The sequence below is a fragment of the Emydura macquarii genome, unplaced genomic scaffold (genome assembly GCF_026122565.2).
Source record: "Emydura macquarii macquarii isolate MOO-44397 ecotype Brisbane River unplaced genomic scaffold, CSIRO-AGI_Emac_v2 contig_2887, whole genome shotgun sequence".
Taxonomy (NCBI): domain Eukaryota; kingdom Metazoa; phylum Chordata; order Testudines; family Chelidae; genus Emydura; species Emydura macquarii.
The window spans coordinates 1-58,147 of NW_027133024.1; the positions used below are offsets into that span (position 1 = coordinate 1).

The window sequence follows — 58,147 nt, forward strand, 5'->3', positions numbered from 1 at the left end:
TATTCAGTAAGCGTGGAGGAATTTTGTTTTGTTTTACAATGTTTTCTCTGTGATGCTTTTTTCTAAGAATAAGGTGTAAAGTGCTGAGGCAGAGCTGGGTGGTAACTGGTAATTGCTGGCAATGCACTGCTCAGAGCCCTTGGGGAGAAACAAGCACAGCGCGGGGGCTGGCCTTTAGGCAGGCTGGCTTCTGGGGATCTCACAGTGTAAGGCAGGGGGCTGTGCAGCCTTCAAACCCCCTGGTCAGAAGGGCTGGGACAGGGCATCCTACCCAGAGACAGGATGGCTGGAGGCCTGAGGCCTGACTGGGCACTCCTGGAGTGGACCACGGGGGGATACAGGTGCAGTTTCCCTAAAACTGGGATGCTCCCTAGTTAGCATCATCTCCAGATTTCATGGCAGGGCTGTTCCACTGCCAGACAGTTAATGAAATATCAAATTAGAGAGGAGTTAACGGGCACCCTTGGCCACCCCTCCTGGTCTGGTAACGCCCTCACTGACACCCCGCAGCACCACTGCTACTGCCGAGGCATTTTGTGTAGAGACACCAATCGGGACCCACCTCTGCGCTGGGCCCTGGCGCTTCGCACCTGCGCACCCAGAACAATTAAGACGAAGCAGAGCAGGGCCCCCAGGATAATGCAGACGACCACGGGCACCGTGATTCTCCCACTGTCGGTCGGAAGGCGGCGCAGGGCAGCTGGATGGAAATAAACATGCAAGAGGGAGAGATTATTCTGTGAGAGGCAGGAGAGCCCCGGGGAGCTCCCCACTCACTCATTGCACGGCCCAGGACAGCAGGTAACAGGATGGGACACAGTCTATGCGCCATGGCGGCAGCTCACAGGCTGCTGTTTAAATCATGGGCCCAGCCCCGACAGCTAGAACCAGCAGATAGGAATAGCTCCCTTTGTACTGCCTGCAGCTCCCACCCCTGGGTCATTCCCCCTTCGATTTCACAGGGCAGGGAAAGGAGCTCCTTCCCTCAGGCTGCAGCCTGCAGCTCATCCCTCTGTGACCCAGCACCAGGTACATTTAACCCTCGAAGGGAGGAGGGGGATGTTTTACCTGTTGTAGTCTGTGATGCTGTCGTCTCTGTCACACCTGCAAAGGGAAGGGAGGAGAGTCGGAGTCTGGAGTGAGGGGCAGGTGAAATGTTTGTTACCAGGGGGAACGTCTCCTCTGAGAGTCTCTGGGGGTCTCCATGTGTCACCTCTACACACTCCCTCCCAGCAGCACAGGGTCTGTATGTTACTGATTTAGGCCCAAGTCCCCCGTGCTGAGGACTGTAGTAACAAAGCAGCAGTGGGACCTGGGATGGATGCAGGGACCATGTGGGCTGATGCTTTAATCAACCTGAGCCAAGAAAGGTTCCACCCCAAGCATCCATGATACTCCTGCACACAGGGGATGGGAGGGCCTGGTCTGTGACCAAGTGGGTAGTGAGTGGCAGGCGGATCCATCCTCCTCCCGGATAATTACAGCACTTGACAGAAACGTCCCGTCACTCACCTGAGCAATTCACGGCAGCATCTTCCTTATGACCACAGTTACTCTCACCCCAGGGCGTGGCGGGACAGTCCCAGAGAGATGACTCTGTCCCTCTGCAGTTCACCTTTTCCACCCAGATGACACCAGTCCCCTCGCCGAATGCAGCCTCACCCGGGGCAGATACGGCAGATCCACAGCCCAGTTGTTTACACACAACATTAGCGTCTGCCAGGTCCCAGGAGTCATCACAAACTGTTCCCCAGGAGCCACGGTGCCAGACCTCCACTCTCCCCGAGCAGCTGTCCTCTCCTTTCACGACACGCAACTTCTCTTTGTCTGGAAATGCAGAAACCTCACATGTTACTGAGACAGCTGGGAAAGTCCTTAGGGACCAAGAAAGAGACACAGAGAAGCAGAGATACCTGTGCAGTTCGTAGAGTTCGGGCATTCGACAAACAGGGTCTGAGATGGTTTCCCTTTTTCTCCTATGGAGAGAAAGTGCTGAGGTGAATGGATTGGGCTGTGTGTGTGATGTGGGAGTAGAATTTAAACCCCTAATTTCAGCATTGTATAAACTGAATTGTGAAGTCCAGGTCACCTAATAACTAATGAATCTGCTATTCTGCTGTATTCAGACACACAGGCCGACATGCTGACAAACTTGTGGGGAATTCCAGTCTTGACGCAAACTGCACAACCTGGGCCCATCTTGGATGGTTCAACCCAAAAGGATTAATAACTACAGAGCTGCCTAGGGATGGTCTCAAGAGAGAGTCTTGTCTGGGATCTCACACTCCCTTAGCACACTGTGTAACGCCAGTTTCTTTTACAATTAATTAATTTGCATGTTTGTTGTTAACCCACCAAATGCTTATTCCTATAAATACCATGAAAATATGTTTGTATCTTATCTCGAGAATTTAAATATATCTGCCCTGAGATGTGAACAACATCAAAAGTTCTCTCATAAGCTTCCAATTAATTACACATATTGCATGCCTGTGTGTGCTCACGCGCATGTAGATCGTTTCAGCATTACCATGACAAGAAATATGGGTCTCTTCTGCTCGGTTATCACATGAATTTGGATTCCACTGTTGTGATGGGCACTGCCAAAGGAAGCTGTCCTGCTCACGGCATGCAACGTGGTCCAGCCATGTGGGACCCTTTCCATATTCAGTGCCTCCTGCAATCTGCCCTCCATCTCCACACTTCAGCTGTTTGCATATAATTGTTGCAGTGATTCCAGTCATCTGATTGGAGCAAACGCTGCCCCACGTCCCATTGTAGAAAACCTCCAGCCGCCCAGCGCAGTCACTGCTGCCAACCAGCCTCAGATGCATGAACTCTAGAAGAAAATGCACAGAAAGGGAATTCACATTGTCTGAGTCTGAAATGAACTGGGGTGTGAAGAGTGAAATCCCAGTGATGGCTGACACTCCTGTGCCTTAGTTTGCACAAGAAAGTGCCAGAGAGAATCATTCCAAGAATCAGAGACTCTTTTAGACACCACAGTCCCTATACAAACACAATGGGTGTCTCTGAAAGACCACCATTTACCAACCGTTCCAGACAGGTTTTAGTAAAATAATAGATTAAGGCCAGAAGGGTTCATGAGATCAAATAGTCTTCTTTAAAATGCCCAGTTACCATGCCTGGAGTCAAATACTTGAGTTTGACTTAACCATATCTTCCAGAAAGGCATCCAGATGTGACAGGAAGACTTCAAGACATGCCAAATGCACCATTTCCTTCACTAGTTTGTTCCAATGGTTAATAACCCCACTGTTAAAAATGGGTCCTTATATCTAATGAGAATTTTACTGGTTTCAGGTGCCAGTCATTGGTTCTTGTTCTGCCTTTCTTCAATAGATTGAAGAACCCTTTAGTAACTGGCATTTTCTCGTTGCAAAGGAATTTATGCACCAGAATCAAGTCACCTCTTGAGGTTTTTGAAATGCTAAACAGATTCAGAGTCTTACATCTCTTACCACAAGGCTTTTATTCAAGTCCTCAAATCACTTTTGTGCCTCCTCTCTGCCCTCTCTCCAATTTTTGTGGACATCAGAACTGGACACTGTTACCTGTCAGCTCCGTGTTCTTGGGGAACCAGGGCGCCAAACCTCTTCTTTCTGACTCACCTGAAACCCCCTGCCCCCAGCCTCTGCTTTAACCAGAACCGATCAGAGACAGACTTACCAAGAGCAATGAAAAGGCAGTGGGAGACACACCTAAACCCCTCCAGACAAGGGTGACAAGATTATGGCAACTGCCCTAGCCTCATCTACATCGAAGATGTGAGAAGGAGGCATCTCCATCAGCACAGCGAATGGAAAACAGAGAGCCTCATTTGTATCGAAGATGGAACAAGGAAACATCTCTACTAGCATACCAAATGGAGAACCGAGCTCCAAGGCAGGGACCGCACTGAACTATGGTATCAGTGAGGCAGGGAAGCACGGCATGATGGGAGATCTCTGCTCCAGGTGTTAATGAACCCACGCCTGCACGCACCCAGCTCAGCAGTTATCAGACCAATTCTAGTCATAGATCCTTTACTGATGTCCAAAACACTGAATCTGCCTGATTGCACTGTGAGCGCTCTCAAAAGAACACTGCCCATAGCCAGGAATGATCAGTTCCTATTGTCCAGACTAAACAAAACAACTCTGGTATACTCCCTTGAGTCAAAACCCCAACTCAAGTTCAAAACTATGTTCTGATACCTGAATCTAAAAGCTGCATCAGTTTCTCTGGGACTTCACCTTTTCCGGACTGATCGTATTGGGGGCTCTGCCTGTCTCAAGCATGCTGGATCCTTACCTGAACTGCCTGTCTCCTGGGTACCTTTGACTGGTTCATGCTGCGCTGAATGGTGAGACCTCGACTCTCTCTGTCTCTCTTCTCTAGTTAGCCCACTTTTTTCCCCTCAGACCGAATTTGATCTCTCTCTCTTTCCCCCTCTCTTAGTCCAGGTATAACTTTCTAAACCTGACTTTTGTAACCAAACCTGGGCTAGATTTCCCCAATACCCCAATTGAAATTGTGGAATATTGTAACTGTTTGGCTGTTTTTCTCTCCTTGTATGGCTATTACTATCATACGTTTTATACACCTGGCAATAAAATAACTTTTATAATCAAGCTGGTTGCCAGACTCCCTCCGAGCTTTGTTTACTCTTTCGTGTTCTCAGCTGCCCTATTTTCCTTTGCAGCAACGCTTCTCTTACCTAAGTCATGTGCGGTTTGCTCATCAAGGGTGTTACTACCAGAATAATTGTAACGTGTAAGTGGGAATAGCGACATGCTGAACATGTGGCATATACGGGTGTCAGCTTGGAAGTGCTGCTCGGCCCAGCCTGCTGAGTCCAGGGGCACATACGGGTGGCAGCTTTAAAGTGCTGCTAGACCCAGCCTGCACAGACATGCTCTGTTCCAGTGCGGTGCCAGTGCAATATAAGGGTGGCAGCTTGGAAGTGCTGTTAAACCAGCCTGCTGAGGTCCATGGACATATAAGGGGTCAGATGAGAATGTGATAGACCCGGTCCGCTCAGTCACACTCTGTTAATCTGTGAATGTGTGTGTGTATATGTGGGTGTTTATTTGAGTCTGGGGCTGGAGGAACCCAGCCCTGGGAAACGTAGGTCCTGCAGGGTAGCTCCATTGGGAGGGGACTTGCAGAAGGGAGAAGTAAAGCTCCATATGAAAACACAAGTGACACAAGCAGTGCATTAATAGAACTACAACCCCCCCCCCCCCCCCACAAGGAAAGTAACCCTAAGAAATGAGCGTATCCCAAGGTGATGGAAAAAACTGGCAACAACACAGTATTCCAGTATCTGTCTCACAGGGCCATATACAAGGGTAAAATTTAGTACCCACTGCTACTCACTGCTCCCCTGTTTATACATCCAAAGCTTGCATTAGGCCATTTTTCCATAACATAAGAGCTCATGTTCAGTAAATTCTCCACCATGCCCCTAAATCCTTTTCACACACTCTTTTCCAAGATACAATCTCCTTCAGATATATTCTAGCATTAGGGAAATCTTCTAATATCTCCAGTACCTCTGGGTGGGAGCTGAGGACTTTCTAATGGTGACTCTGGTAGGTAATTACCCAAGGGAAAGAGTGGCAGAGACAGTCAGGGAGAGTCTCCATCATCCTCAGCAATCTCCTTAAACATCTGCCCCCTCCATTAAACTACCTGGTAACCAGACTCACAGGAGCATTCCCAGAACAGACCTGAGCAGAGAACTCCTGCGTCCTCTTTGTGTCTGCAGTTGTGCTGGCCCCAGCCCAGGGAAGGACACTCCCAGAGATCTGATTCATTCCCAGAGCAGTTCACATCATCCAGCCAGATCGGCCCAGATCCTGGCCCATAATGAGCAGAGACAGTTGCATTGATGGCGTGTCCACATCCCAGTTGTTTGCAAACGACGTTGGAGTCTGGTAGCTCCCAGGCATCATCACAGACAGTTCCCCAGGTGCCATTGTAGTAAATCTCCACTCTCCCGGCACAGCGACCTGCCCCATCCACCAGTCTGATCTGCCTGCTCCCTGCAGGGAGAGAACCCAGCTGTTAATATGTATTTTCCCACTGAACAGAAAATGTTTGTGAGATTTGGAAATGAATCACCTGAGCAAACGACACCGACGTCCTCAGCAATTCCTGCCTGGGCTGTCTCAGGGGTGGAGATGTTGCAGAGAGTCAGATTAGCCTCATTTCCTGCACACTGGACCCTTCTCAGCCCCACGGGGCCCGTTCCTCGCTCAGACTTAGGGAGGGTATAAGCTTTCTCAGCGACTCCGCACTGGAGCTGCCTGCACACCACGCTGGCGTCGTTCATGTCCCACTGGTCATCCAGCACTCTGCCCCACGCACCACGGAGGGAAATCTCCACTCTCCCATCGCACCGGCTCTCCCCATTCCACAGTCTCAATGACTCCTGATGACCTGGGCTCAGGAGAGATGGGACATACACTGAATAACACTCTCTGTGTGAACTAGAAATATTCCAGAGTGCACATGCAATGCTGGACTGTTTCTAAGTGAGAAGGAACAGCCCAGTGATAAGAGTGTGTCCCAGTGTTAAAGGGAACAGCCTCTGTCAGAAGATACTTTTCATTTAAATCTATAAGTGGAAGGTGCTGTAAGGATTGCAATACTCTGAGTTTGACAGAGGGACTTGCTAGCAGACACTGTAAATGAGTGAACGAGGGCATTCCCGGAGATTACTGAAAGAGAAAGACAAGCAGCAAAGTCAGTTCAGGACACACCCAGCTGGCTGTGTCTGGTACAGTGTGTACCACGGTGGCAACCTGACGGAGGCCGTGTGTGTGGACTAGGTCCAAACAGCTCAAGGATCTTGGAACCTAAATAACATTTCAAGCCTAAGAGTGAAATCCTGACCCCACTGAAGGAAATGGTAAAACCTGCATTGACTGCAATGGAGCCAGGAGTTCTCCCTAAGACCAGACCAGGGGAATGCGTCCAACTATCCAGTGCTGTGTGAGGGTAGAGAGTAGACTGGAGACATGGAGGCCCATGGATGTAACTGGTTACCACAACCCCGCAGGAAGGGCAGAATGTTGCTCGTAAGGAAGGGACCAGGGGGAGGAGTTGCATGGTATGTTAGAGAGCAGTATGATTGCTCAGAGCTCCAGCATGAAACTGGAGAAAAGCCTGCTGAGAGTCTCTGGGTTAAATTCTGAGGTGAGAGCAACCAGGCTGATGTCATGGTGGGCGTCTGCTGTAGCCCACTAGAGCAGGAGGATGAGGTAAACGAGGCTTTCTTCAAGCAATTCATGGAAGTTTCCAGATCACAGGCCCTGGTTCTCCTGGGGGACTTCAGTCACCCTGACATCTGCTGGGAAAGCAACAGAGCAGTGCAGAGACGATCCAGGAAGTTTTTGAAGAGTGCTGAGGACAACTTCCTGGTGCAAGTTCTGGAGGAAGCAACTAGGGGCCGGGCGCCTCTTGACATGCTGCTCACAAAGAGGAAAGATTTGGTAGGGGAAGTAGAAGTGGGTGACAACCTGGGCAGCAGTGACCATGAGATGGTCAAGTTCAGGGTCCTAACAAAAGGAAGAAAGGAGAACAGCAGGATATGGACCCTGGACTTCAGAAAAGCAGCCTTTGACTCCCTCAGGGAGCTGATGGGCAGGATCTGCTGGGAGGCTAAGATGAGGGGAAAGGAGTTCAGAGGAGGTGGCTGTATTTAAAGAAACCTTATTGAGGGTGCAGGAACAAACCATCCCTATCTGCAGAAAGAACAGCAACTATGGCAGGCGAACAGCTTGGCTTAATAGAGAGATCTTCAGTGAGCTTAAACAGAAAAAGTAAGCTTACAAGAAGTGGGAGCTTGGACAGATGACTAGGGAGGAGTATAAAAATACTGCTCAAGGTTGCAGGAGTGAAATCAGAAAGGCCAAAGCACAATTGGAGTTGCAGGTTGCAGGGAACATAAAGGGTAATTAGAAGAATTACTACAGTATGTTCTCATCAAGAATGTGGTCAGGGAAGTGTGAACCCCTTACTGAATGGGGGGAGTATCACGGTTACAGACTATGTGGAAAAAGCTGAAGTGCTCTGCTTTTTTTTGCCTCAGTGTTCACAGACAAGGTCAGCTCCCAGATGGCTGCACTGGGCAGCACAGAATGGGGAGGAGGTGAGCAGCCCTCAGTGCTGAAAGAACAGGTTCAGGACTGTTTAGAAAGGCTTGATATGCACAAGTCCATGGGGCCGGATGCAGTGCATCCGACAGTGCTGAGGGAGTTGGCTGACGTGATTGCAGAGCCATTGGCCATTATTTTTGAAAATTGTTGGTGATCAGAGAAGGTCCCAGACAATTGGAAAAAGGCAAATAGAGTGCCCCTCTTTAAAGAAGGAAGGAGGAGAATCCGGGAAACTACAGACCTATCAGCCTTACCTTAGTCCCTGGAAAAATCATGGAACAGGTCCTGAAGGAATTCATTTTGAGGCACATGGAGGAGAGGAAGGTGCTCAGGAATAGTCAGCATGGATTCACCAAGGACAAGTCCTACCTGACCAACCTGATTGCCTTCTATGACGAGATGACTGGCTCTGTGGATGTGGTGAAAGTGGTGGAGGTGATAAACCTTGACTTTAGGAAACCTTTTGATACGATCTCCCACAGTATTCATGCCAAGAAGTTAAAAAAGTATGGGTTCGATGAATGGATAGAAAGCTGGCTAGATCACTGGACTCAATGGATACTGATCAATGGCTGTTTAATAGGCAGCTGGTATCAAGTGGGTGCCCCAGGGGTCGGTCCTCATCCCAGTTTTATTCAACTTCATTAATGACGCGGAGGAAGGGGTGGATTGCACCCTCAGGAAGTTTGCAGATGACACTAAGTTGGGGGAACCGGTAGATACACTGTAGGGTAGGGATAGGATACAGAGTGACCCAGACAAATTGGAGTATTGGGCCAAAATAAATTTGATGACTTTGAACAAGGACAAGAGCTGAGTCCTGCACTTAGGACGAAGAATCCCATGCACAGCTACAGACTGGGGACCCACTGGCTAAGCATCAGTTCTGCAGAAAAGGAGCTGGGGGTTACAGTGGACAAGAAGCTGGATATGAATCAACAATGTGCCCTTGTTGTCAAGAAGGCCAGTGGCATATTGGAATGCATTAGTAGGAGCATTGCTAGCAGATGGAGGGAAGTGATTATTCCCCTCTATTCGGCACTGGTGATGCCACATTTGGAATATTGTGTCCAGGTTGGGGCCCTCGACTACAGGAAGGATGTGTAGAAATTGGAGAGAGTCTAGTGGAGGGGAAAAAGTATTATTGGGGAGCTGAGGCACATGACTTATGAAGAGAGGCTGAGGGAACTGGGTTTGTTTTGTCTGCAGAAGAGAAGAATAAGGAGCGATTTGATAGCAGCCTTTAACTACCTGAAAGGGGGTTCCCAGGAGGATGGAGCTAGGCTGTTCTCAGTGGTGGCAGATGACAGAACAAGGAGCAACAGTCTCAAGCTGCAGTGGGGGACGTCTAGGTTAGATATTAGGAAACAATTTTTTACTAAGAGCGTGGTGAAGTAGTGGAATGGGCTACTTTGGAAACTGGAACGCTGATAGAGAATGAGCAGGGGAGCACAGGAAGAACAAGGATGATCGTCATGCACTAGAACTCAGCTCTATTCCTGCCTCTGCTGCAGACCATCACAGGTGATGCTGAGCAGGTCTCTTAAACCAATATTTATTGGGTCTGATTTTCAGAAGCACTGAGCACTCACAACTGCAGCCAGAGTCCAGGGAAGATGTGGATGCTCAGCTATTCTGCAGTAAGGCAGTGAAGTCTGGTGGAACGAGTCAAAATATTCAGTTTTCTCCTGGTTGCACTGCTGAGCACACTCCTGGGGTACTTGGGCAAGTCACTTTACTTTTCTCCCTGTGTCACCATCTGTCAAATGGAGCTAATAATAATACTTGCCCACCTACATCCCTGGAGGTTTGTGAGGGTTTATTAATGTCTGGACAGTACTTTGAACACAAAAAGCTCCACAGAAATGGTGCGTGCTCTGAAGAATCAGGCCCTGAGGGTCTCAGGTTGGTGCCCAATCACTCCAAATAAGTAGCGAGTTTGGAATTTTGGATTTAATCATTGTAAAATTTTTAAAACCAACTAAATGATGTGGGCGCCCAAGTGCCATTTTCAGAAGAGACTTAAAGCATCACGAGGGTGAAATCTCCATGGTTCTTGGGCCCCTACGTTATTGGGGGGAAAAATGAGATTTAAGTCCTTAAGTCACTTAGACACTCTTTAAAATGTTATTCTTGGGCTTCTAAGTGCCTACGTCACTTTGAAATGGGCTTAATAATAGTCTGCTATTTCTCCCAGGGGTGTTATGGAGACAAATTCATTAATGTTTGCGGTGCACTCTGGTACTACGGTGACAAGCACCACAAAAAAGCCCATGAAGAAATTAATAATTCTGTATTCAGTGCAGTGTGTGTACGGTATGTGTAGTAAATAAGGCCACGGGGCACATGTTGACTGATGCGGATAAAAATAAATATTCAGCTGCTCCCACATCCCCTGAGCACCATCCAGCCAGTTCAAGGAAGGAGGCTGAAGCCGCGGAGGATGATGCGTGTGCGTGTGTGTGTGTGAAATAATAGGATGTGTGCATGCAATTAGACTGTATCAATGTATATGCACAAGGGAGGGAGGGGGGAGGAATTAGCATTGCTTTGGCAACCTTAACACTGGTATTTCCTAATTCTTGAGCTTTTTGCTTTGACTAAATAAAACTGTTTAATTTTTTTTTATATAAGATAAATATTAGAGCAGGTCAACACCCCAAATTTTTTCCGGTAAGTATTTCAAATGCAGTATTTCAGTTTTTAAACAGATCCAATATATTGGCATGTGGAAATGCAATGAGAATTTTGTTTAGATGCTGATTAAAATGCTGATTCACTTCAACTCTTGGTAAAGAAAAAAAAAATCAATTTTCCTTTTCAGTTTTTGGGTTTACAGATTTCCTTCTTCCTCCCCCTTTCTCATTTTCATATTTTTTTTCATTGTAGCAAGCTAGAAAAAAGTTTTTTAAAAAAGTGTAAAAAAACAGGGGACATTTTTTTTCAGTGGGAAAGGTGTGAGAAAAGTAAAAAAGCAAAGTAAGAGAAAGCAGGAATTTCTCTGTGTCATGCTACCAAAAATAGCCTCAAGAACTCATGTGAGAGAAGGGAAATGGTTATTTTCAGCAGTTTATAATTCAGCCAAACCTGGAAGGAATTTCACTGCGCTAGGGAAAGGCACTTTCCTGGCCCCAGCACTGACCTCTTGTCCAATTGCAAAGACCTGCTGCAAACAATGAGGGACTGAGAACTTCTGAAGAAGGTGTTGAGAATATTTTATAACAGGATGTGTGAACCAACCTCCGTATTGGCGATTGCTACTAGCTCCCCCTCTAATTACTAGTTCTGCCCCTGCTCCACTGCCCTGCACAAGGACTTAGTTGCTGTCCTTTTTACTGGAGAATCCAGGGCTTTCCCAGGTCACAACTATTCTTTTCTGATAATATTATTTACTTTTATTTTATTCTTAATATATTTACTGTTATTATACCTTGTTTAATAACTAGCTCCCCTTCTCCTTTCTGTGCCCTGAGGTCCCCCTGCTCTAGGGGGCAGTGTCACACACCGAGGGGCAGGTGTCATGAATCCAGCATTTCTCCTGCACTTACCTGAGCAATTGACACCGGCGTCATTGTCGTGTGAGCACTGAGAGGCCCCCAGGGCAGTAACTGGGCAATGCCCCAAATGGGGTTCAGTCCCTTTACAGTGAAATGTGTCTGTCCAGACAGAGCCAGTTCCCGTCCCAAAATACCCTCCTCCCGGAGCCGATACAGCGAATCCACAGTCGAGCTGATGACAGAGAACGTTGGCGTCTGGTAAATCCCAGTGTGAGTCACAGACGGTTCCCCAGGCACCAAGAACCTGGATCTCCACCCTCCCTGAGCACGCTGAGCTGCCGTTCACCAGCCGGAACCCTGTGTGCTCTGGGGAGAAGAGAAAAGATGCTTAGAATGGGAGCCTTGGAGCTATTTTATACCAAATCGTTAAAGAAAGGGAAGTCAGGGGGATTTGATGCATTTCTAGTTATCTTGGATCATTTGGGTTTTACCACAAGCTGATGCCAACCCTATTATCCTAGTCACTTCACAGTGAGATCATTTATTTTTCTGCATCCTAATCTAGAATACACATCACTGGGGGTTTAACGACTTTGCACTGAATTCTTACGTGCGCATATGGCTCCTGCATCGTTTGCATGTGAGCATGTATGACTGATGTTCAGTATCCTGGGACAGTACGCGTGGTGTGACTCATTCCCCTCACATTGGAGTTTTTCAGTCCAGATTGGTCCATGTCCTTCTCCAAAGTGAGCTCCTCCTGGGATAGCTAGAGCTGTTCCACACTCTAGTTCATTACAGATAACGCTGGCAGCTTTAAGATCAAAGTGGGCATCACAGACAGTGGTCCATGCTTCTCCATCTCTTATTTCCACACGTCCCGAGCAGGCATTATGCCCTCCAACCAGCCGGGGCTTAATGTGTCCTAGAGAGTCAAAGAAGGCAGGAATTTACAACAGGGCCTAGGGATTTAGATGCTCCACTGCCATAGAACTTTGGCTAAAGCACATCCTGGTTCAGTGGCAAAGTGTAGGCAGCAATTAGAAACAAAAAAGCACAGTGGACATGGAAAACCGTAGAACTAGAGAGCAATCAATATACATTAGAAGATATGATGTTATCATTCCTCATTTTATTTTTGTGTATTTCATTTTCCTTCATAAGTCTAGTATTTTGCACTTGTCTCCATTGAATTGTAATGTATTGATTTCAGATCAATTCTCCAATTTACCAAGGGGATTTTGAGTTCTAATCCTTCTTCCAAAAAGCTTGCAATTCCTTCCATCTTGGTGTAATCCAGACATTTAATGTATGTATTCTCTACTCCATCATCCAAGTCATTAATGAAAATATTGAGTAGTGCTAGACCCAGAACAGTGGAAATATTTATTTATCCACAGGAACATACTGATCAGAAAGAAAAGGGTTAAAGCAACTAAAGGCCTACAGGCCTATGTCTTACTAAAGCTCAGCATTTCCCTTGAAACCTGGGCTGGCCCAAATTATCCCACATACCCCCGTTTCTGAGGACTGGTTTCAGTCTTTTTTCCTGCAGACTGTGTCCCTTCTGCTCTGTTAATCAGGGGTCCCCTTTTAACAGTTCCCAAGCTCTCTGTGATGGAGTGTCTACCCCACCCAGATGTAAAACGGTTTAATCCCAGGTGTGAGCAGTGGAGGTGAGTCCTCCAAAGAGCCTAGAGAGGCTGCATTGGGTTCATCCATTCAGGGAAGGGCTAGTGGGAGCAAACAATCAGGGCCCAGCAGGCTCATCTAAAAGCAGCTGCTGGGGCAGAGTTGGTCAGTTACTACCTGGAACTCAAGATGGGAGGACTGGGTTCCTAGCTGGTGGATGGAAGCTAGCGCCATAGACAAAGCAGTTACTGGCAGGGACCAGGGGAACAAATGGGAGCTGCTGGTTGGCTGCTAGGATTGACATGCTGAGGTCCTGAGGTAAGGGTGAAGAAGGTGCTGAGGCCACAGGGAAGTGGCCCAGGGAAATATACTGAGCACTTGGAGGGGAGGCAGCATGTGGCTGCCATCTACAGGGCCCCTGGGCCGGACCCAGGGTAGTGGGTGGTCCCAGATTCCCCCCATTTGCCACTGAGGTAAGTGGCTTGATGAATGGACTGCAAATACCGAACTCCAGGATGGGGAAACACTGATGGTGACATGGCTGGAGGGCCAAGTCATGAAGAGGATGTGGCAGTTCCTGGAGAGGCTGCCGGTGGACGAGGAGGCGGTGACTTTGTGCAAACCATGGACAGGGGATGTCATCCTTGAGCTAATCCACAACAGTGACCAGGAGGAGGCTCCAGTCCAGTGGTGAGTGCTGTGCCCCAAGACAGGTCCCTACGCTCTCCCAGTCTATGGAGAGGGTTGTGTCCAATGGCAAAAGATAAATGGCCTTGACACCTGTATTTTCAGACATGCATCAGTTACTAGGTTATCTGAAGCCATTGTCTGCTTTCCCAGGACAAGGGAGAGCTCCAGCAGGAGTTACCCTTCGAACACTTGTAGGAAATGGAAAAAGAGCAATCAAAGAAATAGAGGTACACGTGACATTCATAAAAATGCAGGGGTCATAGGAGACAAACAACTGAACATGAGCTCGCACTGTGATGTTGTAGCTAATGTGGTCCTGGGATGTATACACATGGTGTATTCAACATAAAATTTGCTCCCAGGAACCCCAGCAGATGCTGAGTTAATCTGACATTCTTGTCAGTTTCACCAGTGCTAACAGTAAGACAGGAATGTCCATTTCTCATAGTCAGTGCTGGGGCTTCCAGTGGCTGTAGTGATGGGGCAACCCTGCCATGTGGAACGCCCTGGGCTGGAGAATCCTGGCCCAGCTGGGAATGTGGTAGCCCATCCCAGGACTTCCTGGCTCTCGCAGCTGGAGCTGAGAGCACAGACCTGGGTAAAGCTGGGGCTCCCAGAGATTTCAGGTGCTGGTCTGCATGGCAGGGCTGCCCCAGAGCTGTGGAACCTAGGAGACCAGGGTCTCTGGTCTCAGGACAGTGCTCACCATGGGGCTGCCCCAGAGACATGATCTCTGGAAGACTGTGATACCCAGCTCCGGGGTACTTTGCATGGCACAACTGACTGTTGTCTGCCAGGCAAGTTGGATGGGAACCATGTAGGTTTCTGCCACAGCCCTGCCTTTGGTTTGAGGAAAGTTCACTGAATCTGCTTCTTTTTCATGAGAAAGTTTGAGTTCAATAAACTGGCATTTTCCAATGAAACTTCTTTCATCGGATAATTTCTGCCGAGCTCTAGTAGGGACGTGGTTTTACTTCTTTGTATAGCATTGGTGAAATTGATACTGCATCCAGTGATAGAGTCCACATTTTAAGAGGGATGTTAAAAAATTGGAAAGGGTGCAGAGAAGAGCCACAAAAATAATTTGAGGTCTTGAAAATGAGCCTTGCAATGAGAGATTTCAGGAGCTCAGTCCATTTAGTTTACCAAAAAGAAGGCCAAGAACTGACTGAATTATACATGTAAGTGCTTTTGAAGAGATAAAACACTGTGCAATAAAGACCTCCTTGATCTAGTGGAGAAAGGCAGAGCAAGAACCAATGACTGGAAGTTAAAGCCAGATAAATTCATATTAGAAGTTAGGAATTCATGTTTCATAATGAGGGTGATTGACCATTGGAACAAACTACCGGTAGAAGGGAAACAGAAGATTCCACACTTTCTGAAGTATCAGATCAAATCTGGATGCTTTTCTGGAAGATATGTTTAGCCAAATACAAGTAAATAAGATTCAGAACAGGAGTAACTACATTAAATTCTATAGCCTGTGTTATGAAGGAGGTCAGATTAGATGAACTAATGCTTTCTTCTGGTCACAAAATCTACAAAGCAAGGAATCTGAAAGAAAGTTAAGTTTGTTAAGTCAAGCACTCAAACATTCAGAATGCTAATCTTGCACTTGTCTGTGAGACCTTAATAAGTCCATCTTGTGACTATGCGTGATGATACTGTTACATGATAATTACATGGTCATATACTATTTTTCCACAGGACCCCTGCCTCCTTCAGTGCCCACAACACATGGTACTCACTGAATGGGAAGATGGTCAAAAGTTCTCTTTATACTCATTGATCAATGTGTGGCCCCAGCCCTGATGTACTGCACGCCATCCAAACCCTACTCCAAATACTGAATTATTAATTTCATCATGGGGTCTTCTATGATGCTCATTTCTGTACAACCTAAATGCTTCAGAAACATTAATTAATTTCTATTCACAACACCTCTGGGAGGTAGAGAAGTTGTATTATCTCCATTTTACACACAGGGAACCAAAGCACAGAGACGTTATGGCCAAAATAATCAAAATCGTACACTAATTTTGGGTGCCCAACTTGAAACACTCAGGTCCTGGTTTTTCAGAGTACTTAGGTTTGTGCAGCACAGATCCCACTGACTTCAGTTTACAGCAGCGAGTGCTCAGCACTTCTGCAAATCAAACTCCACAGTCTCAAGTGTGCCACCCATACAATGAGCAACAGTTATGAAACATTTGGTTTCAGTGACTTGCCAAGCATCTCTTGGCAGGTCTGTGGCAGAGGCAGGGATAGAATCCAAATCCCCGGGGCAGCATTCAACTGTCTGAACAATGAGACCCTCCTTTCTCTGCCTGCAACCCCCTGCCTCAGACACAGCAGACTTTACAGTTTCTACAACAAATGAGGCAGGGGTCCTACAGACAACCGCTTGCTTCACTCCACAACCCTAATTCAGAGCACTGTCTATCCTGTGCACTGAATGAGCCAGGGTTCCTGTAGACTGAGAAAATAGCATGTCAGAATGTAACGGAAGACGGTATGTCAATGTGTATGTACAAGTGCAAAGGCAACTTTAATTCTCCCATTTCCTTATATTTTAAGGCTCAACTTTGCAAACTGAATGTTCCTATCAGTAAGTTTTGTGCTTAATTTCCTAGGTTTTTAAAAAAGCAAACAGAAAAACCAGATGTTCCAAGATGTGGAATCATATTGACATGCACATGGCTCACCAGTAGGGTTGGACCTTTAGATCCACCACACAAACCTCTGCCACCACAGGTAATAGAGTAACTGACAGCAGTAGCAGGTTGTCATTCATTTGTGGACCAGCACTAGAGGGGATCAGAAGATTGTTGGGGAGGTGGGGTTTGACAAATATTTGCTGACAACAGGGGAATGGCAAAACTCTGCGATCCTGGGCTCCATTCCAGGCACTGGAGAGGTGGTGCTCTAGTGGTGACAGAACCTTCTTCCCCTGTTCCCCCACATTTATCCCCTTATGCCCCCTCCACTCCAACCTGTCCCCGTCCCAGTCCTGTCTCTTCCCCATCCCTTGCTCTGTGTCCTAGCCCAATCTCCTTGTTTACCCAGCTCCAGTCCTTCTCATTCCCAGTCCTAGACTCCTTGCCCAGCAAGCCCTAGACTTCACCTCTGACTTACCCAGACAGGTCCCAGTTTTCCCTGTTCCCTGTGCTGCCTCTCCCCTCTGAGATCCTCATCTGACCCGTTTCTCTCCCCACCCTTCCCTTGGATGATCCTGTCTGCCCCCAGCTCCAGTTTCACTCCCTTGATGCCTCACCCCTGTCTCAGGCTTCTCCACACACACACTCAGTTTGTGGCACACTGGGGTGTAAATTCACCCGCACTACCCGGCTGAGCACGGCGTGTCCACGTGGACCCTGCTGCTGCTGCGCACTAACGTTTTCCTAGTGCTTTGAAACGGGAGTAGATGGAAGCGCACTGGGGAATGGTTAGCGCCCGGCAGCACGTCCGCATGGACACTGAGTGCATGGCAGGCCAGTGCAGGGCAGATTTACAGCCCAGCCTGCCACACACTTAATGTTCATGTAGCTGTGCTCGCAGTCTTCCCGCCCCACCCTGCATGCCTATTCCAGTCTCTTTGCCCAGTTAGTCTTAGACTCCTCCCACACCCTGGCTCCTTGTCTGCTCTGTCTCTGCTCACCCACCCCCAGTTCCTCCCCAGGGCTTCCCAGTCCCAGACTCCTCGGCCAGTCAGCCCCAGTCTCCTCCAGATCCCCGTCTTCTTCCTCAGCAAGTCCCAGTCTCTATCCCTAACTCCCTGTTCTAGTCACCCTGCCTAGCCAGTCCTAATCTCTTTCCCCAACCCCCTCCCAATCTGGCTCCTTCCCCAGACAGTCCCCAACTCCCCCTTTCTCTCCCAGTCCCAGTTTCTCTCCCCCCACCAGTATCCAGTCTCAGAACGTCCTGTTCCCTCCCCACCCCCAGCCACCGCACTGGTTCCTCTCCCAGTCTGCTCTCCCCCTCTTACCCCAGTCTGGTTCTTGCCACTTCTACATTCAATTCAGGGAGCTTCCTTTCCGTACTGCCTGGGCCATATAGGGGAAGACAGCTCATGGCAAAGCCCCAGGCTGCACTGAATGCTACAAATGCACAGCCAGGCCAATTGACGTGCTTTAGAAGGACTCCCTCTGGTGCACTTGCTAAGTGTGAAGTACAAGCCATCGCAGTTGTTGTTACCAGGTTAGGGATATTACACTGGCAAAGGCCAATCTGTTTTTTGCAGAGTTTTGAAGTCCTTGCAATTCAGCTCATTTTTATAGTGTTCCCGCCCACCCTATATTGTTATTTGTTAGAAATACTAGGAAATAGCATAAACCTCCCTTCCCCCACCCCCAGGTGACGAGAACATTAAGGTTTCTCATTGAAACACTCAAAATCCAGGAGAGGCTTACGATTAAACACTGCCCTTAGCTCCCATAGCCAGAGGGAGCTGATAAACTCTTGGAATGATAGGAAAATATTCTACTCTTCCTGATGCTGTTTTCAGGGCAGTATATTATTATTACTGAATGTTAAGAAACGAGGAATTAAAACTAAAACGTAGGGTCTGTAGTTGTAATGTTAACTATTGAGTCACAACAAATGCCTGCATAACATGGTATTGCTGTGCTGGGTGGGGCTGAGGTATGTTCTGGCTGAGCCCTCTATGCTGCGCCAGATCTACCGGGTCTCAGAGAGTTTGAAAATGTCTATTATTGTGACAGTAGCAGAATAGACCAGGGAGTGCCCTGGGTTAAATCTAATTCTGGCCAACCTGGGAGAATCCACCCGTTCCTTGGTCACCCCATGAGGGTGGGAAATGGGCTACATAAAATGACCCCACATATCTGTACATCTGTGGCTGGGTGTCTAAATCTGGATTTTAGGGTCAGGATAACATTTTCAAAAGTGTCTCAGTGACTTAGGAGCCCACGTGAGATTTTCAAAAATGACTCAGGGCCAGATTTCAAAGAGCCGGCAGGTGGCTGGAAATGCAGACAGGGCCTGGTGGGATTTTCCAAACTCCTGGGGTTTGGCACCAGGCACATTTGAAAATGCCACTGGGCGCCTGTCTGCAGTTTTAGACACCTCAACATCTTGAAATATCTGGCCCTTAGTCATAGTCTCAATGAAAGTCAGTGCAAGTTGGGCACCAAACTCCTGTTGGCTTCTTTGGAAATCCCATGGTACATTTATATACAGTTTTGTAAGACAAAATTAATAGTTATAAACAGACACATGATTTGCAAGCAGGCAAGTTCCCTTATTAAGTGAGTCTCATTAATTTTTCTAGAGCAATGATGAAGTTTCCCTAATACTTTTTCCCCAAAGTGGCGACTGGCAACAGCAGCCACAGACCCTGTGGGACAGGTGACACCAGCACTACTAAGTGCCCTGACAAACAACTGCATCCTTAGGAAACCTTCAGCCTTGTACAGCAGGCAAGCTCCAGGCCGCATCAGAGATCCCTCCCTCATGAGCCCCCACCCCAGACTAAGGGTCCCACAGCTGGGACCCATTCAGACAAAAAAGGAAAGGAAAGACGTGGCATTGAAACAACTGGAAATGTGATAATGAAAAGGCTTCACAGTTACACGGGGGATCCTCCGTGATCAATGACATGAATAGTAATAATTACAGCTCAGTAATGACAGGACTTGCTCTGGTTTCTGTTCATTTCTCATTAGGTTTACAGGCACACAAAGTCCTCTGGGTTCAAACCTTTTTGTCTCAGGGAATTTGACTTTCAGGACTGATTTGGCTGATTCTTACCTGAGCAGGTCACTCCAGCATCCATGCCATGATCGCAGTTATGCACACCCCATCCCGCGTTCCTGCAGTGCCAGAGATCAGGCTCGGTACCATCACAGACAATGTTAGACAGCCAAATCCGTCCAGATCCTGCCCCAAAATGAGCATTATAATGGACACTGACAGCAGATCCACATCCCAACTGTTTACAGACAGCACCACCATCTTCTATGTCCCAGTAATCATCACACACTGTCCCCCACTGATCCTCGTGTTTAACCTCCACTCTCCCAGCACAGGGGCTGCCTCCATCCGCCAGCCGCAGCTCGTCAGCACCTGCAAAGAGACACAGAGCAGGTCAGAGCGAGCAGGGAGCCCCTCCCCAGCGTTGTCACAGCAGAGTCCGCGCCCGGCAGCAGGGATCCGCACCCAGAGCCATGAGACGGGACGTGCCCAGAGCTGCCTCGTGGAGCCACCTCCTCACGTCTCAGGGCCTCACACGGGCTGTCAGTGCTGCAGCACTCGCCATTTTATCGCCACGCTGGCGATTTGGGGGTTTCACCTGTCTCGTGATAACAGGATGGAAGGCGCCAAGTCACCGAGTTTCTCTGAGTCCAAATGGCGCCAGCTCCCGTCACTGTCAGTGGGGCTGGACCTGGTGAGATGCCCCCATCTCCCCACAGTCTTTCAGCGTGTGGGGGAGTCACTCCGCCCTGAGCAAAGATGGCTGCCAGCTCCCACTGTTTGCAATGGGACTGAAGCCCACAGGGAACATGGCTGCCCCCGTGTGGCTCAGGGGGCTGGACAGGACCCAGGGACTGAGATGGGCAGCAGAGACCCTGTGAAAGGAGGGTGGAGAGTGAGGGGAGCAGGGCACTGAGGGTCAGGAGGCAGATTCAGGGGTTGCAGGGAATGGGGTGAAGACAATGACTGGGCAGGAAAGAGGAGAGGAGAGGAGAGGAGGGGGGTTTTGAGCAGGGGGCAGGAGGCACAGAGGGGAGCAGGGTCAGTAAAGGGGGAGCAGGGAGCCAGAGTGAGGAGGGTGAGTCTGGAGATGGGGGCAGGAGGGAGTTAACAGTGAGGGAGCAGAGAGGGTCGGGGGGAGGGGAGGGGACAGGGATCTGCAATGGGGCAGGATGGGGCAGTGCAGATGGAGCAGAAGGGGTCTGGGGTGCCGGTAGAGGAGGAGTGTGAGGTAAGAGTCAGGAATCAGGGGCAGGCGGGAGAGAGGAAAGGAGAGTGGGGTGGGGGCAGAAGGCGGGATGAGGAGAAGAGGGGCTCTGAAAGGGGGAAGGAGGAGCAGAGGGGTGGGGACGGGTGACCTTGTGCAGGGCAGGAGAGAGGGGGCCGGACGCAGGACCGCAAGTGGGTGGGGCGGGCAGTGGGTGTGGAGCCGGGATGAGAGGGAGGGAGACAGGCTGGAGCAGGGGGAAGGATGGAGGACGGGGGCTGGAGGGAGCAGTCTGGGGCAGGTGGAGATGGGGGAGTATTGGGGAGGGGAATGGGGTCAGGATCAGGGAGGGAAAGGGTCAGGAGTGGGGGCAGGAGGTGGGGGTGGAAGGAGAGGGGAGGGGCTCTGGGCAGGGATGTGCTACCCAGACTCCGGCAGAGAAGCTGAGGAGTCAGGCAGGGAATTGTGGCTCTTTGCAAAAGGCTAAACCAATCCCGCCCTGTCACGGTGCAGGACAGTGGAGGTGAGCGGCTGGTGTCCGTGTGCAGGTCTCCGATATCTCGGCCTGTAACTCACCCCGAACAGCAGCACAAGTTCTGTGTGCGAGTGTGAGCCCGGCTGTGTTCATTAGCTCAGTGGGTCTCCAACTCGTTCCCAGCCAGCCCTACGTCTGCCAGAGGCAATGGAGCAGGAGGGGAGAGTGAAGGCAGCGCTGGGCCATGGCTGGCAGTGCCCATCTCCGGGTGAGCAGAGGGTAAGCGCAGTCTGCAGCCGAGCAGCCAGGCAGAGTTGTGCAGTTTGGGTGCATTGAAGGTGACGTTGCAGCCTGCGATTCGCACCCCCGCTCTGGCCGAGGAGCCGAGGGGAGTTCAAATGTCCAGAGACAGACTGAATAACGGGACTGGCTGGTCTTTACAGGCTCATGATTCTTGATCTGTGGAGCTTGGCAATGCTGCCTTGTGCTCCGCACTGGAGCTTCCCCCCACTGCCTGCCCCACACATTTCCCTCTGCCATGAGGCCCTTCCCGCCCTCCTGCCCTGGACTCCTCCCTCTTCTCTTCTCCCCTTTCTACCTGGCCCCTCTGCCTGCATGTACAGGCTGCTCTCCCCCGGATGAGCAGCACAAGATGGCTGCTGGGAGAAAAGCCACTGGCAGGGCGTGGGACCCAGAGGAGCGGGTGGGCCTGGGTCTCTACCCCACTCCCTGGGCAGACAGGGTAACTGGTGATGCCCTGGCCTACACAAGAGGCAAAACCACGAGACCCACTAGGGTGAAGCCGGCTGTTTGCCACAACAGTAACAAACTGCAATAATTATATGAAACCCTTTCAGTGACCTAGACCTGACCACTGAGAGTGTGTGTGTGTGTGTGTGTGTGTGTGTGTGTGTCCATTTGCTATTTACCTTGGCAGGAGAGGTGGGTTTCTTCTACTCTGTTACACGACTGTGGTTTCCAAGGGTCTGATGGGCATTGCCACAGGGAGCTGTGCTGCTCATTGCACCGAACACCATCCACCCAGGTGGAGCCAGAGCCGCTTCCATGTGGAGAGTTTCTCAAAAGAGTCCCTGCATCTCCACAGTCCAAGTGTTTGCATATAAGCGCCCTGGTGACTGCATCCATAGGACTGCTGCAAACACTGCCCCACGTCCCACTGTAGAAAACCTCCAGCCGCCCAGCACAGTCACTGCCATCCACCAGTCTCAGATCCGTGAACTCTAGGAGGAAATGCACAGGTCGGGTGTGAGGTTTTCTGAGTGTGACACACACCGGGGTGTGAAGGCTGAAATCCCAGAGATCACTAACAAACCTGCCCATTCTACAGCAGCAAGATTCATCTGAGGAATCAAAGAGATTCTTCTAGAGACCAGTGACAGGCCCATGAGCACTGGAATTGTTGTTTAAAAGACACCATTTACCAACAGTGACACACAGCGGTACCCAAGATTCACAAATTACCCCATGTTCTAAGGCTAAGGAAATAAAGTGACATTTCCAGCCTCCCTTAGTATTAACTGTTGGCAGTGCAGGTAGGTAGGTGGGGGAGAAAGAGAAAGGAGATAAACTTTCTGTCATCTTTGGCTCACTGCTCAAACACCCCTATGCTTCATTAAGTCCCCTGCTGACCAGACTCACAGGAGCATTCCCGGAACAGACCTGAGCAAAGAACTCCTGCATCGTCTTTGTGTCTGCAGTTGTGCTGGCCCCAGCCCCTGGAAGGACAGGCCCAGAGATCGGATTCATTTCCAGAGCAGTTCACATCATCCAGCCAGATCGGCCCAGATCCTGGCCCATAATGAGCAGAGACAGTTGCATTGATGGCGTGTCCACATCCCAGTTGTTTGCAAACGACATTGGAGTCTGGTAGCTCCCAGGCATCATCACAGACTGTTCCCCAGGTGCCATTGTAATAAATCTCCACTCTCCCAGCACAGCGACCTGCCCCATCCACCAGTCTGATCTGCCTGCTCCCTGCAGGGAGAGAGCCCAGCTGTTAATATGTATTTTCCCACTGAACAGAAAATGTTTGTGAGATTTGGAAATGAATCACCTGAACACACGACACCGACGTCCTCAGCAATTCCTGCCTGGGCTGTCTCAGGTGTGGAGATGTTGCAGAGAGTCAGACGAGCCTCATTTCCTGCACACTGGACCCTTCTCAGCCCCACGGGGCCCGTTCCTCGCTCAGATTTAGGGAGGGTATAAGCTTTCTCAGCGACTCCGCACTGGAGCTGCCTGCACACCACGCTGGCGTCGTTCATGTCCCACTGGTCATCCAGCACTCTGCCCCACACACCACGGAGGGAAATCCCCACTCTCCCATCGCACCGGCTCTCCCCATTCCACAGTCTGAGCGACTCCCAACGACCTGGGCTCAGGAGAGATGGGACATAGACTGAATAACACTCTCTGTTGTGCACTAGAAATATTCCAGAGTGCACATGAAATTCTGGACTGTTTCTAAGTGAGAAGGAACAGCCCAGTGATAAGAGTGTGTCCCAGTGTTAAAGGGAACAGCCTCTGTCAGAAGATACTTTTCATTTGAATCTATAAGTGGAGGGTTCTGTAAGGATTGCAATACTCTGAGTTTGACAGAGGGGCTTGTTAGCAGACACTGTAAATGAGTGAACGAGGACATTCTTGGAGATCACTGAAAGAGAAAGACAAGCAGCAGAGTCAGTTCAGGACACACCCAGCTGGCTGTGTCTGGTACAGTGTGTACCAGGGTGGCAACCTGACGGGGGCCGTGTGTGTGAACTGGGTCCAAACAGCTCAAGGATCTTGGAAGCCAAATAACATTTCAATCCTAAGAGTGAAATCCTGACCCCACTGAAGGAAATGGTAAAACCTCCATTGACTGCAACGGAGCCAGGAGTTCACCCTAAGACTGGAGCAGGGGAATGCGTCCAACTACCCAGTGCAGTGTGAGGGTAGAGAGTAGACTGGGGGCTGTCCAAGGAGGTTCATGGAGGTTCATGTGGTAACTGGTTACCACAGCCTCGCAGGAAGGACAGATGGGATTGTGGCAAATGGAGCTCGTAAGGAAGGGACCAGGGGGAGGAGTTGCACGGTATGTTAGAGAGCAGTATGATTGCTCAGAGCTCCAGCATGAAACTGGAGAAAAGCCTGTTGAGAGTCTCTGGGTTAAGTTTAGAGGTGAGAGCAACAAGGCTGATGTCATGGTGGGCGTCTGCTGTAGCCCACTAGAGCAGGAGGATGAGATATACGAGGTTTTCTTCAGGCAATTAACGGAATTGTCCAGATCACAGGCCATGGTTCTCCTGTGGGACTTCATTCACCCTGACATCTGCTGGGAGAGCAACAGAACAGTGCAGAGATGATCCAGGAAGTTTGTGGAGAGTGCTGAGGACAACTTCCTGGTACAAGTGCTGGAGGAACCAACTAGGGGCCGTGCTCCTCTTGACGTGCTGCTCACAAAGAGGGAAGATTTGGTAGGGGAAGTAGAAGTGGGTGGTAACCTGGCAGCAGTGACCATGAGATGGTCAAGTTCAGGATCCTGACTAAAGGAAGAAAGGAGAACAGCAGGAAACGGACCCTGGACTTCAGAAAAGCAGCCTTTGACTGCCTCAGGGAGCTGATGGGCAGGATCCCCTGCGAGGCTAAGATGAGGGGGAAGGGAGTCCAGGGGAGCTGGCTGTATTTTAAAGAAAACTTATTGAGTGTGTAGGAGCAAACCAACCCAATATGCAAAAAGAATAGCAAATATAGGAGGCAACCAGCTTGGCTTAACAGAGAAATCTTCGGTGAGCTTAAACACAAAAAGGAAGCATACAAGAAGTGGGAGCTTGGACAGATGACTAGGGAGGAGTATAAAAATACTACTCAAGGTTGCAGGAGTGAAATCAAAAAGGCCAAAGCACAATTGAAGTTGCAGGTAGCAGGGAACGTAAAGGGTAGTAAGAAGAATTTCTACTGTATGTTAGCAACAAGAAGGTGGTCAGGGAAGTGTAGGCCGCTTACTGAATGGGGGAAGCAACCTAGAGGCAGATGATGTGGAAGAAGCTGAAGTACTCAGTGCTTTATTTGCCTCAGTCTTCACAGACAAGGCAGCTCCCAGACTACTGCACTGGGCAGCACAGAATGGGGAGGAGGTGAGCAGCCTTCAGTGCTGAAACAACAGGTTTAGGACTATTTAGAAAGGCTGGACATGCACAAGTGCAGTGCATCCGACAGTGCTGAGGGAGTTGGCTGATGTGATTGCAGAGCCATTGGCTATTATTTTTGAGAACTCCTGGCAATCAGGAGAGGTCCCAGACAATTATAAAAAGGCAAATACAGTGCCCCTCTTTAAAAAGGAAGGAGGAGGATCCAGGGAGCTACAGACCAGTCAACCTTACCTCACTCCCTGGAAAAATCATGGAGCAAGTCCTCAAGGAATCCATTCTGGAGCACTTGGAGGGGAGGAAGGTGCTCAGGAATAGTCAGCATGGATTCACCAAGGACAAGTCATTCCCGACCAACCTGATTGACCAACCGGCTTGAGGAGATGACTGGCTCTGTGGATATGGGGAAAGTGGTGGACGTGATAAACCTTGACTTTAGCAACTTTTTCATTCGGTCTCCCACAGTATTCTTGCCAGGAAGTTAAAAAGTATGGGTTCGATGAATGGACTATAAGGTGGATAGAACGCTGGCTAGATCATTGGGCTCTAAGGGTAATGATCAATGGCTCGATGTCTAGTAGGCAGCCGGTATCAAGTGGAGTACCCCAGGGATTGGTCCTCGTGCCGGTTTTATTCAACATCTTCATTAATGATGTGGAGGATGGGGTGAATTGCACCTTCAGGAAGTTTCAGATGACATTAAGTTGGGGGAACCAGTAGATACACTGTAGGATAGGGATAGGATACAGAGCGACCCAGACAAATTGGAGTATTGGGCCAAAAGAAATTTGATGAGGTTCAACAAGGAGAAGAGCAGAGTGCTGCACTTAGGACGAAGAATCCCATGCACAGCTACAGACTGGGGACCCACTGGCTAAGCATCAGTTCTGCAGAAAAGGACCTGGGGGTTACAGGGGACAAGAAGCTGGATATGAATTAACAGTGTGACCTTGTTGCCAAGAATGCTAATGGCATATTGGACAGCATTAGTAGAAGCATTGCCAGCAGATGGAGGGAAGTGATTATTCCCCTCTATTCGACACTGGTGAGGCCACATCTGGAATATTGTATCCAGGTTTGGGCCTCAACTACAGGAAGGATGTATACAAATTGGAGGTAGTCTCGTGGAGAGGAACAAGTATGATTGAGGTGCTGGGGCACATGACTTATGAGGAGAGGTTGAAGGAACTGGGCTTGTTTAGTCTGCAGAAGAGAAGAATGAAGAGGGATTTGATAACTGCCTCTAATTAGCTGAAAGGAGTTTCCAGGAAGGATGGAGCTAGGCTGTTCTCAGTGGTGGCAGATGACAGAACAAGGAGCAATGGTCTCAAGTTGTAGTGCAAGAGGTCTAGGTTGCATATTAGGAAAACCTTTTTTACTGAGAGCATGGTGAAGCACTGGAATGGGCTACCTAGGGAGGTGGTGGAATCTCCATCCTTGGAGGTTTTTAGGCCCAGCTTCACAAAGCTCTGGCTGGGATGGTTTAGCTCAGGTTGGCTCTGTTTTGAGCAGGGGGTTGGACTAGATGACCTCCTGATGTCCCTTCCAACCCTAATCTATGATTCTATGATTTTTACTTTGAAGGGATTCTCCTTCTCATAGTTGTAAGAAGAAATCAGCGTCCTCATGTGCTGAGGCATTCCCTCCAAGAACCAGGGTATGGACTGGGTAGCCAGTTAGGAGAGGCAGGGCATGGCTGCAGGGAATTGAGTTAGGAATGCAGGTAGCAGCGTCTGTGAGAAGCGGGAGAAGTGCGAGGTGAATTGCCACCATGGTAAAAAGGTATCAGCTGTAAAGAGGAGAGTAGACATCTGTTGAGAGTGCTGGGCAGGACCTGTATAGGCTTAGTCATGGTCTGGAATGGAACCAGTGACCCTGAGCACTATGAGAGAGAGTCCTGGAAGCTACATGTAGATTATTAGGAAGAAGGTTTAAATCCATGGCTTCTTTGGTAGGTTTCTCTGTAAGGATCCCAGTACCAGCCAGTGAAGAAGCACTATGGAGACATAGTGCATGGATGAGACGTTGGGGCAGAGAGGGGAGCTGCTCCTTCATTAAGCAGGAGGAGTCTTTTTCGTGAGGGGAGAAGCAGATGATTACCGTGGTCTCTTTGGATCTTATAAATCCATGGATCTATGACTTGGACCAGAAGACGGGCTCCATTTAGCCACAAGGAAACCAGATGGGCTGGCAATAAATATTAAGTTTTCCAGTGAATTATTTTTTCCACAGGACCCCTGGCACTGTCTGTTCCCAGGATGGATGAATGGGGGATGTGCAGTGTCAGGCTGTTGCCTGTACAACCCTTGCCTCATTCACCTTAGAAACTGGAAGGCCGGTAGAGAATGAGCAGGGGAGTTCAGGAAGAACCAGGATGATCTTGCTAAGAGCAGTGACCATCATGCTCTAGAACTCAGCTTTATTCCTGCCTCTGCCGCAGACGTCACAGGTGATGCTGAGCAGGTCTCTTAAACCAATATTTATGGGGTCTGATTTTCAGAAGCACTGAGCACTCACAACTGCAGCCAAAGTCCAGCAAGATGTGGATGCTCAGCTGCTCTGCAGTAAGGGAGTGAGGTCCGGTGGAACCAGCACAGGGCTGCGAGTCCAAATATTCAGTTTTCTTGTGGTTGCACTGCTGACTGCACTGCTGAGCACACTCCTGGGGGACTTCGGCAAGACACTTTTCATTTCTCTCTGTGTCACCATCTGTCAAATTGAGCTAATAATAATATTCCCCACCTACGTCCCTGGAGTTTTGTGAGGGTTTATTGATGTCTGGAGGGTACTTTGAATACAAATAGCTCCACAGAAACGGTGAGTACTTTGACAAGTCAGGCCCTGAGGGTCTCAGGTTGGAGCCCAATCACCCTAAAAAAGTAGTGAGTTTGGAATTCTTGAGCATTTTGCTTTGACTAAATAATACTGTTTAATTTTTTTTTTATGTAAGATCGACAACCCAATTTTTTTCCTGTGAAGTATTTCAAATACAGGATTTTAGTTTTTAAACAGTATATTGGCATGTGGAAATGGAATGAAAATTTTTGTTTAGATGCTGATTAAAATGTTGATTCACTTCAACTTTTAGGAAAGGAAAAAAATCAATTTTCCTTTTCAGTTTTTGGGTTTACAGGTTTCCTTCTTCCTCCTCCTTTCTCATTTTCACCTTTTTTTTCACTGTAAAAAGCTAGAATTTTTTTTTTAAACTGTAAGAAAGCAGGGGAAATTTTTTTTCAGTGGGAAAGATGTGAGAAAAGTGAAAAAGCTAAGTAAGAAAAAAAACGACTTTCTCTGTGATATGCTACCAAAAATGGCCTCAGGAACTCATGTGAGAGAAGAGAAATGGTTATTTTCAGCAGTTTATAATTCAGCCAAACCTGGAAGAAATTTCACTGCGCTAGGGAAAGGCACTTTCCTGGCCCCAGCACTGACCTCTTGCCCAATTGCCAAGGCCTGCTGCAAACAATGAGGGACTGAGAACTTCTCAAGAACGTGCTGAGAATATTTTATAACAGGAAGTGTGAAGCAAACTCCGTATTGGCAATCGCTACTTGCTCCATCACTAATTATTAGTTCTGCACCTGCTCCACTGCCCTGCATAAGGACTTAGTTGCTGTCTTTTTTACTGGAGAATCCAGGGCTTTCCCGGGTCACAACTATTCTTTTGTGATAATATTATTTACTTTTATTTTATTTTTAATATATTTACTGTTATTATACCTGGTTTAATAACTAGATCCCGTTCTCCTTTCTGTGCCCTGAGGTCCCCCTGCTCTAGGGGGCAGTGTCACACACTGAGGGGCAGGTGACATTAATCCAGCATTTCTGCTGCACTTACCTGAGCAATTCACACCGGCGTCATTGTCGTGTGAGCACTGAGAGGCCCCCAGGGCAGTAACAGGGCAATACCCCAAATGGGATTCAGTCCCTTTACAGTGAAATGTGTCTGTCCAGACAGAGCCAGTTCCCATCCCAAAATACCCTCCTCCTGGAGCCGATACAGCAAATCCACAGTCGAGCTGATGACAGAGAACGTTGGCGTCTGGTAAATCCCAGTGTGAGTCACAGACGGTTCCCCAGGCACCAAGAACCTGGATCTCCACCCTCCCTGTGCATGCTGAGCTGCCGTTCACCAGCCGGAACCCTGTGTGCCAGGGGAGAAGGGAGAAGGGGTTTAGAGAGGGAGCCTTGGATCTATTTTATACCAAATAGTGAAAGAAGGGAAAGTCAGGGGGCATTTCATCGCTTTCTCATTGTCTTCAATTGTTTGTGTTTTTGACCGAACTCTATCAAAGCCAGCTCCCTAGGAAGTGTGATCACAACATTCATTCACTTTAATCTGCAATACACATCACTGGAATTTTAAAGACATTGCGCTGAATTCTTACGTGAGCATGTGACTCCGGCATCTTTTGCATGTGAGCATGTCTGATTCACTCGTGGTATCCTGGGACAGGAAAACAGGAGAGACTCATTCCCCATGCACTGGAATTTTTCAGTCCAGATTAACCCTTTTCCTTTTCCAAAGTGACCTCTTCCTGGGGTAGATAGAGCAATTCCACACTGTAGCTCATTACAGATAACGCTGGCAATGTTGAGATCAAAGTGTGCATCACAGACTGTGGTCCACGTGTTTCCATGTTTTATTTCCACGCGTCCCGAGCAGGCAGTGTCCCCTCCGACCAGCCGAGGTTTAATGTGTCCTAGAAAGTCAATGAAGGCTGCAAATTATAAAGGCACCTTTGGGAGTTAGGTTGCTCCACTGGCTTAGGACTTTGCCTAAAAGCTCATTCTGGTTCAGTGGCCAAGTGAAGGCAGCAATAGAGATAAAAAGGTAACATATAAAAAAAAGAAAAAGGGGGAACTTGATAGCTATCAGTCTACATTAGAAGTTATGATATGTACTGAACATATAAGAGAAACCAAAGGCATAAAGGTAAATCCGTGACTGGCAGGGCTAAGAACAATAGGAAGGAGTTTTTTCATGTATATTAGGAACAAAAAACAAACAAGCAAACAAACCCTAACATTGGTGTAGGCCCATTACAGATGAGGATGGTAAAGTTGTTATTAATGATGCTGTAAAGAGGTGTTCAATAAATATATGTGGTTTTCAAGAGCAACAGGATGCACGTTCGTATCATGTGAAGAGGATGAAGCACTCTGTTGCCCACTGGTAACTAAGGAGGATGTTCAAGAACATCTACTAGGGATAAACATTTATTTTTATGTCAGCAGACCTCAATACTGATAAAACCACAGAATAATAGAAATGCAGGGTGGGAAGGAACCTCAAGAGATCTTCTAGTCCATCCCTGCACACCAAGGAAAGCTTAAATTTATCTGTGCCATGCCTAGGTATACAGATGTTTGTCTTACTTGTTGTTAAAAGCCACCAATGATGGGGGTTACACAATTTCCCTTGGTATCCTATTCCAGTGCTTAATTACCATTATAGTTGGAAAGATTTTCCTAATATCTAATCTGAATCTCTTTCCCTGCAATCTAAAATGATGATGTCTGGTTCTATCCTTGGTGGACATGGATAACAATTGAGTAACAGACTTTCCCATACTTGAAGGCTGTTATCAAGTACCCCCTCAGTCTTCTCTTTCCCTAGACTAAAAATGCCATTTTTTTTCAACATTTCCTCGTAGGTCATGTTTTCTAAACCTCTTATTATGTTTGTTGCTCTCCTCTGGACACTCCCCAATTTGTCCACAACTTTCTTAAAGGGTGTTGTGCAAAACTGGACACAGTACTCCAGGTGAGGCATCACCAGTTCTAGGTAAAGAGGGACAATTACTTTCTGTGTCTTCCATATGACATTCTTTCAATACAAGCAAGAATGACATTTCCTTTTTCGCAACAGCATCACAGTTTTTCAATTTGTGATCCACTAAAACCCCGAGATAATATTCAGCAGTACTGCATTGTACCCTGTTTTGGTGCTTTTGCATTTGATTTTTCCTTCCTAATTGTAGGACTTTGCACTTGTCTTTATTGAATTTTAACTTACTGATTTCAGACAAATTGTCCAATTTATCAAGATCATTTTGAATTTTAACCCGGTCTTCCAAAGAGCTTGTGACCCCTTTCAGCTTGATGTCATCCACAAATTTTATAAGTGTATTCTCCACTCCATTGTCCAAGTCATTTAGAACAACACTGAATAGTACCAGACCCAGAACAGTGCTTTTATTTATTTATCCACAGGAACATAGCAATCAAAAAGAAAAGGTTTAAAGCAACTGAAGAACTAAAGGCTTTTGTCTTACACAGAGCACAGAATTTCCTGCAAAACCTGCGTTGGCCCAACTTACCCCAGTGTCCCTGCTTATGGGGACTGGGTTTCAGTCTCTTTCCCTGCAGACACTGACTCATCCTTCTGTTCATCAGGGCTCCTCTTTTAACAGTTCCCAAGCTGGCAGGGAATCATGGACATTTCTGCCAGACCCTTCCTGTGATTTTGACAAAATTCACTGAACCCACCTCACTTTCATGAGAAATTTTGGTTGCAACAAACTGGCATTTTCCTATGAAACTCTGGTTAAACAGAAAATTTTTGACCAGCTCTAGTAGGAAGGTAATTTTACCTCTGTATACATCATTGGAGAGACTGATACTGCATTCAGTTTAGTGTCCACATTTTAAGAAGGATGTTAAAAAATTCAAGAGAGTGCAGAGAAGAGCCACTATAATGATTCCAGGGCTTGAAAATGTGCTTTGCAGTGAGACATATAAAGAGCTCAACCTATTTAACTTGTCAAAAGAATTCCCAAGAGGAGACTTGATTAGAGTGTATAAGTACCTTCACTGGGATAAAACACTGCATACTAAAGGCCTTCTTAATCTAGTGGAGAAAGGTGATGAAACACTTGCAAAAATTACCAAGAGAAGCAGAATATTCTCCTCCTCTTGAAGTATTCAGAGAAAGACTGGAAGATGTGCATTAGCCAAACAAGTTATTAGATTCACTACAAGAGTAACTGCATTAAATTCTATAGACTGGGTGTGACACACCGCACTCCCATGTATACCCTTATGGTGTGATTGTGTATCATTCCTGTTCACCCTTATAGTGTAATTGTTTGTTGTTTACTCCAAAGTATATCATGTAAGATGTTTTTGGAATGCTCATGATGTACTGAACTTTATTGTTATAGTAATATGTTTGTTGCAATGTCCTGTGTATGGTTGTGAGGCTTCGCTATGTAACGTTCCCAAAGGTGTGTTCATTGCTTTAAGCGGACTCAGGCAAAACCCTCCAAGAGCAGAGAGTCAGTTCACACCTCACTAAGGCATGCATAAAACAAATCAGCTCTTCCAGGAAAAATGGACTAGCCTAAGCATCAATAAGGGGATACTCACTGACTTAAGTATGGACGAAGCCATACCAGCACATTGTTTGTCACCTGACCCTAAAAGGGGGATGAGGTCCCAGATGGGGCAAAAGATCATGTTAAAAAAAAAAAAAAGAAACATTTTGCTATTCCGTCTCTTCCACCTCCATCTACAAACACCACCAAGCAACATAAATTCTGACCCAGAGGAGAGGCTGACTGGGAAGGAGACCAGCCAGCCTGTGGTGAGAATCATCTAAGACTGTAAGGTTGCTGAAAGTGTTAAGCTTAGGTTAGAATGCGATTTACTTTTTGTTTCATCTTGATCAAATCTGACTTATTTTCCTTTGACTTATAATCACTTAAAACCTTTCTGTACTTAACAAATGTGTTTATTTGTTTTATCGAAAGCAGTTCATGTGGTTTGAGGTGTAAGACTATTTGCAATGACAAGGCCGGTGCAGATCAATTTCTTTCAGACATTGACAAGCCAATGGCTTACAGGGTGCAGTGTGCAGCATTGAACATTGTAAGCTGGCAGTTCCTAGGGTTGCATCTGGGACTGGTGGTTTGGCTGGGGCCATACCAGTGCCTTATCACAAGAGTGGCTGGCCAGAAGCACTCACTCACTTAGTTGAGAGCACCTTGCTTGCTGTAGGCTGTGTGTAGGCTGACCCAGCGGTGGGGGTTCACACAGCGGGGCAGGGTAAGATGTGTTTCAGGAGTGAGGGATTGGGGTGACCCAGCAATACACCAGTCCAGACTGCAGAGAGGAATGTAACACTCGGTTACCCAGAAGGTCAGACTAGATGATCTAAAGCTACCTTCAGGCCTTAAAATCTCTAAAGCTATGAATCAAGAAGAAAGTTTAGTTAGCAACGTCAAGTTCTTAAACATTCAGAATGCCAGATTTGTGCTTCCTTTAACTAGTCCCTTTTGTGCATATGCATTATGATACAGTCTTTAATTACATTATAATTGTGACTTCCCACCCCTGCAATCTTGACTGGTGTGTAGCTGACACCCCAATTCCTCAATCCTGGGCCCCGACTTCCCCCCGCTTTGCTGTGTGAATGAATGTGAAGTGCTGTACACTGCACCCTGCAAGCTCATTTATATTTGTACATCAATTTATTAAATAAATTGTTGTGCACCAGCTCTGTCATTCTAAGTGAGGACTCTGCACACACTGAATCCACATGCACAGTTTTAGATACTAAATTATTCATTTCTTCCTGGGCTTGTCTATGGTGCTCATTTCTATACTACCTGAGTGATTCACATACATTAATGTATTTCTCTTTACAACACCCCTGGGAGGTAGGGAAGTTTTATTATCTCCATTTTACACACGGGGAACTGAAGCCCAGAGACATTGTGGCCAAACATATCGAAAGTGTCCACTAATTTTGGTTGCCCAATTTAAGACACTCAGGTCCTGGTTTTTCAGAATACTTAGGCTTGTGCAGCACAGATCCCACTGACTTCGGTTTACAGCAGCAAGTGCTCAGCACTTCTGCAAATCAGGTTCCACGGTCTCAAGCCAGCCACCCATAATTGTAGGAATATATAGAGCTAGAGACCTCTTGTGAAACATTACCAAGCGTTATAGAAATGCTGTGGCAGAGGCAGGGATAGAATCCAGTTTCCCAGGGCAGCATACAACTGCCTTAACAATGAGACCCTCCTTTTTCTTCCTGCAATCCTCTGCCTCATACAGTGCACACGCTACAGTTTCTGCAACAACTGAGGCTGGGGTCCTACAGACAACAGCTTCCTGCTCTCCACAACCCTGAGTCACAGCACTGTCTCTCCTGTACACTGAATAAGGCAGGGATCCTGTGGAGAAAATAATTACATGAGAACATGCCAAAGACTATATCTTAATGCTTACGTACAAGGTGGCCAAAATAAAGTTGCAAAGACAACTTTAATTTGCTCATGTCCTTATATTTTACTGCTCAACTTTGCAAACTTAATGTTCCTTAAAAGTAATGTTTGCTCCATAATTTCCTAAGCTTTTACAAAAGCACCCGGAAAAAAACAAGTTCCATCACATGGTATCATATTGACCCCAAGTGGGTCACCATCAGGGTTGGAACCTTTAGATCCACCACACAAACCTCTGCCACTGCAGCTAATAGACTAACTCACAGCAGTAGTAGGCCGTCATCCTCTTTACGGACCAGCACCAGAGGGGGATTAGAAGATTTTGTCAGGGGTGGGGGGTTGACAAATATTTGCTGACAGCAGGGGAATGGCACAACTCAGGGATCCAGGCTCTGGAGAGGTGCATGCTCCAGTTGTCATAGACCCTTCTTACCTTGTTCCCCCAAGATTAGCCCCTTCTGCTCCCTCACCTCCAACCTGTCCCACTCCTGTCTCTTCCCCATCCCTTGCTCTGTGTCTCAGTCCCATTTTCCTCGTCACCCAGTTCCATCTCCACTCCTGAAGCTTCTCATGTCCAGTCCCAGTCTTCTTGTCAAACCAGTCCTAGACTTCACCTCTGGCTTCCCCAGCCAAATACGAGTTTCCCCCTGTTCTCTGAGCTGCCGCTGCCCTCTGGGACCGTCATCTGATCTGTTTCCTCCCTCATCCTTCCCTTAGGTGGTCCCATCTGCCTCCAGTCCCAGTTTCACTCCCTTGTTGTCTCACCCAGTCTCAGGGCTTCTCTACACACACACTTCATTTGTGGGAAACTGCGGTGTAAACTTAACATAAATTGCCTTCTATGATGAAATGACTGATGAAATGAAAAGCCCTGACTGGGATGATTGAGTTGGGATTGGTCCTGCTATGAGCAGGGGGTTGGACTAAATGACCTTCTGAGCTACCTTCCAACTCTAATATTCTATGATTCCATGATACTATGCTACGCCAGATCTACTAGGTACCAGAGATTTTGTAATTTTTTATTGCTGCTTGGTCCAAAATGTTAAAAATAACAATACAGATGGGGGGTGCTCTCTGCTAACTCTAATTCTTGGGAAGCTGAGGATCAACCCATTTCCTGATCATCCTACAAGGGTGGGAATGGGGTTCCATAAATCCCTTACCCCTGTGCATCTCCCCAGCTACTCTGTCCAGGTGTCTGGGTCTGGATTTTAGTCTAAGGGTAAAAATTTCAGAAGTGCCTCAGTGATTTAGGAGCCTAAGTTTCATTTTCATACATGACTGAGGGCCAGATTTTAAAGGACACTCAGACAGAGCAGACAAGCACAGACAGGCAGCTACTGGGATTTTCCAGATCTCCTGGGAGTTTGTCACCAGGGACATTTGAAAATCCCTGTGGGCATCTATCTACGTCTTTAGACTCATAGACGGTAAGGTCAGAAGGGACCAATATGATCATCTAGTCTGACCTCCTGCACAATGCAGGCCACAGAACCTCTCCCACCCACTCCTGTAATAAACCTTTAACCTATGCCTGAGTTATTAAAGTCCTCAAATCATGGTTTAAAGACTTTAAGGTACAGAGAATCCACCAGCAAGTGAGCTGTGCCCCATGCTACAGAGGACGGCGAAAAACCCCCAGAGCCTTTGCCAATCTGCCCTGGGAGAAAATTCCTTCCAAACCCCAAATATGGAGATCAGTTAAACCCAGGGAATGTGGGCAAGATTCACCAGCCAGACACCCAAAAAAGAATTCTCTGTAATAACCCAGAACCCACCCCATCAAACGTCCCATCACAGGCCATTGGCATATCTAGCACCAGTGGTCAAAGATCAGTCAATTGCCAAACTAGGCTGTCCCATCACTCCATGCCCGTGCTAAATTTATCAATGAAAATCAATATCAATATCAATACATTTATGAATGAACAACTGCCAGGCACTGCCTGCTGTCTCGGGAGGGACTCGCAGAGCACCAGTGGCAATGAACAGGTCACCAGTGTGAGACGTGCTCGCCTCTCACAGTGACTGCAGGGCTATGTGCTCACAGAGGGCTCGGTTCCCATAGCGCTATGGGGCAGCAGCTGCAGCAGTGTGAAGATGGTGTGAAGGGGCCTCACACAACAGCACCAGTGACCTGCCCCCACTGCCACCTCTGAGGTGATTGTTGCCTGTGTGCGGTAGGTGTAACTGCAGCTAGAGCGGCTGGGCCGGTGAGAGAAGAAGCAAAGCTGGCAAAGCAGCTGAGCTGATACTGACTGGTAAAGTGGGGCCTTTCCACATCCAGCCAGTGCTGATCGGGGGTGGGAGGGTCGTTGTGCAGGCCAGTGTGTGTGAGCATTGTCCTAGCACAGACTCTGGACAACTTCCCAGCAGCCGTGTCTGGGAGCAGCGCTCTCAGCTGCGGTGCTGAAGTGGGAATTCTGTGTGATATTGTAATGAGGGGCAGGCAGGGCAGTGACTTACCTGACTAAGCATTGCCACCCACTCAGTGCCAAAAGGTTAACACGCTCTATGGGAGCAGAGCTGAAGACCTGTCACTGAACAGTCTGGGGTGGGATGAATGGGTCGTTACAGGACTGGGTGCAGCCCACCCCATCCATGGAGGATCCAGACAGACAAGGGGACCTCCGGGACTGAACAATCGACATCTTACAACGGGAGACTTCAGCAGGCAGCACCTGTGAACTCAGCAGGGGTTGGCAGGAGGAGGACAGCAGAGCGAGCAGTGACAGGAGCCTAGGATAAGAGCTGGCTTTTGCAGAGACACGGGAGCTCACCTGGACTGAGACAAAGGGACAGAGAAGAGAGGAAACCAAGATGGGGGCACAGCAGCATGGTTCAGGGGATCCCTGACTTGGCCAGTGTGGACTGTATCTTAACCTTTGCTTCTTCTCTGTGCTGACCTAAGGACTTCCCAGTGCTGGGTTCCAGCTGACTAATATATCCTGCTCTGTTTTGAAAAGGCTGCCCGGCGTCACTGCAGATACTGGCTGAGGTGCATTGGTCCCTGATGAGTGTAAAAGTCTCTGAGCCGGAGTCTGTCTCAGCTGTACTCACTGGGCAGAGCTCACAGCCTGAAACAGGAGCACTGGAGCCCAGGGGCTCTGACTTGGAGACATTCAGGGAGCCTGACCTACCCTTAAGGAACAGTCAGACCCGTGGGGGTCTGGGACACTGAAGTGGTTCTTCCACGGGACTGTTTATAAGCTGGGGCATAGCACAGCTCCTGTAGCTCTGTGACACCTGCCAAGGCCCAGCTGTGGTGCCCATTGTAGTAAGAAGTGAGAGCTTAAGGCCTGTAAAACAGGCTAAGGCCTAAATGGAAAAAGCCGAGTGAACAGAAGTATAAGGGGTCACTCAAGTTAACTGAGACTGGTATAGGAAAGTGCTGATTCTGCAAGGTTGTAAGACTGCCAAAATATTATTAAAATATGTAGTAGGTATAAGAGGTACCAAGATACTAACTCTCTGAAATGACACTTTGATGGGTAGAAATGATACATGGAGTGGCGGTGCCCAAATCAGCCAATCAACGGAAAAAGGTGGTATTAGACTACGTCAGGAGGGTGGCAACTACCTACGTGAAAGGAGGCAGAGGGAATACCAGTGTCCGGTCTAGGGGATAACGGAAAATCCCGCCGTTGGGCCGAGACCATTGTAACGCCGCCAATATGAAACTGACCCAGAGATACTCTGTAAGTCATTTCTCATTGTGCCGCATGCAATAAACCTAGCTTGGGCGCCTTCGTTACTCAGCTAATCTGTGGTCGTGTCGACTCATTCGATCATGAGAGCCGTCTCAGTTTCCTGGCCAGAGCTGGGACAGCATCTACACAGGGACACACGCACGCAGCCTACACTGATAAACACCGGTGACCAACGTACCAAGTACCACACCCATGTGTGACAAAGACCCAGTGTGAAGGACACACACTGATCATTCACACATGAAAGTTCAAGTGCTGAGGAATCTTTTCCTTTAGCGGAAATGTCTCTGTAACTTCAGGACGGTGAGTCTTTACTTCTTAGGTAAGTAATTTTCAATACTACACGTGAGGGGTCACTCAACTTATGTGCTCATCAGTTGCTCTGGTACCAAGATGAGTTACATCCCTTGAAAGGAGGTGCACTGGAGTGGGACGAACGGAGCGAGGGTTTCTCAGACAGGCAGGTTTCCACTTTGTGTTTATTCAGCTTTTCCCCTGGGAACTGCTTGTGATTCACTCCCAGACAGCCGGTTGAGTTCCTTTGTACCCTCTGGACACGCCCCGAATCCCCCAAGCAGCAGCGACAGGCCCAGACATTGCGGGTTCACAGTCCCAGAGCTGCCGCCAAGGGACAAGAACAGGCCCAGCAGGGAACGGGGTGTGGCTGCCAGGCTCCCACTTTTGGCTTCTCCAGTCGTGCAAAGGAGCTCCCCTCTGCACGGCCACGTTTCTGGTATAGACACAGTGCAGATAATGACGGTGCAGCTCAGTCACTTACACCAGGATCAGCCCAGACACTGCGGCTGCAGAGCTCACTTCACACAGGAAACCCAGAATCTAGCCCAGAGAGAGACCCTGGCCCTGCTGTGTCATTGCACCAGTGCTCAACCTGGCACAGAGACTGAGAGGGGAGCCAGTGCAGCTCCATGTGCTGGGGTTACTCCTCTGTAGGGCCTGGGCAGGCTGAGGGAAGGGTGGGGGCTTCTGGTGACTGTGGCCCATTTGTGCTGACACAGCCTGGCCCACGAGGGCACAGGGCAAGGAGTGAACTCCCCGCAGTTTCTGGAGACCCTGTCACTGAGTGGGATAGTGAACAAAGGATTACAGACAGTTTTATATTTTATTGCTACTTTATAGTTAGTTATATTTTATTTATTAAGGCTATATAGTTTGCTTAATTTGGCTGAGGCTTTTTTTTTTTGTTTTTTTTGTATTTTAGCAAACTTTTTATGATTTTTGTACAGATTGGAACGGCCTGGCTTGTTTCTAAAAACAAAGGGGCTAGCTAAAATGGAGTAACTGTAGTTAAGGAAGATGTGTCAGTATAGTCTAAGAAGCGTTGTCTTTTATGGTTTAGTTGCTTGGGTTTTAATTGTACTTCAAAGTCATCAGGTTGTTGGGTTTTTTTTTTTATGGACCTTGGGGATTTTTTCGACAGGTGTACTGTTAATCAGGAACTTGGTTTAAAAGAGAGTTATCTAGATAAGGCTAATACAAAACATTTAGAAGATCACTAGCCATACTTATTTAGGGAACTAGTGATTGGGGGGAGTTTTAAGTTTTTTTTCCTGAGGTGGTAGGGATGACATTGTGGTATATGCTCTTCGCTCTGGAGTGGTTTTAAATTTTTTTTGCTTTGGAGTGGCAAATCCTTTTTTTGAGCAGGGGAGAGGTTACGAGCACTTGCACTTTGCTTTTTTGGCTTTGTTGTTACAGGTGCAGAGGTTTTCTTACAGTGTGAGGCATGTATTTAGGACTGGTAATTTTGGCACTTTACAGCAGTGTTGGTGGTGAGAAGTACCTAGAGTGGGCTTTTCCAACGTGATTTTAGGGCTGTTTTTTTTTTTTGGTGGATTTTTACGTGAATTTAATTACCGGGCTGTAGATCGTGACATGCTTTTTGAGGGTTTTGGGGAAGGGCTTTTTGGACTTGTGAACGAAAAGCTTTAACATACTTTATTAATGCTTGACAATAAGTTAAAGTAGTTTTATTAGTTAAATTAATATTTATTAGGTGAGTTGATACTGGTGGAGAGTTAGAAAGCTTCATGGGTTAGCTCATTAGGATTTTGTGTGGTGATAGTTTAGTTTTTTTGTTACATGATGATTTTATATTTATAAGGGCTAAAGGTAGGGCTATTTGAGGCTGGTTTTATGGCAAATTATGGCTAGTTTATTTTTTAGAACACTATTTTGTTTTTTTACTGCCTTTGCAGACTGAAGGTGGTATGGGCAATAAAAGTTTTGTTGGATATTAAGAGCTTTGCAAACTTCTTTTATAACTTGATTTGTTACTGTTGGTAGACAGAGGGATTTTAAAACGAGGGATACATTTTTTTTTTAAAGTTTTTTGCTGACTATAATAGTGTCAGCCTTTGCATATGGGTAAACTTTTACTTATTTGAAAATAAATATACAATTACTAATACATATTAGACTGGACTAATATAAACATAAAACAACATGGATGTGACTTAAGGTGTGGAAAGGACTGCAGCCTTAGCAGCAGAGTTTGTTAAAGCATGCCAGTGAACTAGACATTTAACAACAACAATAGTAAAAGGTAACTATAAAACATTTATAAAGCAGCAACATAAGATTTATTTAATATGGGAGACTCTTGAAGTGGGGAAACTTTTTTGTTTTTAGAGTTAACTATAATTATGGATAACACTACAGGTATAACGGAAATTAATGAAAACATTAACAAATTTATTTTTGGTTAGGATACAAACTTTAGTTACAGAAAAAAAATAGCTTTTTGAGCAGGGTTTAGAGAAGGGAAAGGGTTATTTTTAATTACTTTATGTTGAGAACAAACAGCATAGTTAGCTACAAGAATATTTTTAGAATTTTTTTGACAAGAGCCAGTAACATAGAAAACCAATTTTGGGTTTTGCAAAGGGTGGATAACAATGAGGCAGGATTAAGAACTGGACATCGGGTGAGTGTAATATGACTTGCAAACAACAAAAGAATTTTATATTTTGTTAAGCAAACATGAGGTACAGAAATGACAAGTGGAGAACTAAGGACTAGAGTTTTTGAGGTTTTACTTAAGGCAGCTGCAGCTGCAACGGCACGGAAACAAGGTGGAAGCCCTGCAGCTACAGGGTTTAGGGCATTACTGTAACAGGCAATGGTTTTATGCTTATCCCCATACATTTGTATGGGGACACTTAAAACAAATTTATTTTTTATGACAAAACAATATAAACGGTTTTGAATAATTAGGCAAACTAAGTGCTGGTACACTAGACAGTGCATATTTTATAGAGGTAAAAAACTAATTTTGTTTTGGCAGACCAGGGAAGAGGCTTAGAAATTTTAAGTCGAGTGAGTTTTTGCAGAGTCTTAACAATAGAGGCAAAGCTTAAAATTTATTGGCGGCAATAGCTTGCCATGCTAACAAAAAGGTTTTTATTTGTGACACGGTAGTAGGTTTAGGAACCTGCAGGATAGCTTGGACTCGACTTTTGGAAAGGCATCGTTTACTTGCGGAAATGTTATGGCTTAAATAATGAACTTGGGACAGACAAAGTTGCAATTTTTTTTAGAGGCTTTGTATCCCTTATTAGCCAGAGCAGAAAGCAGAGTTAAAGAATCTTTTTACAGGCTGTTAAAGAAGGAAAGGCTAAGAGCAAATTATTTACATTTGAATTAAAACAAAATTTTGTAAACACTATATTATTTAAATTTTTACAACAGGAAAGGAAGGTAAAACAACAGAATTAACAGCTTTTAAATTTTATACTAAGCAATAAACATTTTTCCAGGTTTTTTAACAGGGAAAATTGGGGTGTCACAGAGGATTTGAGTAGGCACAATAATTCTTTGTTTAAGGAGATATAAAATCACAGGACATATTTTTTTTGTATGCTGGATATTTTAGGATTTTGTCTTTGTTTAAGAAATACAGCTAAAACAAAATTTTTATTTTCACAAGGAAAATAATAAATTTTATTTGGTAAACAATAAATAGTACAATTAAATTTTACAAAATAAATTTCTACTTACTAGGTTAACTGGAGAATAAGAACTTAAAAGAAAAGCATGCTGATTAGAAATAGGTTTTAAAGAAACAGATAGTGGTTTAGACACTAGATGCGGCATTAATTGGTTAAAATTTTTACTGTATTTACATTTTTCGTTGATAAGGGAATAGAGAAAACTTTTGAACTTTTAAGGTAGATTTGATGGCTTTAGTGTTTATAGAACATTTTACGGGTTTTTTATTAATAAGACAAGACACATAAAGACTTGATTAATTTATTAACAAAAAGGGTGCATTAATTATGTTATTATTTTTAGGCTGTTTTAATATAAAGGTTGAGTCTGGTCACGGGGAGGAGATGGTGGTGGCCCAAATGTCTACTCCGACTGGCCAGATCGCTTTGGATATTTTGCTTTTTAGTGTCCCAGTTGTCCACCATAGTGGCAGGAGGAATCTCCTGGGGCCAAAAAGGTACCACATCTTACTTTTTGACCCTGACTTCGACTTTTTTATATATTTTTTTATTTGAATTTTTAATTTTTTAATTTTTTTTTTGGAGTCCTTTAGACTCCTTACTTGGGATTCATGCAGTCTTTCTTTAGAGTTTTTACTTTGTTTGTATTTTATTTTTAGCCCCCCTTCTTTTTTTATTTATAAGCTATGTTGTTTGAATTAGGATTTTTAAGGGCTTAATTTTTATTTTTACAATTCCCCCCCCCCCCACCTTTGGTGCTGCAAAGCACCACACTACATTAAACTTTGTTTTATTTTTTATTTTAGCATGCATATTATATACTGCTGTTTTTGTTTTGGGTTTAGCATACTTATTTGCATTTTTTTGCAGTATATTTAAAGCAACATTTAAAGCATTATAATTATTTGTATATATACAAAAATACTACTAATACTTTTAAATACAAGTATTTTGTGAGGGCTAAATTTGGGTATTGTTGCTATAATATTTTTACTATTTTGTGCTAAGTTTTTTAGCTCGAGCTTTTTAAATTTTTTTTTGTACCGGTAACTTTCCCGCAGACCATGCTGCTAACACCGTCCCTAAGGGGCTGCCCTCGGGGATTTTACTGCCACCGAGCCCCATCTCCCGTCCACAGCACTATCACTCTCCACACACACTTGCACGCGTTTCGTGTTAACACAGCACTCGGTTTTGTTCTTTAAAGAACAGATCAGAGAATCTGATCCGAGCCCTTATCCTAGTACTTAAACCAGCACGTATTTCTCCCAAGCACACCTTGTGGACACCCTATGCACAGAACAATTGGGGATATGCATATATCTCTTCAACCCACCTCTGGAGGAATTTTACCACAAGCAAAATTAAAGGTACAGACCAAAGAAAGGGTAGGAAGATTCCATGCATGAAAAAAAAACTTGTGCCACCCTGGACTTTTGCGTTAATGAGCCCTCAAACTCAACGCATGGCCATCGTCAAGGATGATGCTAGGGTGCCCTTTTTGGAATCTCCCAAGAGAAAAGCCTGTCAAGTACAAAGAAACAGACAACAAACACAAAACATAGAGGTACCTGAAATCCCTGGAGACTGTGAGACTCAAAGGGTCTCGACGCTTTACAGCCTTCCACCGAGTTCCACTCCCCTTTCAAAACCTTCAGGGTGAACTCACCCAGTGCTGGCTGAGGTGTTGTCCGGAGCAGGAACTCGTGGTTGGCATGCAGAGCATGTCCTGCCGTGGTCGCCAAATTGTTGGAAAAAAATTCCAAGTGAGGATCGTTACCCTGCACCGATAAGAGACCCACACAGGATTTCAGTCAGGACAGTCTCCAACAGCATTTATTCTGCAGAAGGTCAATTCCCAAGCCCACAAGTGGACAGTGGAAAAAGACCCCGAACAAAGGATTACAGACAGTTTTATACCTTATTGCTACTTTACAGTTAGCTACATCTTATCTATCAAGGCTACATAGCTTGCTTAATCCGGCCGAGGCTTATCTCCTTCTGCATTCCTCTCCTTCTGTATTCCAGCAAACTTTCCATGATTCTTGTACAGAGTGGAACGGCCTGGCCTGTTTCTAAAAACAAAGGGGCTAGCTAAAATGGAGTAACTGTGGTCAAGCAACTAAAAATCAGCTTACAATAGTAAGTGAGTGGCAGGGAGGGCGGGGGAGACACACAGAGAACTGACCCCAGCGCTCAGGTGTGACCTCACCAATGCTGGTGCTCAGTGACTAGCAGAGAGGTGCAGACTGAGCGGTCAGCACACAGAGGGGTTATTGCTCTTCAGCCAGCCGCAGCCACCCATGTTCCTACACTGACGTGTCACCTGTGCGGGGCTGTTTCTGTCAGTGCACTGGTCACTGCGTTCAAACGCAGGCATGTTTCCCGCACACCCTCTGGTGAAGCCAGGTTAGGTATAAACATTTATTTCCCAAATGCAGCGTGCGGAGGGAGACGGATCCAGTCTGTATCACATTACCACCCTGCGTGGGAAGGCCGACAACTGGGCTGTGGAGCCAAGATCTACGCACCACACGGGAGTTTTGTGCCGGACGCTGCGGGGGATTTGGGGAAGGAGGGCACGGCAGCCGTGTGGGGCAGTGCAGCCAGTTTCTGCCCCCTGCACCTGCCCCAGCTGTCTTGGCCCCTCCCCCTTGCCACGGTCAGGCTCAGGGCTCCTCCCCTGCTGCCTCAGTGAGCTCTGGGGAAAGTTCACAGCTCTCGCCCCCACTGGCTCCAGTCCCAGCTCCAGCAGCCACAGGCAGGGTCACGGCTGCTGCTGCTGCTGCCCTGAGGAGACACTGGGCTGCTGCACACAGACACCTACCAGCACAGCTCTGCTAAGGGGCCATCCCCCACCCCACACTTAGCCCACAACAACTGCCCCCCTGCCCCCTGTCGGCGGCCCAGAGGATGGGGCAGCTTCTCGTCCCCTGTCTGCCCGGGGAGCTCAGGAGAGACTGGTCAGCTGCACCCTGACTCAGTGCGGGCACGAACCAGCTCTGAGCCACCGGGAATGTCACACACTTTGGGGTCAGTCCCTTCTCCCTCCTGGGGAGTGTCCTACAGGGGCAGGCTGGCCGGGTCCTTACCTGAGCAGATCACTCCGGAATCAAAAGAATGATGGCAGTTGATTGCACCCCATCCTCGATGTGTGCAATCCCAGAGAGCTGCCTCGTCACCACCACACTCAACATAATACAGCCACGTCGGTCCAGATCCTGCTCCAAAATGAGCATTACGATAGGCACTGACAGCAGATCCACATCCCAGCTGCTTACAGACAACCTCAGCATCTTCCACGTCCCAACCAACGTGACACACCGTCCCCCACTGATCCCCGTGTTTAACCTCCACTCTCCCAGCACAGGGGCTGCCTCCATCCGCCAGCCGCAGCTCGTCAGCACCTGCAAAGAGACACAGAGCAGGGTCAGAGCGAGCAGGGAGCCCCTCCCCAGCGTTGTCACAGCAGAGTCCGCGCCCGGCAGCAGGGATCCGCGCCCAGAGCCATGAGACGGGGACGTGCCCAGAGCTGCCTCGTGGAGCCACCTCCTCACTCTCAGGGCTCACACGGGCTGTCAGTGCTGCAGCGCTCGCCATTTTATCGCCACGCTGGCGATTTGGGGGTTTTCACCTGTCTCGTGATAACAGGATGGAAGGCGCCAAGTCACCGAGTTTCCCTGAGTCCAAATGGCGCCAGCTCCCGTCACTGTCAGTGGGGCTGGACCTGGTGAGATGCTGCCATCTCCCGACAGTCTGTCAGCGTGTGGGGGAGTCACTCCGCCCTGAGTAAAGATGGCTGCCAGCTCCCACTGTTTGCAATGGGACTGAAGCTCACAGGGAACATGGCTGTCCCTGTGTGGCTCAGGGGGCTGGACAGGACTCAGGGACTGAGATGGGCAGCAGAGACCCTGTGAAAGGAGGGTGGGGAGTGAGGGGAGCAGGGCACTGGGGGTCAGGAGGCAGATTCAGGGGTTACAAGGGAATGGGGTGCAGGTGTTGTGTGGGCAGGAGAGAGGGGAGGGAAGAGAATGGTGGGGGGACTCGGGGAGGCGGCAGGAGGAAGGGATGGGGAAGGGGCTGGAAAGGGTGTTGGGAGGAAAGGAGAGGACGGAGTCTACTGTGGGTGGTCAAGAGACAGGGGAGGGGAGGAGGGTCTAGATGAGAAGGAAGGTAAAGGGAGTGGGGGGCAGGGAGGTGGGGGTCTGGAGCAGAGGGGCATAAGGGAGTAGTGGGGAGGGGAATGAGGTCTAGAGTGGGGGGCAGGATGGAGAGTAGGGAGTGGAAGAATACGGGTTTGGAGCAGGGAGGGAGGGGCTCTAGCGTGTGGGGTGTGCTTCCCAGTCTCATGCAGAGAATTTTTGGGGTGGGTTGGGGTGGCAGGAGCCAGGGAAGGCTAAACCAATCCCAGCGTGTTTCGGTGACATGACAGTTGAGGTGAATGGTTGATGTCAGTGTGAAGGTCTCCGATATCTCGGTCTGTAAGTCACCCCTGAACAGTAACAAAAATCCTGTGTGCAAGCGGGAACCAGGCTGCGTTAATTAGCTTAGTGGATCCCAAACTATTTCCCAGCCAGGGGAAATGAATCAGGAGTGAAGACAGTGCCAGGCGATGGACGGCAGTTCCCCCATCACAAGGGTAAGGGAAGGGTAAGCAGAGTCTCCAGCTGAGCAGTTGGGGGAGTCGTGCACTTTGGGAGCCTTAAAGATCGCGTTTTCAGCCTGCAATTCTCACTCCTCTCTGGCAGAGGGGTAGAGGGGAGTGAAAGAGTCCAAAGACAAACTGACTGACAGACTGGATGGATTTTATAGTAACACGATTTTTGATTTGTGGAGCGTTGGCCTATCCTTGATATTTTCTCATTTGTTTGCTTGGACCCCCACATAATTTTACAAATTTCTTTGTCTGCACAGTTTAAATAGGTCAATACTGTGATGATCTTCTGGCAAAGACTGATGTGGCCTCAATTCAGGGCTCATGGAGGAGGATTCGGGCATTGGGGAAAAGGAAAAAGTAGCTACATGGTGATATCATAGAAGATTAGGGTTAGAAGGGACCTCAGAGGTCATCTAGTCCAACCCGTTGTTCAAAGCTGGACCAACCCCAGATAAATCATCCCAGCCAGGCTTTGTCAATCCTTAAAAACCTCTAAAGATGGAGATTCCACCACCTCCCTGGTAACCCATTCCAGTGCTTCGTCACCCTCCTAGTGAAAAAGCTTTTCTTAGTATCAAACCTAGACCTCCCCCACTGCAACTTGAGACCGTTGCTCCTTGTTCTGTCATCTGCCACCACCGAGAACAGCCTATCCCCATCCTCCCTGGACCCCCCGTTCAGGCAGTTAAAGGCTGCTATCTAATCCCCCCCTCACTCTTTTCTGCAGACTAAACAAACCCAGTTCCCCCAGCCTTTCCTCAAAAGTCATGTGCTCCAGCCCCCTAATCATTTTTGTTGCCCTCTGCTGGACTCTCTCCAACTTCTCCACATCCTTTTTGTAGTGGGGGGCCCAAAACTGGACACAACACTCCAAATGCGGCCTCACCAATGCCGAATACAAGGGAATAATCACTTCCCTCAATCTGCTGGCTATGCTCCTCCTAATGCAGCCCAATATGCTATTAGCCTTCTTGGCAATCAGGGCACACTGCTGACTCATATCCAGCTTCTTATCCACTATTACCCCCTGGTCCTTTTCTGAAGAACTGCTGCCTAGCTCATTGGTCCCCAGTCTGTAGCTGTGCACGGGATTCTTCCGTCCTTAAGTGTTGGACTCTGCACTTGTCCTTGTTGAACCTCATCAGATTTCTTTTGGCCCAATCCTCCAGTTTGTTAAGGTCCTTCTGTATCCTATCCCTACCTCCCAGGGTATCTACCACTCCCCCTAGCTTAGTGTCATCTGCAAACTTGCTGAGGGTGCAATCCAACCCATCCTCCAGATCATTAATGAAGATGTTGAATAAAACCGGCCCCAGGACCCACCCCTGGGGTACTCTGCTCGTTACCGGCTGCCAGCTAGACATGGAGCCATTGATCACTACCCGTTGAGCCCGATGACCTAGCCAGCTCTCTATCCATTTTATAGTCCATTCATCCAACCCATACTACTTTAACTTGCTGATAAGAATACTGTGAGAGACTGTATCGAAAGCTTTGGTAAAATCAAGGTATATCACGTCCATCACTTTCCCCACATCCACAGAGCCAGTCATCTCATTTTAGAAGACAAACAGGTTGGTCAGGCATGACTTGCCATTGGTGAATCCATGCTGACTGTTCCTGATCACCTTCCTCTCCTCTAAGTGCTTCAAAATGGATTCCTTGAGGATCTGCTCCATGATTTCGCCAGGGACTGAGCTGAAGCTGACTGGTTTGTAGTTTCTCCTTCTCCTTCTTATTCTTCCATTTTTAAAAGATTGGCACTATATTTGCCTTTTTCCAGTTGTCTGGGGCCTACCCCAATCACCACAAATTTTCAAAGATAATGGGCAATGGCTCTGTAATCACTTCAGCCAACTCCCTCAGCACCCTGAGATGTATTGCATCCAGCCGCATGGACTTGTGCATGTCCAGACTTTCTAAATAATCCTGAACCTGTTCTTTCAGCACTGAGGGCTGCTCACTTCCTCCCCATTCTGTGCTGCCCAGTGCAGCAGTCTGGGAGCTGACCTTGTCTGTGAAGACAGAGGCCAAAAAAAATTGAGTACTTCACCTTCTTCCACATCATCTGTCACTAGGTTGCCTCACCTATTCTGTAAGGGGCCTATATTTTCCCTGATCTTTTTGTTACATATCTGTAGAAACCCTTCTTGTTACCCTTCATGTCTCCTGCTAGCTGCAAATCCAGTTGTGCTTTTGCCTCCCTGATTTCACTCCTGCATGCTCGAGCAGTATTTGTATAGTCCTCCCTGGTCATCTGCCCAAACGTCCACTTCCTGTCACCTTCCATTCTGTGTTTAAGCTTCTTTTTTGTGCTTCCCCTACACTATATAATCCCCTGCCTCACTGTGTCTGCATTATGTGAAGCAAAGTCAAATTTGCCATAGAAAATGAAAAATATTCAGGGAGTGAAGCACATTGGCTAATAAATCCAACAAACATACATTCAAACAGAACATGGGATCGACATCACTACATGACACTATCCCACAAATAACTGCACAGTAATTTATACCTCACACGGCAACAATTGTCCATCTCCTGCAGTGTCAAGCTGATCACCAGGAGTCACCATAGAATTCTCTGCTTTTCAGTCATGTACAGCTGTACCCGGGCTCTAATCCCAGCATGTTATATTCAAACTGCTTGGGAATTTGAAATGTAAACTCCAGGTAACTTGCCAGATAGTCTGTGTGCTGAGGAATTTCTGGATATTAGACCCCTACTCAGTGCACAGTTACTGAGCTGTCTGTGCAATATACGTTAGGGCAGGTTTTTCCTCTAAGACAATAATTTAGACTCATTTCTAATTATCAGCTTTCGCTTCAGTTTCTGAGGCTGGCGCAGCAGCACATGAGGTTCCCATGAACCAGCTACAGCTGTGCAGTTCACTCCTCTGCCCTGCCCGGCACCTGGGTCTTTCTCCTGCTGTTAACACCAGCCCAACAGGTTCCAATCACTGCATTATTTAAGTCAGATCTGGGACCCGCTTTAGTTCTAAGCCAATCTTAGATCAGTTTTGGAGTCTTTGGGCCAGATTCACACCCTGAGCTGCACCCGCCTGTGCTGCCATAACCCAGGGTCTGGGTCCCCTCACTGGTGTTACGTCTGCCCGGAGCTGGGACACAGCATGGCAAAGAGCCTGCAACCCCTCCCTGCCCCCCAATCCTGTGCTGGGGGAATGAGAGCAGCCCTGAAACTGGGCAGGGGCAGCCTGGAGGGAATGAAACCAATGTGGCCGTGAGATGCCCTGATACAGCACCTCTGCTGTGCAGCTTGTGCTGGTCGGGCTTCTCTAGGCTCCAGCTAGGATTCAAAGCTTCTCTGCTCCCACAGAAACCCTGGGGCAGGGAGGCAGGGCTCCTTCGGGATAAATCTTCCTGCTGGCACAACTTCCAGTACCCTCGTGAGCACAGGGCATTGCACACTGCACACCAACACACACACACATTTATACACCGCACTCTGTGTGGGAGTAATCAGCTCTGGGCTCATTTGGGTCCAATTCCGCTCACCTCACACATGCAAAACTTCCACTGACTGCAGTGAGTGACTGGGGGAGTGAGGAGCCAGGACTTGGCCCTTGGAGCTGTTGGCTTTGGACCGAACAAACATTTCTGTTGGATCCAAAATTACGGATGTATTTATTTGGAGTTAAAATACTAAAGCGAGGCCGAGCCAAGGCTCTAAGCACCCGGACAGCATTGACAGCACACGCAAATCCCAGCAGCATCGACCATATCAACAAGAACTCAACCAGCCGGACACCTACAGAAATGCCTTCCCACCCTGCTCTCGGTATGTCAGGCACAGCCTGGGTCCTACCCACATGCCCTGTCAAAAAGCTGCCTTTTGCAGTGTGCCAGGAAGTCATCAAATCTGGGCTGTTTTGGCCCAAAGAGAAGAGCAAATTGCAGAGCCCTGGAGCCCTCGCAGAGAGCACCCAGCCAGGCACCCACCCCTCTCCTTTATAAAAGGGGAACCAGCTCGGGCACCCTGCTGAAAGCAGCTGTGGCAGAACGGCACAGGGGGAGAGAGGTGATCCCTCAGGGAGGTCGGTCCCAGGCCTTTTAGGACTTTATAAATCAGAACCAACATCTTATCCTCCACCCCGAGATGGGCAGCGGGTGCAGATCCCACAGCACTGCTGTAACACGCTCCCAGCCAGATACCCCGCCCAGAAAAGGAGCCGCTGCGTTCTGCACCTGTTTGGTCTCTGATTGGTTTACGATGCAGCCCCATGCAGAGGTCACTGCAATATCCTAACCTCCAGGTAACAGAAGCTTGGGGAACAGTGACAAGGTCCAATCCTGACAGAAAAGGTCACCACCTCCTAGCCAGACACAGACGGTAAAAAGCTGACTGTAAAAATTACCATCCTAGTTCCAGTTAATGCCAATCCCCAGGTGAACCACGGAGGAGACTTACCTGCTGTGTCCTGACTTGTGAGGAGAAGAAGCCACAGCACCGGAGTGCAGAGATGTCCCTTCATTGCCAGCCTGACGTGCTGTCCCCTCCTCTCACTGCACGGGCTGCACCTGAACACCCGGCCAGGGCTCCTCTGACTCTGACAAGTGATAACAAAGCCACGGAAGGGAAATATATAGATTCAGAGGCTGGCACCAGCTGCCAGAAGGAACCAATAGCAAACCCACCTGCCTTTTTAGTTATTATCAGTGGTTTTATCTGAGAATTTCTGCAGCTAAAACATCCAATAAAACTTGAAAGCAACAAACATCACCATATATGAGTGATGAGCCCCCTCCTGACGTCAGCTTTACCACAGCCTCAGAGCATCGTGTAACCCCCTCCCTTCTCCCTTCCTTCCCCCCTCCTCGTCTCTGGTGCGGGAGAGAAAAGTTCTGTACAAACTGTATCTGTGCTGTGTCTCACCCGATAGATTCTATAGCGTATTAAACATGAACAGGGAGACATTAGAGGCTGGTAATTTCATAAACTAATGAAGAAATCCCCTGTGCCACAGGTGATCATTACCAGACCAACTCCCAGGGTAGGGCACGGCCTATTGTAGACAAGGACAAGTCACGAGAACTAGGTTGTGCCACTCAGATCAGCTGTTGTAGAAAAGGAATTACCCCAGCGCTATCTGTAACACTGATAGTTCTTAGTGCTGTGTGCACAGTCCATGGCCATGTGTGATAGCCGTCGTCTTTGAGGTTTCCTGCCTGGACCATGGTCATTAGTAGTAGAAAGAGAGCTTAGGGCTTCCTGAGTAGGTCATGACTCTCTCTTGCAGTAGCAGGCTGTCCTGTCCTGTAAACACCAGGCCTATCAGTGCTGTCAGGATGAGGAAGTCTTCTTGGAAACAAATGTACTTCATGTGAATGAGACAACAAATGAGCAGACACAAGACAAGGGGCATTTAGAACAGAATCACGACTGGTAACACCACACTTATCTCAGGCTGTTCTCTAAAGAGAACTCTTGAAAATACTTGAATTAAGGGAAATGTTTTTAATTCTTTACCTTTGCATTTTCTCCCATACTGCCCTTCCTGTATGCTTGCAGTGTCTACCTGATCCTCCTTCAGCTCCGTCCTTGACACTCAGTTCAGTTGTGATTCTGGGAAACTACTCAACAAAGAATGGCTTGACAGATGATAGGCTGTGGTTGTGCCTCTTCCTTCCCTCTCCTTATTTTTACCCTCCTCCCTGCCCCAGTCCTACCATTCCCCCTCACGCTGCTTTTCCCCTACTTAAAAAACAACAACAACAAAGCAGGAAATGGACCCAATTATCACCATGTTACTTTGTTTCTATGTTTTTTCTCCCATCTTCAATCCTGGATGTTCTTGAGGAAGCCTGACAGTAAACTTTCTGGAGTTGGGAGTGCGTCTGTATCTGTGACCTGAATGGGCCTTTGCTGTATTACCCGGGGGCTTAAAGAAGAAAGAAGCGAGCTGCACCAGTTAAAAGGCTATACCAAACTAGCTTAGAATAGAAATGAAGGCAGCAGTAAAAAGTATATATATATATATATGTAAACCTTCTGCCAGGCGAAGGGGGAGGAAAAATTACTGGTAGAAATATCTGTCAGTAGTGGATTTTGTTATTACTCTGGTCCTGTGGCCCCCTAAGGCAAAGGGAGAGCCGTGACCCTTCAGCTACTGGGGATAGAGGAACCTGCAGTATCAGCCCAGGTCAGGACTGTCACTGTTGTTACCTTTCCATATGTCTTGTCTTTGTGTGGCAGAAGAATAACAGAGAAGGCTAAAACAGAGCTGAGAGGGGCTGATTGTTTTGCCCCAAAACTGGTGGACAGGCCAACCTGAGGGGTGGAGAATCCAGGCAGGGCAAGCGAGCAAGCAGTCTACCAATTGCTCCGACCCCTCTGGTAGGGCGGGCGAGCAAGCAGTGTCCTCAAGTCAGGAGTGCAGGGGACGGTACTCACTCTCTGGGTGGCAAGGAGAAGGGGGAGGGAAAGGGGCCCTAGTAGTGGCAAAGGCATTGCCACTATGTCGGCGGGACTCCTGCTGCAACACATCGACGGAGCTTGCCCCTGTCTCAGCCACGGCTATGGCTGTCCCTGGGCCACTTCCTCCCCATATCCCCAGGTACCTGTATCTGTGGGATCCTCAGTGTTACTGGGGTAGACCACCCATGGCAGGCTCGCCAGTCCCTCAGTGTCCACATGCAGCAAGGCAGAAAGCTCCTGTGTGAGGGGCAGCTCCTCCAGGTCCCAGGGCTCGGGGGATGGCTTGGCCTCATGCAGCTCTTCCAGGTTAGGTGTGGCCTCGGGGGGATCTCCCAGCCCTCTGGCTCAAGGGGCTCAGTCCAGTCACTAGGGCCTACAGGCTCGGCCCAGTCCTGGGGGCCTGTAGGCCTTGGCCAGTCTAGGGGGTCCGGGAGCCCTATCCAACCTCTAGCGGTTGGTCGCTTGGGTCACTCCCGGGGTCTTTGCCCCAGGGGGCGCTCGCTTGTGGCAGCGGCCCAGCCTGGTCCAGGCCTTGGCTGAAGCCACACATCTGCCTCCAGGGGCAGCTTCTCCATCTCTGAGGTGTGGGGCCTGCTTTTTATAGTCTCAGCCTTGGCCTAGGCTCCGCCCCTCTGCTGCTGGATTGGTCATCCAGCAGGACCTATCCCTAGCCGGCCTCCCGGTTGCCGGGCAGACTGGGCGGGAAGGGCACAACAGGGTTTTCAGGCAGCTGCAAGGACCTGACTGGTTGGTGAGAGCTCCTCTCACTGGCTGGGTGTCCTGCTCCAGCTCCTGGCACTGCTGCTGGGGTGGAGGAGTGATGAGGAGGGAGATGTGGGGAACTGGGGGACGTGGCTCTGCCCTCTGCGAGGTTGGGGGGGGGGGGGGGAGTCTCAGCTTGCTCACCTCTCTGGAAGCTGGGATGTGTGCACCCTCGTGGGAAGTGGTTCCCCCAGTTCCTGCCTGCGCAAGCTCTTGTTCTTGTGCTCTGAGGGTCATGCTGGAGATGTCTGCAGCCAGTGGGTGATTTCTAAGGGGTTCCATGGGTGGCACCCCAGGAGGGGCACAGACCGGCTGTTTTGTCCTGGTGGGAAGGCCCACCTGGGTGTGTCCAGGCGGGGAGCACTTGTCAGCCAGCGAGCATCAAGGAATCCTGGGCGAGGTGGGCCCTGGAACCCCAGCCATCCGTGGAGTTGCTGTTTCTGCTAGGAAAGAGGGAGGTGCACACGGGACGTGGGTCACGGACGGGCGGGGGAGCGGGGCAGAAAACATTTGGAAACCTCTGGGCTAGCAAGTGTCCAGGATCCATTCTCTGACAACCTGTTTGAGGATGGACTGGAGAAGAGGATGGAGAGGGAGCAGCACAGAGCCAGGGATCGGATCCACAGCCCGGGAAAGATCAGATCTCCCAGTGCCCACCATCTTTCTTATTACCATGGGGGAAAGTGTAGCATAACAGGGAGGCATTATTCTGTTGTGACCAATAAAATTATTGCTATGGAGGATATTGCATGCAACAGGATGGGGTTGGCTTTGGCTGAGGTCAGTTGCTTTTTACTTCCCCTCCCCCCCACGTGTGACCAAGATGGATTCCAAGCAGGGGGCGGGAAATGTAAACATACAGCTAGTGACTCTGTCTAACAACCCTTGCAGTTATTACTTGTGCAGAAATGTTAAACGGGTAAAGGCCCAGCAAGTGTGAGTGCGTCTCTTCGCAAGTACTGCTCTCTTTGGTAACACAGTCACTCTGGTGTAATGACACAGATTTATACCTTGACTAACAGGAAAACATGGTCCCAGATGCAGGGTATTGTGAGCCTAGGTCAGAATGAAGAGGTATAGGCCCTTCTAGACCTCAGTGCCTGTCCTTTGTATTCTGTGCATTCACATTGCAATGTCCTGGCTGTGTGGGAAGGGAGAATCTGCTCTGCTGTGAGCAGGCCTCTGCATCCTAGTCCAGCTTGTGGTGATGTTTGTTCTAATTTTCACCCACTGGTGGGTGATTTCTAAGGGGTTCCAGATCGCCCTGCTGCAGGGAGCTTTTAGATCTGTTGGCTCAAGAAGCCTGGAGTTGTAAGCTAAGGAACTGCTCCTTTTGTTCTCAACACCTCCTGCGTTCGGAGTAGCAGGACTTTGCACAACTTGTGTTTGCTATCCTTGCCCTGTCTGAGGACCAGGGCCCCTAGACTGTCTACTGCCCTGCCCTGCCTCATAGACAGCTCATGGCCCTGCCCTGTCTGAGGGCTGGAGTTCCCCTAAAGTTGCTAAGTGCTTGGCCCCACCAAAAGGATCAAGGACTTATCACTTAACTGGCTAATCCAGTTACTAGACTGTGATCATGGTGATGTGGGGAGGCAGTATGGCCTACCTCTAAGCCAGTGGGGAAGGGATGACCGCCAACGCACTACACTTAATGGCGAATGCAGGCAGTGACCATACCCTTGCGATATGGGGTCCAGAGCAAGTCACGCCAACCATCATGGCCACGAAGATGGAAATGGAGAAGCTCATCAAATACCTGGCTGGGCGCCAACAACAGCAATAGGCAGCCCACCTACAGCAGCAGCAGCAACTGGTGCAGCAACTTAGGGCCCAACAATAGCAGCCACTTGGGGAGTTGGGAGCCCATCATTGTGACCAGCGGCAACAGTACCTACAGCAGCAAGTAACCCTGCTGCCCAGCCGTAGCGGGACCTGGCCATTGGGGGTGATTGGCCCCTCTGCTCCTGCCAGAGTGGTATGGCTGGCCAAGATGGGGCCCAAATATGACCTGGAAACCTTCCTTCTGACTTATGAATGAGTCTCGTCCATTGCTGGGTGGCTGTCTGAACAGTGGGCCAGCCTCCTAGCTCTGTACCTGACTGGGGTAGTTCAGACTGCCTACCTGGAGCTTCCAAACAATGAGGCCCAGGACTATGGGAGAGTGAAGATAGCCATCTTGGATGCCCTTGACATCACCCCAGAGAGCCTCCAGCGACGGTTCTGGGGAAAGATCTACCCAGTAGGCACACAACCCTGGTTGTGGTCCAGGAATTAAGCAATGCCTATTAGCATTAGCTACAGCCCAAGCAGTGGACCACAAGCAGATTGCACTCGAACAGTTTGTGTACATCCTCCCACCCTGAGGGAAGGCCTCGGTCCTTTGGCACCAGCTGATTATGCTGAGTGTGGCTGTCACCTTAATGGAGGACTTTCTGGCTGTACAGACCACTGTCAGACCAAGGGCCCAGGCTCAGACACCAGGATTGAGCACCTTGGGCTCTGAGAAGAAGAAGAAGAAGTGCGACCCGGTCCCTGAGGACACGACATCAAGCAGGGCAGGTTGCTGTCTGCACGACCACCCAGTTACCCATCTCAGGCAGCAACGTGTTGTGACGGATTCTCCTAGGGTACAACCTGGAACTGGGGCACTGCTGTGCCCCCTTAATTCGCCAACCTGGGCAGTCCCTACAATGCTTTGCTAGTGAGAAAAAGAAAACCCCTCCACGTGCCATTATCACTCAGCACAACAGCATGTGAAGCCCCACCCCGAGCTAGATTGCATGAAAGCTCCCAAAGCCACTCATGAATCTTACAGAGAAAGGCACCAGCCAGTTCACCCCAGCTCTCTGCCTTGCATTCCGAAGTTGCACCATCCTGCCTTGGTCAGAAGCCTGACAAGTATATGTTTGTTATTCAGTTTGCCTCTCCCTCAGTGTGGAGAGGACATACATAAGCCTTTGTTAACTGAGCTGAGATTTTCCCAACACTTCAGCTGAAATATACTGCTTTAGTTAAAATACAAAACAGATTGATTAACTACAGAAAGGTGGATTTTAAGCGAGGATAAGTGGTAGGCATAAGAGATCAGAGATAGGTACCAAAGAAAATAAAGATAAGTGCACAATCTAAATCTGAAACTGTCTACCACTAGGCAGTATCTAGATTAAGCAGTTTTTCTTACCCCACTGGATGTTAAAGCTCTTTCATACACAAGCTTCTTCCTGAAGCTTGGGGATCAGTCTTCTGTTGAAGTCTTTGTTTCTCAGTGCTCTCGCTGCTTCCAGCGTAGGTGAGGAAGGAGAAAGGTCCTGGCATACTGCCACTATCCCCCACTTTATATCTATGTCCATGTACTTGGAAGACACTAGTCCAGACAGGTCCAGGTTGGCTCTGTTGATCACAAGGTTGCTCAATCCTCCTTGGTGTCTTCTCATGCGAGTGAGTCACAGAGTTAAGCAATCTCCATTGTATACTCTTGTGTAACTGTCATTGTACTGTAAATCCTTTGTATACCATTACAGGTTCCCTGCTGGATAGTAGTCACTTAATACTCTCGTGGGCAGGGTCACTGCCCTTGTAAAAGAGATTCTTAAATTTACAGCATATTTATTTTAACAACTATATAGCAAAACCTCACAACTTGATACACATTCATGATACACATATTTTGACAGCACAATCGATTTTAGAAAATTAAGACTTTTCATTAGATATCTTATACGGCATGCTTATTATGAACTATTACTACCATACAGGAATGATGAATATGGGGTTTACAGGGTGCTGCTTCAGGGTACTGTGTGCCACACCCATCCAGGGCACCTGGAATTGGGGCCCTGCTTCTCAT

The 58,147-nt window shown here is 48.0% G+C and overlaps 1 protein-coding gene across 1 annotated transcript; it reads right to left on the bottom strand.

The window, feature by feature from the left end:
• Positions 1-562: 562 nt before the first annotated feature.
• LOC137166555 (antigen WC1.1-like) lies at positions 563-35,048 on the bottom strand (the record flags this gene model as incomplete). Its single annotated transcript, XM_067568327.1, has 14 exons — positions 35,030-35,048; positions 23,459-23,776; positions 23,065-23,379; positions 22,314-22,625; positions 19,760-20,074; positions 12,276-12,590; positions 11,717-12,031; positions 6,130-6,447; positions 5,736-6,050; positions 2,531-2,839; positions 1,914-1,976; positions 1,513-1,827; positions 1,069-1,104; positions 563-700 (listed from the first exon to the last, which is right to left on the bottom strand). Coding segments are annotated over exons 1-14 (3,403 nt in total), but the record flags the coding sequence as incomplete, so codon positions are not given.
• Between the last annotated feature and the right edge of the window lie 23,099 nt (positions 35,049-58,147).